We start from the raw sequence: 72,089 nt of genomic DNA, 5'->3' as shown, positions 1-72,089 counted from the left end.
AAGCCATGCTGATTAATAATTCATTAGCATTCCTTCACCTTCCTTTAAAATAAGCTATTACCTACATTGTGAGAAAGAAGATGATAGACTATAATTTATCACTTTTTCAGGAACTAAAAATAATCCTGTATTTTAAACCCTTGTTTTAATTATCTAGCTCAATATTTTGATAACCAATATTATAACATCAGAAGGTTTAGAAGATACTGTGGGAGAGATATTTTGACATATTTAGTCTACATTTCTTGATTTCATAGTGAGATTGTAATGAGGAATTCCCATTAACTCTTGAGCTCAGCATTTAGATAATTGAATAATAAACCACAATCAATGAGGACCTTTAAAGATTGTCACTCTGTGTTCAGACTGAACTTTAAAAAAAAACAACAACATAGCTTGCAAACATTTTTGGCTCAACCCCATTTGGTATTCAGAATGTAAATGAGATCTGTTATCAGGCAAGAAACCTGAAACTGATTTAAAATAGATATTAATCTTCATATTAAGGACATATTTACATTTATTGCATAGCATAATAGGTTAGCACTAAGAAGGATCTGTATTTAATTTTTTTTAAATGGCTTAGCCCAATTGATACATAGTGTGTATTTCTATTTAAACTATTTTGTTTATTTCATAGAGTCTTTTATTTTCTCATGGTCATGTTAAGGTTTGCTGGTGAGAAAATCTAGAGCAAATAGAAGCCAAACCAAAGTAAAATGACTCTAGCTAACCCTAAGAATTCCAGCCTTTTCCTTTTATGTTTTATAAAAAGATATGACAACTCGATTTAAAGAAAATATACAATAGTTGCTGACTATAGTGAAATGTTTATATTAAAATAATGTGTTACTGTGGGGAGGTGGATAATTGACCATACAGTAGGTAATTTCTGGCATGGCTCCTGAAATAAGCAAAAGTAATATCTGTTAACAGAGGATAAATGCAGATAATGTTACTCTAGTCAGTAATTAGGATTTTACAGATCCCCCTTTAAATGCTGATGCAAGAGAAAATTAAGAAGAAGGCTGCATTTAGTCATTAAAATGGAGCTGATTCAAAGTTTCTCAATTAGACGTGACCTTTGATTGGAGCCCATTCCTACTGTTATGTGGCTCTATCAATCAGTTTTCTTCTATTTTAATGAAAACTGAGCAAACTTAAGAAGTCAAAAACAAAACAAAACTAAAAAACTCTGAACTGAGACTGTTAATTTCAAGAAGTGACAAGGGATTTGGGATTTGAAACCCTAAAGCTAGAGAAAGCCCCTCCTGCTTTCAAACCAGAACCTTTAGCAATTTTATGGTTTTCTGCCAATTCTAAGAAATAGATCTTTAAAGGAAGGGAGGTAAGGTGACCAGGTAGCTATCTTCTGAAGAAGATGGTTCTTAGAAAATTGCAATTGATTGCTCTCCGTCAAGAGAATTTATAAAATCAACATAGGCACAAATCTTTGTGAGATTCTGTGTTCACCAAAATAATAATAACTTGGATGATCAAGTTAGTGTTAAGAATAGAAAAGCAGGTATTTTTCCTCTAGGAATACTATAAAGTAACAGTATTCATACACTGAGTACTGACTTGCAGACAAATCTCTAAAAACCAAACATATTCCCAAAATCATAGGCCAAACAGCTCCTCTCTCCTTTTATTTTGTTGCTGGAAATGATGGTGAGGCCTCCATGCGTTATGGTTTTGTTTGGCAATAATTATAGGAAGCTAGACATGATTACCTCGGGTTACCATATTGCTTTGCAAAAAAGAAGAATTGGAGACTTTGGGTTGTCTTCACTTATTGTTCTTTGAATAATTTCTCCCTCAACGTTCCCTTGCTACTCAGCCCACTGAGGAGGTTTTGCAAATCTAAGTAGGATAGATTAAAGCAGGGAGAGAATAGAGTTAAGGAAGCAATTAGTAAGGTATTTTAAAGTGTATTGGGGTGAAAGTCTCCATTATCATTTATCAATGTTTCTGTAGTTGGGACCTGGAGACAAGCCTCTAATCAAGCATTATTGTGAGCGATAGACACTTGGAGCTCTATTATCATAATCTTCTCCATAGGCTGGAAGCTGCTCATTCCATTCCCACTAAATCCCTTTTATCCACTTGATCAAGTGTCCTGTCAACCCTTGCTCTGTTAACTTAGGTCATCTGGGATGAGTATTGACTGCTTTCTTCCATTACTAGTCTATGCTTACCTTTGGTTAATATCCTCAAAAAAAAATTTTTCTATAATGTTAATGACTCCATCTCTGCTTTTGCACTTGAACAGAAGGACCTCCCCCACCCCAACACTAAGTTAAATCTTCCTGTAATAAAGTTCCACAGGACCTTCTATTACACTCATTTGTGTTTTTTATTTACTTATTCAACAGATACTTATGAAGTGGTTTTTCTGTTCTGGGTACATTGGTTAATAAAAGGAGAAAATTCTAGGCCCCATGTAGCTGACATACTATAACTACATGCTATTTAATGCCTTCATATCTCTGCTAAATTGAAAGCTGTTTGAGAGCGGGAATCACAACTGTCTTCTTCGCCACTCCAGCACTTTACAGAGTACCGGGTATATCAAATAAGTGCAATGAATAGTTACTGAATTATCCAAAAAATAAATAAGTATTGTGATATTTCAGAAACATAGGTGTTTTATTTACTCATGAGCAAAGTCCAGTTGCATAAAATTAACAGTAAAAGTATGTATAAAAAGTCACTAATGGAACTATTAAATGGAAACACACTAGTACTTGGGCACTAGCAGTATAACTGTGTTACTTACTTAAAAATGAAGTTTCCGACAGAAATATTTGGATTTGTTTCATAGTCTATCTTTTTTAACAGACACCAAGTAATGTTTAAGAATTTCCTGACACTCAGTTTAAGTATATGTAGTACATTAAAACTCATTATTCATGCATATTAAAGTGACACCCAGGGCCCCATTATAGAATTCTAACAAGAAAATATATAACATAAGATTAAGACACAGACTATTTTTCACCTTGTTGTAAACACACACACACACACACACACATACATACATACACACACACATAATTGTTGCAAAATGCTTTGAATGAACATTGGGTTGAAATATTTCTATTGTTAATAGAAATAGTCAGTTGTCTTTTTTTGTTATTGTTTCCAATTTTATTTTCAGCTAAGATTAGATTATGGAGAAAGTTGTCAAATAAGGGTATGACATATAAATCTCTCCCAATGAATTTCTAAATTAATGGTGAAAGGATAAAAATTATGAATCAAGTTTATAATTAAAATGACTCATAAAAAGCTAGATGTGACTGAGTTTTCATGAAAATAATCAGAGTAACTTTGATGACATCAGGCAGATCAGACTTGAGAAAGAGGATAAGTAATTATAAAAAATAAATAAACTTACATTTACTTAAAGTGTACATTAACTATAATCTCCTTTCCCTACAATGGCCATAAATTGAATTGATATGAGGAGTGAGTAAACTTTCCTGGAAAAATTAGTTTTTGTACTTGTAAATCAGAGCAGTAGACTAGATAATAGCTAATATTCTTTCCAGTTCAAATCAGGCAAAGGCACCATTTAGAAATGGAAAGAGAGGAACATAGATTCATGGCTAGGACAACAACGGGACCGAATACGAAGTGGCTATAAACAAGAAAGGAACTGTAAGGAAGTAGAAAATGGGTTGTGGTGAGGGAAAAGAGAGAATGTCTGGTCAGGTTTTAGGACAGATCCTGACACTGAGGCCAGTTAGATCCAAACCATCCAATCTGTCCTCCAGTATCTGCCAATTGAAATGTTGGTCAGCAGACCAGTAAATTGGTGTATCAGCACTGTCAGGAGGCATGCTAGAAATGCCAAGTCTCAAGTTCCATTAGATCAACTGAATTCAAATCTCGGTTTTAACAAGACCCCTCGGTGATTTGTATGTACATTCAAATTCAAGAGGCACAGTTCTAATCAATCCACAGAAAAATGGTTGACATGACATAGTTCTTAGGTAGAAAAGTTCAGGAATGTAAAGTTATCAATTTTTTTTCCAAATCTGTAAGGTTAATAAAATACCATTTGAAATCCAAAAAGTGGATGAAATAATATGAACATAAGTTCCATGTGGGCAAATGGTTTTGCCTATTTTATTTGTTGTTCTATCCAGAGTTTCTGTAAGAGCACCGGCCATATACTGGAGATAAGTGTATTTTTGTGGTTTGGTGTAAAGCAGGGGGCAGTGCATTGACACATTACATTACATTGTTTTGCATCTCTCATTGTATCACTCTCTTTTTCCTTCAATCTCCCTGCTCTGGGGTTGCAGCTTTCAAATAAAGCATTAGCACCTTCCTCCAGATTCTGTTCTCTAGGGAACTAGGGCCAAGGCAGACCCATCTGTAGACAATCTATGCACAAAAACAGAGATGAGATATGTTTAGAGCACTTCCTAATCTTTGATAATTGTGATGTTCTCCTGGGGAAAATAATACCATCAAAGTCTTTCACAGTGCCTCATCTGTGGAACACACTCAATCAGTGTTCATTATGTGAATCCAAAAGTTAGCGTTGAAAAAAATAAAAAAGACGTTAGTCATTGGTCCCCTAGAAAAAGAAGCACTCAATTATTCAGCCAGCAATAAAGGTATAAAGAGAAAGGGAAGGTCAAATGTAAGAGTTACTATTTTAAAAATACATAAACAAACACAGAAAGCTCAGTTATGCTATTTGATATCAAACAAGATCACTTAAATTCAGCTAAAATTTCTTTGTCTTATTATTTTTACTTTTTTATCTTCTTTCTCCTATCCTCAGCTGAAGTCATTGTCTAAATTTGAATTCCAACCATTATACATTATCTTCTTCTTCCTCTTCCCATCTCTCAGTGATAATAACAACTCATATGACATTTTATTGTATAATTTGTGTCTAAAGAGCTCTCACTGTACTGTATGTGACTATCACCTCCCTAAATATTTTTTGTATATTTTCTTTAACTTTTTAAGTATTTCACCTAGAATGTTTCACTGACTCTTCTCATTTTGTGCATAAAATACTGAATTCATCAGTACCACTTGACAGTTCTTATATCCTTTATGACATTGATATTTTCTCTCTAATATGCCCATGTCAATTGAGAAGAAGTAGTTACCAAATCTGACTGAATTTATCAGTTGTTATAATTCTGGGGGTTCTACGTGGGAACATCAACTGCCCATTCCGGGACACCTTTCTCATCTCCTGGAGACCTTTCTTGGCAATATATACACCAGTCAACAGACCTTGACCTTTTAGTTCCTGATTATATGTCAGGTATCCTAAAACAAGCCCTTTAGACACTTTCACAAATAATTTTTTTGTGTGTGACAGAGACAGAGATACAGAGAGAGGAACAGACAGACAGGAAGGGAGAGAGATAAGAAGCATCAATTCTTCATTGTGGCTCCTTAGTTGTTCATTGATTGCTTTCTCATATGTGCTTTAACCAGGGGCTACCAACAGACAGAGTGACCCTTGCTAAAGCCAGCGACTCTGTGCTCAAGCTGGTGAGTCTTGCTCAAATCAGATGAGCATACACATAAGTCAGTGACCTTGGAGTTTGGAACCTGGGTCCTCTGCATCCCAGTCCAATACTCTATCCACTGCTCCACCACCTGGTCAGGCTCCTTTCACAAAATTAATCTCACTAACTAACTAGATTCTCTAAAATGATAATCATTTCACCTAAATTCACAGCTTAAGTTACAAAATTTTTATTTACTTCAAATTATCACTATAAAAGTATCAACTAGAATAAGGGAGATGCAAAAAGAGAGAAATACTTCCAACATGTCTGAAAATTTTGAAAAATAAAAAAGGAGTGAAGTGTAGGGGAAGAGTTGAGGTGCTGGTAGGCTGATATGAGACCAAAACCTAGAAGAAAAGATATATTGATTTGTTTCAAAAACCTGAAAGCCTAGATTCTTATTTGGCACTTCCATTCCTTTCTAGTAATCATTACGATAAACAACTGTCATTCTCTTTTCTGTAACAGTCTCCGATTAGTCACAATCATTCTTTTGACTTTGTTCCCAAAAGTTGTTAATATTTCCTGATTCTGCAAGAAACTCCATGAAGAAGAATTTAGTTGAAGATATGCTTAGTCCATTTTAAAAGAAAATATTCAATCAACAGTGTTTTTAAAAATCTTAGTGTACAATACCAAGAGCAACAACCACCATCACAATCATTATAGTCAAAGTTTAGGCTCTGGGTTCACCTGAATTCCATAATTTGTTGAATAATATTGGATGATTACCATATTTCTCCATGTATAAAATGCTCCCATGTATAAGACGCACATTAATTTGGGGGCCGGAAATATGAAAAAAAAATGTATTATGTAAAGTTAGTGAACTCAAGTTTTATTCATCATAAAAATCATACCGCTCCTCACCACTGTCAAAACTCCCATCCATTAGCTTGTCCTCATCTGTGTCTGATGATGAATCACTTTCTTCAACAATGAGTGCAAAAACAAGAGACAAAAAGTAGTAATTGCAAGTAAAAAAACTACAACCACTGTCTAATAATATATACCCAGTTTTTAGACCCCAGATTTTTTTGGAAAAATTGCATCTTATACATGGGGAAATATAATAATTTTATTGTGACTCAGTTTCCTTATAAAGATAATAAGAGTACCTACCTAATTTTTTTTAATGATCAAATGAGGTACCATACTTAAAGTGTTTTAAAACAACAGCTAGAATAATTGCTTAATAAATACGAGCTAGTAAGCACTTATTCTATATGAGAACTACTTTGTACCAGCTGGAGGACCTTAACTTAGGCATTTTGGTGTTATCCACATTATATAGCTGTGGGAAGCCACACAATATTTGTCAGATAAGTGGATTGAAGTTTTCAAATACCAATGATTAAAGATGATTCTGAAGTTTTCCAACTGGATTACTACTGTTGGCGAATTAGGTAGAGAGAGGATTATCATGGCCTTGATTGTGTTGCTAGCAGGACATTCAATTTGGTAAATTTTAAATCATCATGAAATATCTAAACAAATGGGCATAAATGAGCATATGGTTGAGTAATTGTACTAAACACTTACTATTTACTGAGCCTTGGCTATGAAATGGGCAATATGATAGACATTCGTAAGGCAAAAACCTGATAAATTCCTGCCTTCATGAAACTTGCAGTCTCCATGTGACCCAAGTCAGGTAAGAGAAAGCAGGTGAGCCTGAGAAAAGGGGTGCTGTGCCACAGAATAAATAGTTAAAGAAAAAGGTACAATGTGAGGAGGTGTTTCCTAAGAATGTCTGCCATCGTTTGCATGTGGCAAAGTTCTGTTTATTTTTAAACGACATCCACAAATTCATAATAAGTGTGATATGTTAGAATGTCAAACGTTTTAAAAGCTTCAGTTTTCATTTTTATGTTTTCTTTTTTCTTTTTTTTTAAAGCAGAAAGTCTCAGGCCTCCCACAAAGTTCATGTATGCTGATAATTTCCCTGAGAAACTGCCTGCCTGAATTCCTAAACAAGTCAGGCAGAGTTTAAACACCTCTCCCAATATTTTCTTTCCTCTGAGGACTTCAGCTGGCTACTGTGTCAGCCAGGCTCTGCCACTGCTTCAAACCATTTTCCTCCTTTATTGAGAGGTCACCTGCAGAGTCTGGGCAGGCTAAGGCAGAGTTCACCTTTACTTTCCTCCTTGGCTGTGTCACGTACCTGTGCACACGGAATCCCCCACTAGTGGAATCCCTGAGGCCAAGAAGTTCTATTAAACTGCAGCAAGAACTGGTCAGCTGTTTGCTCCTGGGAAAGTCCCACCACTGTGACTAATAAGTATTTCAAAAGAAATAAATGAGCATGTCATTCATCTGATGATTACAGGATGAGCTGCCAGAGTTGCTAGCCAGCAAGCCCTTCTCATAACCCTAGTTACTGAGTTCCTTTCCTAAACGGTGCAAATTGTCCCACAAAGGCTTCAAATCCTTTCCAACCACTACCGTGGCACATCTGGTGGAGGATCACAACATAGGGTGAGATAAAGGGGAGGCTTACTACATTAGGGGAAAGGTGAGGTGGTCCCTGTGACTCTCAAGTCAAGAGGAAAATCAGTTATAATTTATTATATTCTAATTATATATAAAAAAAAGATCCTAATTGTAGGTAGAGCACAGAGCACATTCCTAGCAGCTGTGGCTGATGCAATGCTCTGAGAACACTCCAGCAAGGTTAAACCCTCCTACGCACACCCAGGAGGGAGCTCGCACGCTGTAGGGAAGGGACTTAGTGCCAACCAGGCAGCTCCCTGACCTTTTCAGCCATTGGCTTTGAAGAACATGCTGTAACACCCTATAGGCTGAACCTGTGTATATAAGCTAGCTTACTTCCAGAATAAAGTGGATCTGCATCACTGAACCTGGTCCCCGGAGTTAGGTCTCTGCGTTCTGTTGTCCTCACCCCCGCTGGGCCTTGTCCACACTAATTAACCCTTTGAGTAGTATGAACATTCATGTATGTCCTCGTGCCTCCTAACCATCCAAAATATGATTGTACCAAAATTTTTATTTTAAAAATGTGTAAGGCAACATTAAAAAAAGGCAAATGTAAGTTCTTGTTTTCATAAATTGGTTATCAAACAAACATGACTTTAGAGTAATAAAACTGGAACTGGAACTAATTTCATTTTTTTAAAAAATACCTCACTCTCAAGCATGAAAAAACTCACTACTCAAAGGGTTAAAAGAGTCAAGGGAAAAACATGTAATGATCATTATTTCTAAAATATTAACTATATATGTTGTGCCCAGTTTCCTAGGAAGTGGCTAGAAAGGCATCATTTACAGAACCCAACCTTCACCTCATTTCTATAATTTCAAAATGAACAGAGTATAAGAGTGGATAAGCATAGCGGTACTACTGCTTTATGCTCACCTATATCTTTGACTTCCTATAGCCTATCTCCTCTTCAAGGTCTAGAATACCTGAGACACCTTCTATGAAGCTTTCCCCAGAAGTAAATTCATCCTTCTTTCAACTTCCTGGGCCTGTCTGCTGTACATTTCTCATGCTAGAGCTCACATTTATCTTGGACACTGGATATTTATAGACTTACCTGTCTCTAATGAATAAAAATTAAATCTCTTAAGATTAGATCTAATGTACCTGAGTATAAATGACTTCTTTGTGTTAGGTGGTCACTAAATACATAGTGACCAATAAACAAAGAAAAAGTGGAAGTTTAAGGATGGACAGAGTGTATGTATCACTGTTCATTCTATTTATCAATTGTGTTTTATAATAAACCCCATATTTCTTACTATTTTTATATCTATGATTTTCTATATTTATCTTTTATCATACCTTGCAAAAATAAAAGAAAGACACAAATAAATTTCCACTATTTTATTTTATTAACATGAAGTTTAGAACCCGTCAATGTTTTAACAAACCTGAAATAACGGTTGCCTCTAGTGGGTGGCAATATCCAGGCCTAATGAAAATGTTCTCTATCTTAAATGAAGGTCTTTGATACTTGTATGTATACACCTGTGAAAGTTCACTGAACTATATATCCTTAGAGGCTAAGCACTTACTTGTGAATTTTATTTTTTAACAAAGGCAGGATGTAAACAATCCTTGAATCATAAGAGAAATCTAATCATACTCTTACAATTGACACTTAACATTTCCACCTAAAGGCTTCATCTATTTATAATCAGTTAGCTTTTTATTTAAAACCTTTAGTCTTCAGTTAATTTCAATGTTTCGGTGCTGACAAACAGAGATAAGTTTCTTTCAAAGTTATGAGTGCAACCAGGGCCCATCTCTCAGAAAATATTTTCCTAGTAATTTTTTTCCCCAGTAATTTGTTAATCTTAGAATAGCTTCATTTCGGCACCTGTTGGTCCACTAATTTTACATAGTCCCACATTAAGACATACTCACCACAGTCCAAAATCAGGGCTTCACTGATCTGCAGGAAACGATTATGTAGTTTTGCCCATTTGAACACTGAAGAATATCTGCCAAAAACAATTATTTGAATTTAGGCCTACATGATGTTGAACATCTCATTAAAGCAGTAATTTAAAGAGCAATTTCCATTGTTTTTGGAACCCGTTCAAAACTCAATAATATGATAATATCTGGTGGGAAAAAAAAGAAGCTTCTTTGTTCAATTCCTATGACATGTATATACACAGTGTATTTCAAAACTAAAATATTTTGATCTGGTAAATAAAACAGTAAGATGATTAATTTACACCACTTGGATTACAAATTTATTCTGTCAACATACTTAAGTGAATAAAACATTGTAGTAATTCTTATGCATTTGTTCCTGAAAAAAGCTGACTGCAACATTTACATATTATGTAAGAAAACAATATTTTTAGCATCTTTTCATATATCTATTGGCCATTCATATTTCTTCTTGGGAGAAGTGTCTGTTCATGTCCTCTTCCCATTTTTTCATTGGATTGTTTGCTTGCTTTTGCTGATCTTTGTGAATTCTTTATATATTTTGGATATTAGCCCCTTGTCTGAACTGTTGTTTGAAAATATCATCTCCCATTTAGTTGGCTGTCTGTTTGTTTTGTTGTCAGTTTCTTTTGCAATGCAGAAGCTTCTTAGTTTGATGTAGTCCCATTCATTTATCTTTGCCTTCACTTCCCTTGCCTTTGGAGTCAAATTCATAAAATGTTCTCTATGGACAAGGTCCATGAGTTTAGTACCTGTGTTTTCTTCTATGTAATTTATTGTTTCAGATCTTATATTTAGGTCTTTGATCTATTTTGAATTAATTTTTGTGCAAGGAGACAAACTGTAGTGAAGTTTCATTCTTTTGCATGTGTAAAAAAATTAAGAATAGAACTACCATATGACCCAGCAATCCTTCTCCTGGGTATATATCCCCAAAACTTGAAAACTTGGGTACATAAAGACACATGCACCCTCATGTTTATCACAGCATTATTCATGGTGGCCAAGACATGGAAAAAACTGAAATGCCCTTCCATAGAAGATTAGATAGAGAAGATGTGATACATATATACTATGGAATACTACTCAACCATAAGAAATGATGACATAGTGTCATTTATGACAACATAGATGAAACTTGATAACATTATAATGAATAAAATAAGTAAATCAGAAAAAGCTAAGAACTGTATGATTCCATACATAGGTGGGGCACAAATTTGAGACTCATGGACATAAATAAGAGTGCAGTGGTTACTAGGAGGAGGAGAAGGGGAGAGAGGGATGGGTGTGGAGGGAGGGGGAGGGGCATAAAGAGAAACAAATATAGGGTGACAGGTGACAGAGAATGATTTGACTTTGGGTGATAGGTATACGACATAACCAACTGTCCAAATGATGTGGAGATCTTCTCTCTAAATCTATGTACTCTGGTTAACCAATGTCACCCTGTTAAATTTCATTTTCTAAATAAAAATAAAGAAAACAATGTTTTGAGGTTTTATTGTTTGATGAAAAATAACTCCAAAACCAAAGTTGTTGCCTGAATAGCATATATATATTTACTTTTTCTGCAGCAATCATGAAAAATAAAATAGAGTTCAGATAAGGCCAAGGACAGTGGTCTTGCTTAAAGTAAGATCACAATGCTTCATTTTATTTTATTAAATTAAATTTATTGGGGTGACATTGGTTAATTAGATTATATAGATTTCAAATGTACATTTCTATGATACAGGATCTGTATATTGCATTCTGTGCCCACCACCAAAACTCTAATCACAGTGCCTTTAAGAGCATACTCTTTATAGACAGTAATAGCTACCTCTGGATATTTTAAAGTGAACATTATGTGTTTACATCTTAGAGCATTTCTCATTTTCCAAATAAAGTAGTCATCTTGGGCTTGACCCTGCCGCCTGTGCTCTAAAAATGTTCCTCAGAAGCCCTTAATGACTTCTATAAGAGCTATAGAATCCAGCCCCACAAGGAGTATTTTCATCTTTGTGCTGAGCTCAAGAAGAGGTTAGTTATGAAGCCAAATGAGATGTCTGTGAAACAGCGAGCTGATGGTACGTAGTTTCTCTCCACATTAGAAGTTGCACGAATATCTGGATTACTTTCACCAGTAAATCTGACTTTCACGTCTGCATAACAGAAGTAAGCAAATACGAATACCTTGTAAGTGGTTAAGCTCAAACATCAAATTTTCAGTTCAGTTCAAAGCATTTTGTATTTTTTTTCCTATGCAGGGAAGTTCTCTAGGTACAGTGAATACACTGGGAAATAAGATAGTCAAATCCTTGTCCTCATGGGACTTTTATTGTCGTAGGACTGATGGGTAAAATAAAACAAAAACAAAAACAAACAAACAGTAATTATATAATCCAAGGAGTAAGGTCCTTTTTCATAAGGCAGTATTTGTGGAGAGATATGAAGTATAGAAGAAAGATCAGAAGGTAGCTCATCCCAGGAAGTTGATATCAATCCATATTTTGTATTTTTTGGACTTGTTCATTGTTCCTATTTTTGTCACTCCTTTTTTTCCCCTTTTTGTTATTTTAATTGAACATTTTGTATGTTTCCATCCCCTCTCCCTTCTTAGTATGTCAATATACTTCTTTTTTACTTATTTATCAGTGATTGCCCTAGAATTTTCTATATGTAATTAAAAGTAGTTCAACTCCACTTTCAGATAATACTATAGCACTTCACAGATAATGTGAGTATTTTATAGTAACAACATACTTCTAATTCTTCCCACAGTCACTTGAATCATTATTATTGCTGTCATTTGTTTTTACTTAGATAAAAGCTTACATATGATACTCACAGGATCTATATAAGCATAATTCTTTGGGTACATTGTTGCTATTATTATTTTAAACAAATTGTTATTTGGTATAATAAGAAAATAAAAGTGTTTATTTTACCTTTACTTATTTCTTCTTTGATGCACTTTTTTTCTCTATGTAGATTGAGTTTCTGACCTACATAATTTTTCTTCTCTCTAAAGAACTTTCTTTTTTTAACATTTCTTGAAAAGTAGGTTTACTGGCAATAAAGTCCTTCAATTTGTAGTTTTCTGAGAACATTTTTTATTTATCACTTTTAAGGATAATCTTACAGGGAACAGAACTCTGGGTTGGTGGGGTATTTTTTCTCTTTCTTTTTCTTCATGAGAAAAATAAAATGGCTACCAGTAGAAATTTAGGTAAGAGACAGTTTAAAAACAAACAAACAAACAAAAAAAACAGTCAAATGGTGAAAGTCCAAGGAAAAATGTCTAAAGACCATCTATTAGAGTAAGTTGTGTGGGAGAATATTCTTAGTTGTTGTAGCTGCTCTTCTTCATAGCCCGGGCAATTAATTCTCAAGTGAGTTTGCTTTTCATACTCTGGGGAGCACCAATATTTGGAAGCTGGATGAAATGAATCTTGAATATCTTACATAAGCCTGGAATTTTTATAATCTAAAAACAATAACCTGAATAAATTAAGGTAATATATGAGAATAATAAGTTGCTGCTTTAAAAGAGTACTTGGCAACTCAGTAAGACTCTCAGTTTGTGAGAAAAAAATGTTGAAGGCAAAGGCAGAGTAGATAGTCTTTACTCTGATGACCCAGAATATGAGTATTTTCTGTATTTTCATTGAAACTATGTTTTTCAAGTTACCCTTCAAAACCCAGAGAGCTGAAGCTGAACCAAAGAAACCTGCAATTATGCTTGATAAATAACATCTTACGTGGTGACTGCACAATCACATTTACTTGAACTGCATACAGTCAATTATAGATAAAAAATTTTAATATAGCATATTTCATAAAACTGACAACTATTTAAGGAACACATTTTATGACATTTGTCATGTTTTAATTACTTTAGCATAAATTCATAAGAAGGAACATTTATCTGTTTTAAACTTCTTTAAAAATTTTAAACTTAAACTTTATTTTTTATAGTGTTATATTGCTCTTTATTTTTTTAAATAAATTTTTATTAATTTTAATGGGATGACATTAATAAATCAGGGTACATATATTCAAAGAAAACATGTCCAGGTTATCTTGTCATTAAATTATGTTGCATACCCCTCACCCAGAGTCAGACTGTCCTCTGTCACCCTCCATCCAGTTTTCTTTGTGCCCCTCCCCCTCCCCCTAACCCTCTCCCTCCCTCCCTCCTGCATCCTCCCTCCCCCCACCCCTGGTAACCACCACACTCTTGTCCATGTCTCTTAGTCTTGTTTTTATGTTCCACCAATGTATGGAATCATGTAGTTCTTGTTAAAAAAATGTTTCATAAAATCAAACATTTTATTTGCAGTTTTAAATAATTCTGATAAAACTTAAATTTTAAAAATGAGTGCTTCTCAGATAACTTTAATTTTTGTTCATTCACTTATGTGTTCAATAAATAATTCTGAAGTACCTATTATATGTGGATGCTACACTACACACTATGGATAAAATCGTAGATAGATACAATCTTACAAATTAAAGCCTACATTCCAGTCAGCATATAATTGAAAGTTTTTGAGATGTGGCATTTTTCTAAACACAGTTGTTCATCTCTCCTCACCAGGTCAAACTCATTTTTCATGTTTTTGTTTGTTTGTTTCTTTTGTTTTTCTTTAGAGACCCTTTTTCATTCATTCAACTAATATTTAGTTTAGTTCTTAACAATACCAGGCAAAATTTTAGCTGTTGGTGGTCAACATGGTTCAAATTATTTTCCTTGGGATACTCTCAGATAGCATTAAATTCCCGTAGATCAGAGGATATAAATGGATATTTCCATAAAATTGTGCATTTCTTTATTCCTTTCAGCCAAGTAGTTCTGTAACTGTTGGACTCTAAGTCACATTAATATTAAGTGGTGATGTGTCTACCAACACATGTGTTCAGTAAATATTTACTTACCTGTTGGCTCCTAGTAGACTTGTGATGTAATCACATGAAACCAGAAACAGCATAAATCCTCACACTTTCATGTGTGGAACTGATCTTTCCCTCGGGAGAACTGGGGCGGGCCAGAAGAAGACTGGTGTGCTGGGGGTGACCTTCCACGGTCAGGGCTGGAGCTGGGGAATAGGTCTCTGTGACTATCTGCCCCACTTCCTTTTTGGAACCCCAGGAAGAAGCACAGGTGACAATGAGAGTGACTTCTTGATTCAGGGTGATTTCAATGCTCGTTGGTTATAGCCCCAAGATAAAAAATAATTAAAGTCATAAGTTAAAGTAATTAAGGGATTTGAAGAACTGTCATGAAAAAATCTAATTATTTCAACATTGTTTGTATTTCACCATTGTCTTTGCCTATTTCTTAAAAATATTCAAATTACTGTGAATCTTCTGGTTATTTACTGCTTTTACGATTCTCTTTAGTCTGGCAATGTAAAAGCTGGTAACAAGAACAGTAGTTTTCATAGGTATGAACAGAATAGGAGAAATATTTGCATTTATTAGGTGGGACAAATATTATACAAACTTTCTAAAGCAAATAGTATTTTTATTACCTTAAAGCCTCTTTTCATTTAATATATTTATAGTCTCTCAAGTAAGAGTAGGCACGAACATTAAGCACTAATTGTTCTTCAGCGATAGAAGTGAAATTCACATAAGCTCAATTGTGCAGCCTGAGATTTCCTACCACCAACCACTGAGCAAGCAGTTGTAAGGAGTAACGTGAGCTATTCTCATTTAGAGGCTGCTACTTGGAATTACTGATGAAGGAGGTCAGTAAAACAAATCAACTAGGCCTGGAAATATTTAAATGTATTTTTAAAATTTCTTATTTATTACCAGATTTCTAAAGCCTTGAAATCAAAGAATAATATTGACAAAGCAAATATTATTATAAGCTATATGAAAATATAAAATGTGTATTAACCTGAAATACAGTCCCCATTTTTCAATCAATTCTGTGTAAGCACAGACTCTTTAAAAATCTTAATAATTTCAATATTCAAGGAATTATGGATAGTTAATTCAAAAGTGTATGAATACATAGATATTTACAAGATATATACCATGATTTCTTAGAATATAAAGGAAAATGACCAAATGCAGGAAGTTCAGTGACACAAAAGGAAAAAGAGCAGTTTATAGAGAGAGCTAAAATATTTCATCCTTTGTTCAGCTTCTGATCCTCCACAAAGAAATGAGGCCGTTAGACCTAATTGCAACCAAGAGACATAGAAGAAGCCATTTTTTGTCATTTGTATAAATTTCAGAACCTACCTCTTTTGATTTTTCAAATAGATATTTACATACATGCCCTTCTCCTTCATCAAACTGTGCACTCCTCTAGACAAAGAGTATTCTTAAAAATCTTTTTGCATCCCCTACAAAACCTAGCATTATGTCTAGTCCTGGATAAGTCTTGTGTGTTTTTGGTATTCATCCAAATGTTGTGAGGATTGGATTATATTCAATATTGTCGAATCAATGGCAAAAATCTAAAATACTAATGAATGCAAAGAGAGCCCAATCATTAGCAAATAAGTCTCAAGTGATCTTCACTAAATGGAGGAGAGTAATTCATAACTGAGACTGAAATAAAAATTAAGCACTAAATAATCATGGTTTATTATTAGCAGAGTCATTGGAAAGTTAAGGACAATATGTTTGGAGATCTTTACTCACAAATTGGAAGCTAATGAGAATGGTTAGTAGTGAAATGAAGGATTAGGGAGCAATCTAAACTTGAAATATTTTGGGATCAGTGCCAGCTTTACAGAGATTATTAGATGCTGCTTTATGAAAAGAGAATAAGATGACCAAATACGTAGGGAAAACAATATAATTGCATTTTTGTATTAAAGGATAGTCATTAGAAACGTTAAAATATTATACTAAAGAAATAGTAAATATGTTCAATATCACAGGAAGACAGGATAAAACCTCTATAACTTCTTCTCAAGTTTGCTGTGAACTTTAAAAATACAGTTTTAAATTGTTGTCTGAGACCCTGGCCGGTTGGCTTAGCGATAGAGTGTGGGCCCGGAGTGTGGAAGTCCCGGGTTGGATTCCTGGACAGGGCACACAGGAGAAGCGCCCATCTGCTTCATCCTCCCCCCTCTCCTTTCTCTCTATCTCTCTCTTCCCTTCCCACAGCCAAGGCTCCAATGGAGCAAAGTTGGCCCGAGTGCTGAGGATGGCTCCATGTCCTCCACCTCAGGTGCTAGAATGGCTCCAATTGCAGTGGAGCAACACACCAGATGGGCAGAGCATCACTCCCTGGTAGGCATGCCAGGTGGATCCCGGTCGGTGCATGCAGGTGTCTGTCTCTCTGCCCACCCCCCACCCCCACAGCTTCTCACTTCAGGGGAAAGAAAAAATGTTGTTATACAATATGATCTAGGAAGAGTCAAGCACAGTTCTTTATAAAGCAACTGTGAAATAGTTATTTCTCAGTAATCTCCAATTTTAGTGCTTCTTTCTTCTAAGAGTTCCTTTCAGTCATCCTTCCAAATTTCTCTGTCTTATACTGAAAACCACACAGTTGGCTGAAGAGCTTGCATGGTGGACCCTGGCTTTCTTTCCTATTACCATTTTAATAGATTAGCCCAAACTCAGTGGTTTAAAACAATCCAAATTTATTGTGTGTTCAAAATCAAGGTGTAGTCCTAAAATCAGGTGTAGGTAGGGCTGCATTTATTCTGGGCATTCAAGGAGGGATTCTGTTTCTGGAGGCCCCTGCATTGCTTGGCTCATCTCCCCTTCTTCTACTTTCAATGCATGTCATTCCAACTTGTGTCCATTGTCACACCTCCGTTTTCTGACTCTGCTGCTGATGTTCCCTCTTCCCCTTGTAAGGCCACGGTTACTACTTTGAGCTCATCTTGATTATTCAAAATAATCTTCTGTGTCAACGGAATTAACTTACCCATATCTTCAAAGTTCCTTTTGACATGTGAAGTAACACATTTGCTGCTTCTGGGAATTGGATGGTGGGTACCTATGAGAGCATTTATTCCGTCTCCCTCGAGGCCAAGGTACCTGAACAATAATCCAGGTTCTGCTGTTCATTTCATGATTGTTTTTTAACATAAATTATTTAACCTTTTTAAAACCCAAATTTAATTTTGACTGTGAAGTGAGCTCATTTGTGAGGATTAGATGAGGTTGTACCATGGACATAGATTACCATCAATATATGTATATAGGTACTATAGGTACTTGATAAATCTTAGCTATTATTGTTTTTATTGACCCCATCTGTTAGAAACAAACTTATGTTAATGAAGCTTACAAAATTAAATGCATAAATTTACAATTAGAAATGCAATCTTGGGATTAACAACACTATTATTTAGATAAACTAAAAAAAAAAAGAAGTCATTTTACAATTATAAGTGAATTTGATAAATTTGAATTCAAAATTAGAGATAAGTAAAAGCATGTTCCTGAGCTGGAGTATCTTTCAGCTAAATTCTTGCTAATCAGAATGTCAGCATCACCTGACAATTTTTTAATATGCAGAGCAACAAGCCCCACTTCAGACCTTCAGGTGAGAATGTAAATTTTTCTATGATCCCCAGGTGATTCGTATGTACATAAAAGTTTGAGAAGTACTATCTCTGGCAGTGTTTAAAAGGGCACAGTGCTCTGCCCAGGAGTACCCATTTGCCTCCAGCATTGCTCCTCTGTCACTACTTTTGTAACTGGGAGTCATCACCACCATCCATCGATAAACTCAGTCTTTACAGACATCAATACCTTCTAAAGGGAATACTTATGGACACTTTCCCTTTGAAAAGACTTGGCAATTGGAATGTGCTGATTATTTTGTGTGACTTTAACTCTCAATGCATGTTCTTAAGGTTTTCTGTTCTAAACTGGTGAAGGAAGGTGAAAGCTTGCCTCCCAAAGGTCTAGACACCATAACTACAGAGCCAGACCTCCAGAATCAAGTATCCACTCCATTTCTGAATAGCTCCAGAGAATTCTATTAGTATAACATTTCAAAACATGGGTCTACAAGGAAACTCAGATAATAAGAATTAATTATATTAAACAATCATTGCTAAATGTTAAATTTTCAGTGGGAAATAAAAATACATCATATGCAATATGTTCTCTCAGCTTGAAGTATGCTTTTTGCAATGACAGGAAATATAAAAATGAAATAGCTTTAAATGAAATGTACCCATCAACATCAAAAAATAACTGCATTGTGCTTCTGTGCTTGTCTTCAAAGTGGATGGACTCATAGTTTAAAATTAGAGATACAAAGACATGATGATAATTTGGTGAATTACAGCATTTGAAATTTACTTCAATATATAGGCGGGGCAAAAGTAGGTTTACTGTTGTGTGTCTGGAAAATACAAAAACTAATAAATAATAATACAAGAATAAAGTCTGTGTTTCATGTACTCCCAATTGTAAGATTCCTTTTGCCCAACCCTGGGTACTGAATGAATACCTGTTATGTGTAAGGCCTGGCACTACGCACACTTTTGTCAAATGCTGCTATCCCTAGAAAACTCTCCACCAAGTAAATCTGTTGATAAAACAAAGGTAAACTCATTCTACTTCTACATGTGAGAGCATTAACCTCACAGGGTCTTCCTAGTCTTCTGGAAGAGAGGATGCAAAATGAGGATATTTATGAGGTTTTAGTGTCTGGTTCACTAAGGGTAATCTTTCAGTACTAGGTAGTAAGTGATGGGAAGATTGAAACTGAAAAAGAATTATGGTATATTCATTTATATTGGTGGACACAGCAAGGGGAGAGTTTTGAAATAAGGATTTAGAGACTCATGAATCATCATATGATACTATCTATTGAAAAGACTGTTCGATGTTTATTTAAATGGTTTTTCCAGTAAGTTTTTAAGTGAACAATAAAGTTACTCGCAACTTATCTTCCTGGGCAAGAGTTTCCTGGAATAGTGAATGTATGTTGATGAAGACACTGGTAAAATGATATTGGTAAAGACAGCCTAATGGTAGAGTTGAGTTATGTTAATGTAGAGAATAAGCTGTGTGTTAGAGATGGTTTCAGAATTTATTGTAGTGACTCAAGATGAATAGGACATAGTAACCATTCTAAAAGAGTATACAAAAAAAGTCATTGGTATTTTGACAGGGATTTTATTAGTATATTGTTTTGAGTACTATGAACATTTAAATTATGTTGATTCTCCTAACTGGTGAACATGGAGTATCGTTCCGTTTCCCTGTGTCTTTTTCAATCTCCTTTAATAGTGCTTTGTAGTTTTCAGTATATAGGTCCTGCATGTTCTTTGTTATTTGTATTTTATTTTTGGGTTGCAACTGAAAAAGTACTTGTTTTATTCACTTTTTTCTAAAATTTTATTGTTAGTATATAAAAATGCAGTGAATTTTTGTACATTGATTTTATATCCTGCAACTTTACTGTATTTGTTTATTGTTTCTGAGAGTTTTTTTGGCGGACATTTATATAGAAATGTCTTTAGCATTTTCTATATAAAGAATCTTGTCATCTGTGCAAAGTGACAATTTTACTTCTTCATTCCCAATTTGATTGCCTTTTATATCTTTCTATCACTTGATTGCTCTGGCTAAGACTTTCAGTATGATGTTGGAAAAGTGGTGAGAGTACACATCCTTGTCTTGTTCCTGATTTTAGAGGAAAAGCTCTCAGTTTTTCACCATTGAATATGATATTAGCTGAGGGTTTGTCATATATGGCTTTTACTATATTGATGTATTTTACTCTTATCCCTCTTTTATTATGCATTTGAATTATAAATGGATGCAGCATCTTATCAAATGCCCTTTTCTGCATCTATTGATAAGATCATATGATTTTTAATCTTTATTTTGTTAATGTGGTATATTGATTAACTTGCATATGTTGAACCAGGCTTGTGTCTCTGGAATAAAGCCCACTTGATTGTGGTGCATTTTTTTTTAATATGGTGTTGTATTCAATTTACGAGGATTTTCTTTAGGATTTTTGCATCTATATTCAGCAGAGGTATTGGTCTTTAGTGTGTGTGTGTGTGTGTGTGTGTGTGTGTGTGTGTGTGTGTGTGTGTTATTCTTGCCAGATTTTAGTTCAGGGTTATACTGGCCTCATAAAATGTATTAAGAATATTGCTTCTTCTTCAATTTTTTGAAGAGTTTGAGGATAGGTATTAAATCTTCTTTGAATGTTTGGTAGAATTCTCTAGTGAAGACATCTGGTCCTGGACTTTTACTTTTTTGGAGATTTTTTGAGGGCTGTTTCAATTTTCTCACTGTTGATCAGTCTTTAGATTTTCCTGCTCTTTGTGATTCAGCCTAAAAATGTATATATTTCTAAGAAATTATACATTTCTCTAGGAATTTGGTGGCATATAGTTGTTCATAGTATGGTTGTATGATCCTTTGTATTTCTGTGATGTCTGTGGTAACTTCTCTTTTATTTCTGATCTTGTTTATATGAGTCTTTTCTCTTTTTTTTCTTAGTGAGTCTAGCCAGAGGTTTGTCAATTTGGTTTGTATGTCTGTTTTTCCGATGATACCATGCTGTGTTCATTATTATAGTTTTGTGGTATGATTTGAAGTCAAGAAATGTGATTCCCCTTGGGCCTCAAGGCCCCAAATAGCCAAAGAAATACTGATGAGAAAGAACAAAGCTGGAGGTATCATACTCCCTGACTTCAAATCATATCATAAAGTGACAATAAGAACAGCAAGGTTTTTGCAGATAAACAGACACACAGACCAAAGGAAAAGAATTGAGAGCTCAGAAATAAAACAACATGTATATGGCAAATAATTTTTGACAAGGGAATCAGAAATATACAATGGAGAAAAAAAAGCCTCTTCAATAAATGGTGCTGGAAAAATTCAAAAGCCATATGCAAAAGAATGAATCTAGACTATTGTTTGCTCTCATATACAAAAATTAACTCAAAATTGATCAAAGACCTAAGAGTAAAATCTGAAACAACAAATCACATAGAAGAAAACATAGGTACTAAACTTATGAACTTTGGTCTTAGAGAAGATTTTATGAATTTTACCCCAAATTCAATGGAAGTAAAGGGAAACATAAATGGAACTATATCAAACTAAAAACCTTCCACACAACAAAGTAACCACCAATGAAACAAAAAGGTAATACACTGAATGAGAGAAGATATTTGCAAACAACAGCTTCAATAAGGGGTTAATATCCAAAATCTAAAAAGAACTTATAAAGAACTTATATAGCTCAACAAACGAACTAGCACTCCAATTAAAAAAATGGGCGGAGGAATGGAACAGACACTTCTCCCACCCAATGAACTGTGTTGGAAGGAGCTAGAGGAAGGACCACCTAAATACAAGAAGGAGCTGGTATCATAGCACGAAAAACTAATCCTAGTACAAGTGGATGTCTGTGTTACTGCTGCCAGTCCATGTCAGCAAAATGCAGATATCAAAAACAAGCCATGTTGTAGGGAGAAATCTCCCACTATGAGTTAAGTACTAATATATGAAAGCTATGTTCTGTTACTTTTGGAACATTTAAGATCCAAGACTGGAAAATATCTCAAGAGGCAAGTGAGGAATTCTTAGAATGAGCTTTTGCAGATATCCAAATGCCATCAACGTGAGAACAAGAACATGTCCTTCTTCCAAAAGGAATAAAAAATATAAAGAACCTGAAAACAGAGCCAAAAAAATTGTGTGATAATTTTAAGATCCTGATGAAAGTAGAGAAACACATCAGAAAGAAAGCAGAAGACAGAATTTCCAAAGTCATGGATTTTAATTTTCTACAAGACAGACTGCAGTTGCTATCATAGGAGTCAGATTCCACACTTTATTCAGCATTCCAGCCAAGTAGAAATACAGAAAGTATCGAAGGACCTCTATAGGTTATTTAATACTCGTTGCAAATCTGTGTCCTTAAACATCAATCTTATATTCCCACCAACCTGGTAACCACCATTTTATTTTCTGTTTTTTTAAGTCTGATTTTTTTAGATTCCACATACAAATGTATACAGTATTTGTCTTTCTCTGTCTGACTTATCTCAGCAGAATGTGCTCAAGGTTTATTCATTTTGTAGCAAATGGCAGTATATCTTTCTCTTGGCTACATAATATTTCGTGTGTGTGTGTGTGTGTGTGTGTGTGTGTGTGTCTTTTCTCCACTTGTTGATGGGATATTAGGTCATTTTGCTATCTTGGCTATTGTTAATAAAGCCACAATAAATTTAAAAATGCATTACAGCAAATATAGGAAGAAGTAAATAGACTCTCACACACATAGCAATGGGGTAGAAATTAAGAGGTGTTACAATCTATTGAGAAAGATAGACAATTTGTAAAATACTTTATTTTATTTAATTTTGACATGAACCATTTAGAATCTAGGCTCTATGAAGAGAATCAGTTTGCACAGTGGTGGACTTGCCCCAAAGGAACAGAATCCCTTCCAAATAGAATCCCAGTGACAACAACTGATCTCAAAGGGATCTCTCTCCCAGTGGTGTTGTACCTTCAGTAATACACACTTGAAAACTGGCATGAATGAACCAAAACCTTACAAATTCTGAAACTGCCTTTTCCTCTCTCACTTATCACTTCCTTGGACTTGACTTTTTTCTCCAGATGACCACTTTGGATTCTTAGAAGAAATCATTCTTTTCTTTCTTTGGACTTAAATTGAAAAGTCAAAAGAAGACAATATATTAAATCCTAGACATTGGTTTATCTCACCTAAAATAACTCAATGATCATTAAAATGTAGGCCTTTAGAATAAAGAGAGAAGTAGACATTGGCTAAAAACAATGGGAGGTTAGAAAATTGTACTTCTATTAAAATTTAAAAATTTCCAAGAATGTTAATAATATTGGCCACACATTAAAATAATTATATCTGAGTTATTCTCAGATACAGTAAAATAAAAAATAATCAAATGTAGTATATTTATGTAAGGCTGGCAATAGTAGCACCCTATCTTATAATAGAGAAATTAATAAAGAGAAGTACTCCAGGATGCAAAAAAATATGAAATAAAGAATGAGAAGTTCTATTGTGGTGAAAGAGAGGTGTATAATGAACACTGATAAAACCAGGGGTACAGAATAATTTACTGCTCCTTGAACATTCATAAATGTGACAAAACTTCAAGTAAATAAAAAATAAAGATATTAAAAAAGATGGCTGTGGTAATTAGTATTATATGAATTATGACCAAGATCAGAATTATGATTTGTAGTAGAAGCAAGAGATGGAAATAGAGGGAATGATTTAGAATAATCTGTTAAAGGAAGAAAATAAAACAAAACAACTAAGAATTAAGTGACAAAGGCTAAGCAAGACACCAAGAGGATTTATTATAATGAGAAATGATTGGAATTGACTTAAGGAATGGAAAGTAAAGAAGTCATGCAAGACCACAGAGTTGTGAAAAAGCATCTACCATATTTAACTTGACATTATTTTAGGTTGGTTTAAAAACAAAACTAAACTAAATTATACTTCTTTGGAAATGTAGTCATTGAACAGACTAGAAAATACAATAGAAAAGTTATAGAATTTAGTATTTCTCTACCACCATTTGTATGCTTTTGCAGTACAAATCACAGAATTCCTTGTCTTTTTTTGTCACTATTCATTTTAAAAATAAAATTTTAAAATATGACTGAATGTATATTTAAAAATGAATTGCAATTTTGATTAGAGAGAAGAAGAAATAAGTTGAGTTTTATTTTCCGGTTGCTTAGTAAAGTTGTGTTAGCTCTACTACCTTCCAGTGGTTCATGGCAGAATAAAGTGCCTGTTTTCTAAAACACTTTTTCATGTAAAGTTTTAGAATATAATATGTCTCTAAATGATATTTTCCCAAAGTAGTAAAATATAATAGAAGTCTCTGTAAAATATCTACATATAAGTCTACAATATAAATTTTCTATAAAATATAATTCAATGAAAAACTACTATTTTTTATTCCCCAAGATATCAAGACTTCTATTTGACATTTCTGTAAAAATTATACCCTCTAATTGTTGAGTTAAAAGATGTGCTCCAAATCATAGCAAGCACTATAAAGTGGTAACTATTACCATTAAAATCAAGTTACAGAGCTGCAGGAAATACAAATTTATGTATACTTACATATCAATGATTACTTATGCTCAGGCAGGTGGTAGGGTGGGCTAAAAAAAATGACCGAACATTATGAAAATTAAATTTGTTGCTGTAGAACATTATTATAATTTTTTGTCTTTTATTTTTAATTTGTTTCAGCCTTATAACTTTTTCTCATACTCTGAGAAAAGTAGAAATATATATTAAATTCTAAATTTTTGGATACTTATTAATACAAGCTTGTCTCAAAAATGTAGAAAACAAGTTTTTTCAAAACCATAAAAATTAGATTTTTTGTAACCATATATATTTAACTCAAGGTATGTACTTAGAAAATAAAAACTAATTGAATACTGAAGTTGGACAATTATTATATATCTCTGTGTGTCCAGAAGGGAGAGGAAGTCAGTTTGTTTAAACACAAACCAAAGAATCTATGATTCTGAAATTTTAAAACGGACTATAATCTTTGGTCTAGTCTTAGATTCTATTCAATATAAAAGGTGAGTATTAAAATATGTAAGTATCAATGTTAATATTTATGTTTATTTTAGAAATAAATGATCTTATCTTAAGGCAGAACACATAAACCCATCTCTCTCCCTCGACATTGGCCACGAAGTGGATATTCCTCTACCAGTTTTCTCACTCCTGAGTTCAGACCTCCTGGCAAGTTCACTACCTTCAGAAATGTATTAAATATATTCATTCAGTATCAGTCAGATGTAATGGCAAACACCAGCATAATGAGAAAAAACAAATGTCATTAAATATAAGACACCAAAGAAATTCAGGTTGCTCTAAATTGCTATGAAAACAGACAAAATGTACGTTTAGGAATAACTGAGAAATAAACAAAACTGGGTGAGAATGAAATCTAAGATGAGGAGAAAGACAAGTTGTGGATCCTTGTGGCCAAAACTGAAACCAAAACTTTTCACACATAGTCCAAGATTACTGAATTGATTAAGCTTTCATATTATTTTGATTTTCTTCTTTATTAGCTTGTTTTTAGAAATAATTTTATTATTATAATTTTCTAGGAATTAGAATAAACCTTTTTAAATTATCTAATTTAAATTCGTGTTTTATGACTCATAAGTAGATATGCAAATCATAGAATACACTAACTCTATTTAGACCTACTTGATTTTTTTTTTTTTTTATTCTTTTTTTTTTTTTTTTTTTTTTTTCTTTCATTTTTCTGAAGCTGGAAACAGGGAGAGACAGTCAGACAGACTCCCGCATGCGCCCGACCAGGATCCACCCGGCACGCCCACCAGGGGCGACGCTCTGCCCACCAGGGGGCGATGCTCTGCCCATCCTGGGCGTCGCCATGTTGCGACCAGAGCCACTCTAGCGCCTGAGGCAGAGGCCACAGAGCCATCCCCAGCGCCCGGGCCATCTTTGCTCCAATGGAGCCTTGGCTGCGGGAGGGGAAGAGAGAGACAGAGAGGAAAGCGCGGCGGAGGGGTGGAGAAGCAAATGGGCGCTTCTCCTATGTGCCCTGGCCGGGAATCGAACCCGGGTCCTCCGCACGCTAGGCCGACGCTCTACCGCTGAGCCAACCGGCCAGGACCCTACTTGATTTATGTGTTGTTATTGTTGCATCTTTCATTTTGCATATAACTTAAACCTCACTAAATATTATTATCATTATTTTATGAAGTCAATATTTATTTACTGAGCTACATTCCTATGCTTTTTATTTCTTCTTTTGTCTCTAAGATTTCATTAGGATTGTATTCATTTCTTATTGTTCTTAGTGAAGGTTTGCTGGTAATAAATAATGAGTTTTAGTGTGTGTTTGTATAATATTTTTAATTTCCCTTCTTTTACTTAAATATATATTTCTGGGTGTACCACTTGAAGGTTTGCATTGTTTTCTGACCTTCTTGTTTCTATTATTCAATATCCCTATCGACAGTTCTATTTTTGCTTACTTGAAAGTATTTTTTATCTCTGCTTTTTGTTTCATATTTAGCAGTTTTACTAATGTGCTTTTATGTTGTTATGTTGATCTTTTTGGGGTTTATAAAGCTTCCTGAATTCATTGCTTGATTCTTTCACTGGTTCAACCCATCTGTTCTCCTGGAACTCCAATTATATGTGTACTAGACTTTTTTCATTGTGTTCAATATATCTCTTGTTCTTCTCCATATCTCCATCCTTTTGATCTATTATCATTCCAGTCTGGATATTTTCTCTGACCCATCTTATAGTTTACCAATTCTCATTTCTCTTATGTCTAATGTGCAGTTAACTCCATCCACTAAGTTCTTACTTTGAGATACCTATTTTTCTCTTTAAGCAGTTTCAATTTGGTTTATTTTTACATTTTCTTCTTCTCTTTACAAATTCTCTTACACATTTTAATCATATCTGTTTTAAAATATATACCAGATAACTTCATTACTTAGATCAGTTGTGGACCTGTGTCTATTATCTGTTGTTCTTTGCCCAAGTCTTACTTTCTTACATGCATAGAATATTTTTATGAGTTTTGGTTTTAAGTATAAAATATTATAGAGAAAGTGTATGGCTCTGCATGATCTTATCTTGTCCTAGAAATAATAAACTTTTGATTTTTCAGAAAGTTGGTCTATGGGCATATATTCTTAATGCAATTAGCAACTGAGATGAATCTAAGTTGGTTTTTGTCCTTGTTTAGGGTAGTCTATTTACCATTCACCTATACTATTAAAATATAGTTTTCAAGAGTACATCCCAACAGCATTGATGGTGATTAGGCATTATTTTTGGCAAGCCCTAGACTCCAAGTTTTGCTTATTGTAGCATTGTTCAGAGTGCTAAATATTTGGTCAGCTTCTCAACCATTTTACCACGACTTTCATTTTTTGCTTTAAGCAAAATAATGTAAAATTGTAAAAATAGTGACAAAACTGTTTATCTCTCTTAACTTCCCTTCTTTTTCAAATCTTGTTTCTTTAAAATTTTAAATCACATAAACACTTTGTAATTTTTCAGATTTACCAGATGTTCAGCTAGATAGTTAGTTCAAGGCCACTTAGTCTGCTGTTTCCAGAAAGAAGTCTCCTTGTCCCTGTGTTCTGGTAACTCCTGGCAACAGTCTATTAAAGACCTGTACTCACATTGTTGAGAATTAGCATTGCATTTGCTCTAAGAGTCATAATGTCAAAGACCAATGCAATTATTCATATTCACTGCAATAAACAGCAAGCTGTGGATTAGAAAATAAACAGCTACTTATTCCATAAATCAAAAAATGTTTAAAGAATGATTTCACAGAAATCATAAATGTATTTAGTTCTCAGAGATATTTATAGACGTAATTCTTAAGCTTAGATACTTAAATTTGATGGCAGTATCCTCACAAGAAAATGCTAATTAAAAAAATAACTTTCATTTGAACTGTATATTTTAATACATATCAAAATAGGAGCAACACATTTTTTGCAAGGAAAACTTTAGACGGCTTTACTTTCAAAATCATTCTTCTTTCTAAACTAGTCAAACTACTAAGGCATTTAATTAGAATACATTGGTATTCACAAAGACATAAACACACACTTCAAACTGCTTTTGGGGATGGGGGGAAATATCAAAAGACCATGCCTTGGGTTCTTAAGACTTGGGAGCTCTGATGTTTTGGTGATCTTTCCCCCTTTTTTTTTGCTAAGCTTAATGACTATTTCTTCTCTTTATTATTTTCTTCTATTGTACTTAATTGTATTCCTACTATAGAACTTAGCACATTGTTTGCAATATTTTTCTGTCATGACATATGGCCATCCTGCAGAGAGTACACACCTAAAACAAAAAGAATAACATAAAAATTTTATAACACTCTGAAGCCATGAAAATATCCTTTCTGAAGAAGGCTAATAATGCATATTTGTTGAATAAAATGGATAAATATGTGGATGAATGAATAATAAATGAAAGATTGAATAATGAATGCAAATGGGTAATAATATGTCTCAATGTTTATGTTATTTTGATTTAGACTATATAAACATTTCTGAAAATATTTATGCTAAATATAGCAAAATATTTGATTCACAAGGTTTTCCAATTGTACTGGGCAAAAATGTAAAGAATTTATCTTTTTATATGTGTTGAATTTATTGATCTAGTGAGAGATTTCTTCTCTTTGATGTCAATTGGAAAGTATGGATGGAGGAGCCATTTTTCTCATATAAAAAACAGGAAAAATATTTTTCAATTATATGGCATTGAAGTTCTAATAATACTTGAATTTTGCCAACAAAGCATTAATCACTATTGATTAAAATAACTAAAGGAATATTGAGGGATTTCAGTTTCCTTTTAAGGTTTGGTCTTACTATATCTATATTTCTCTAATTTTAGCTCTTTTCCATGACTTGTCCACAGGACTTTAAGGCAATTAATTTAGATCACTCTGTGTCTTCATAGAAAGTAAATTTTCAGGCTGCACTTATAGTCACCAATTTCACTCATCATTGGTCTATCTCTTTATTGAAACATCTGATTGATCAAGTATAGAGGAATTCTTTCCTTTTTAAAGTAAAGTGTGGATTTATAATTTCATAAGAATTTAGTGTTTCAAAAAGCAGTTCCTAGTTCTTATGTCTCTACTTCTGTTCTTGCCCAAAGATGGCTTCCAGTCTTCACATTTTCTTTCTCTGTTTGTGCACTGTGTCTTTGAAAGAACATTTTTCTTTGCATTTGCAATGATATACGTCTCATTTAACACAGCTCCATATTCTCACAATACACCTTTTTTTAATTTTTACTGATTTTAATTTATTGTGTTTATATAGATTTAAGTGTCCCACTGAATATATCTCCCCCCATGCCCTTGTTCCCCTTGATACCCCCCTTGCTCCCTCCCCCCAATGTCTTCCCCCCTTCCTTCCAGGATTTGCTGTCCTGCTCTCCATAATGCTGTGTTATGTATATATAATTTCACTAATCTCTTTCCCTTCTCTGATCCCATTTTCTCATTCCCTTTCCCTCTGACCACTTTCTCTCTGGTCCCTTTGATCCCGCCTCTGCTTCTATTCTGTTCCTTAGTTCACATTGTTCATTAGATTCCTCAAGTGAATAAGGTCATATAATATTTTCCTTTCTCTGCCTGGCTTATTTTACTTAGCATAATAGTTTCCAGGTCCATCCATGTTGTTGCAAAAAGTAAGATTTCCTTCTTTTTCACAGCTGCATAGTATTTCATTATGTACATGTACCACAGATTTTTAATATACTCATCCACTGACGGATACTTGGGCTGTTTCCAGATCTTGGCTATTGTAAACAATGCTGCCATAAACATGGGAGTGTGTTTCTTCTTTTCGATCAGTGATTTGATATTCTTAGGATATATTTCTAACAGTGGGATAGCTGGGTCAAAAGACAGTTCCATTTTTAATTTTTTGAGGAATCTCCATTCTGTTTTCCACAATGGTGGCACCAGTCTGCATTCCCACCAGCAGTGCAGGAGGGTTCCCTTTTCTCCACACCCTCGCGATACTTATTATGTGTTGTTTTGTTAATGAGTGCTATTCTAACAGGTGTGAGGTAGTATCTCATTGTAGTTTTAATGACCATTTCTCTAATGATTAGTGATGTTGAACATTTTTTCATATTGTATGTCTTCTTTGGAGAAGTGTCTGTTCATTTCTTTTGCCAATTTTTTGACTGGATTGTTTACCTTCCTGGTGTTGACTTTTAGAACTTCTTTATAAATTTTGGTTATTACCTCTTACCATACGTACTGTCGAATATGTTCTCCCATTGTGTGGTTTGTCTTTTTATTTTGTTCATATTGTCCTTAGCTATGTAAAAGCTTTTTAGTTTGATATTGTCTCATTTGTTCATCTTGTTGTTTATTTCACTTGCCTGTGGAGATAACTCAGCAAATATATTGCTGCAAGAGATGTCGGAAAGCTTACTGCCTATGTTTACTTCCAAGATTATTATGGTTTCATGACTTACATTTAAGTCTTTTATCTATTTTGAGTTTCTCTTTGTAAATGGTGTAAGTTGCTGGTCTAGTTTCATTTTATATATATATACCTGTCCAATTTTCTCAACACCATTTATTAAAGAGACTGTCTTTACTTCATTGTATGCTCTTACCTCCATTGTTGAATACCAATTGTCCATAAAGGTGTGGGTTTATTTCTGGGTTCTCTGTTCTGTTCCATTGATCTGTGTGCCTGTTCTTATGCCATACCAAGCTGTTTTGATTACAATGGCTTTGTAGTATAACTTGATATCAGGAAGTATGATACCTCCCACTATATTCTTCATTTTCAAGATTGCTGAGGCTATTTGTGTTCTTTTTTCATTCCATATAAATTTTTGGAATATTTATTCTATATCTTTGAAGTATGTCATTGGTATTTTAATAAGAAATACATTGAATTTATAGATTGCTTTGGGTAATATAGACATTTTAATGATGTTTATTCTTCCTATCCATAAACATGGTATATGCTTCCACTTGTTTGTATCTTCCTTGATTTCTTTTATCAATGTTTTACAATTTTCTGAGTACAAGTCTTTAACTTACTTGGTTAAATGTACTCTTAGTTACTTTATTTTGTTGTTGTTGTTGTTTCAATGGTGAAGGGGATTGTTTCCTTAATTTCTCTTTCAGACAGTTCATTGCTGATGCATAAAAATGCCACTGATTTCTGATTATTAATTTTAAATCCTGTTACCTTGCTGAATTTATTTATCAGATCCAGTAGTTTTTTAACTGAGACTTTTGGGTTTCCTATGTACAATATCTTGTGGTCAGCAATTAATGATAGTTTTACTTCTTTTCTAATTTGGATGTTTTTTATGTCTCTTTTTGTCTGATTGCTGTGGCTAGGACTTCCAGAACTATGTTTAATAAGAGTGTTGAAAGGGGGCACCCTTGCTTTATTCCTAATCTTAAGGAAATTGTTTTTAATTTTTGCCCATTGATAATGATGTTGACTGTGGGTTTGTCATAGATGGTCTTTATCATGTTGTGGTTTATTCCCTACATTCCCACTTTGCTGAGAGTTTTGATCCTAAATGGGTGCTGGATTTTTATCATTTCTTTTGCTACATCTATTGATATTACCATGTGATTTTTCTCCTTCCTTTTGTTTATGTGATAAATCACATTGATTGATTTGTGAATATTGTCCCAGCCTTCCCTTCCCAAACTAAATCCCAGTTGATCATAATGTATGATTTTTTTTTCATGTATTGCTGGACTCGGTTTTCTAATATTTTATAGAGAATTTTAGCATCTAAGTTAAACAGGAATATTGGCCTATAGTTTTTTCTTTATAGTGTCTTTATCTGGTTTTGAAATGAAGATTATGCTCGCCTTATAAAAGGAACTTGGCAGTCTTTAGTCCTCTTGAATAATTTGAAATAGCTTGAGAAAAATAGAAGTTAGTTCTTCTTTGAATATTTGCTAGAATTCGCCTGTGAAGTCATTTGGCCTAGGACTTGTGTTTGTTGGGAATTTTTTGATAACTGTTTCAATATCATTTGTTGAAATCGATCTGTTTAGGTTTTCTAATTCTTCCAGATTGATTTTTGAAAGATTATATGTTTCAAGGAATTTGTCCATTTCACTTAGGTTGTCTATTTTTTTGGCATATAGTTCTTCATAGTATTTTCTTACAATCTTTTGTATTTCTGCTGTGTCAGTTGTTATTTTACATCTGCACTTTCATTTCTAATTTTATTTATTTGAGTCCTCTCTCTTTTTTTCTTGGTAAGTCTAATTAAAAGTTCATCAATATTGTTTACCTTTTCACATAATCAGCTCTTGGTTTCATTGATCTTCTCTATTGTTTTTTTTTTAGCCTCTATGTCATTTATTTCTGCTCTGATCTTTATTATTTCCTTCCTTCTACTAACCCTGGGCTTTACTTGCTGTTCTTTTTCTAGTTCTTTTAGATGCAAGGTCAAGTTGTTTATTTGAGCTTTTTCTTGGTTCTTAAGGTATGCTTGTAATGCTATGAACTTCTCTCTCAGGACTGCTTTTGCTGTGTCCCATAAATTTTGAGTTGTTGTTTCAAGGAAATTTTTTTTCTCCCTTGATCTCATTCTTAACCCATTTGTTATTTAATAACATGCTATTTAGCCTCCAAGTATTTGAGTCTATTATAATGGGATTTTACCTGTACTCTGACTGAATTAAAGAAATCTCTATAGAAATCAGCTATTTTAACATTATCCACAAGGACCCATTATGTTTTCAGTTTTTCTATTATAGTTGATTTCTAGTTTCATGGTATTGTGGTCAGAGAAGATGCTTGATATGATTTCAATCTTCTTAAATTTATTGAGACTCGTATTGTGTCCTAACATGTGGTCTATCCTAGAGAATACACCATGAGCACTTGAAAAGAATGTATATTCTGCTGCTGTAGGGTGAAAGATTCTGAAAATATTTATTAAATCCAGTTGATCTAGTGTGTCTTTTAAGGCTGCTGTTTCTTTGTTGGTTTTTCTTTTTTGATGATCTATCCATTGATGTTAGTGGGATACTAAAATCCCCTACTATTGTAGTATTACTATTGATCTCACCCTTTATGTCCATCAAAATCTGCTTTATATAATTAGGTCTTCCTATATTAGGCACATAGATATTTATAATGGTGATGTCTTCCTGTTATATTGCTCCCTTTATCATTATGTAGTGACCTTCTTTATCCCTTACCATAGCCTTTGTTTTAAAGTCTATTTTGTAAGATATAAGTATTGCTACCCCAGATATTCTTTTTATTTTTATTTTCATAAAATATTTTTCTCTATTTCTTCATTTTCAGTGTATGCGTATCTTTTGTTCTGAAGTAGGTCTCTTGTAGGCAGCATATGTATGTGTCCTTTTTTTTTTAATCCATGGAGCTACCCTATATATTTTGTTTGGAGCACTTAATTCATTGACATTTAAGGTCATTATTGATATGTAGTTGTTTATTGCCATTTTATTTTTTAAATCTACATTCCTCTTTTTCTAGATTTTTTCTCTTTTTTCCCTTTGTTCTGTTTACAACAGGCCCCTTAACTTTTCTTGCAGCATTATTTTGGGTGTAATAAGTTTGTTGAGGATTTTTTTTTTTTTTTTTTTGGTCTGGGAAGCTTTTTATTTCTCCTTCAATTTTAAATGATAGCTTTGCTGGTTAAAGAAGTCTTGGTTGTAGGCTCTTGTTTTGCATTACTTTGAATATTTCTCCCCATTCACTTCTGGCCTCTAGTATTTCTGTGGAAAAGTCAGATGCCATCCTTATGGGGCTCCATTGTAGGTGATAGATTGCTTTTCTTTTGCATTTTTTTGTTTCTTTCTTGGGTTCCTTTTTAATGGGACTCTCTGTGCTTCCTTAAATTTGTGTGACTTTTTCCTTCATCAATTTAGGAAATTTTTCAGCTATGATTTCTTTAAACAGGTTCTCTATCCCTTGTTCTTTCTCTTCTCCTTCAGGAACCCCTATGATGTGGATGTTATTTCTCTTCATATTGTCACAGAACTCTCTTAGATTTTCCTCACTCTTTTTGGTCTTCTTTTCTTTTTGCTGCTTTGTTTTTTTTGTTTTCATCTATCTTGTCCTCTAAGTTGCTGATTTGATCCTCTGCTTCATCCAGCCTGCTGTTGATTCCTTCTAGTGTAGTCTTCATTTCTGATAATGTTATTGTCATATCTGATTGAATTTTTTTATGATTTCAATGTCCTTTTTGATACTTCCTAATTATTTAGGTGTTCATTATGCCCATTCATTGTAGCTCTAAGATCCTTAAGCATCCTAACAATCATTATTTTTAAACTCTGCATCCTCTAATTTGGTTTCTCCATCTTATTCAGTTCTTTTTCTGGGGATTTCTCTTGATGATTCATTTGGGTTGCATTTCTCTGTCTTCACATTATTTCTGTGTGCCAATTGCAAGCTTCCTGTTTTAGAGCAGCTGAGGTTGATGCAGGGAATGTGGCCCCTCCTCCATGGCTTAATTCTCAGCCTCTGCTGGTTGCTTGAATTTTAATTTTTCTTAACAAGGTGAGTCACATAAAAGTCATAATTTCCCTGCTGTTTGTTTGCTTAGCCCAGCAAGGAACTTCTGTGATCAGGACAGGGAGTGGGTGGGGTGGGATTATGGGTATATCTTGCTATTTGGCCCTAGTTAAAACTCAATTCAGGCCTTTTTTTTTTTCTTCTGTATGGTAAGTCCACAGAAATGTGGTGGGTGTGACCTCTGAGAACAAGATGGTATGGTCTTCCTGGTACTCTCCAGGGGCAGGGCACATTCTCCATATCAGAAGGGGGAGGTGTAGCTCCCTGAAAACCTGAGTCACTATCCTTTTTCTTTACTTCCTCCTTTTAGAATGGCCTTTTGTGCTGATTGTAGCTGGAGACCTTCCTGGAGGTGGGTCAAATGGCCTTATGCTAGGCTCATACTGGACAGAGAGAGTGCCTCTTCCCTTGCATATGGCCACCTCAGTATTGGAGAATGACTCACCACGGGTAGTCTTCTCCCCATCACTGTTTGTGTCCCTGTGCCCTGATTCCCTATTCTCCTCACACAAGACCAGTCCTTTTATCCCTCTTTACCCCTGGAAGCCCAGGCAAGTGGCCATGAGTGAGGTTTTCTGTGCTGGCCCTTTAAGTCTGCAACCACTTCTATGCAAGCCATTTTCTGCAGACAGAAATCCTGCTCTTCTCCCCACTCAATGCTGTCAGGTTGTCTCCTCCAGTTTCTGGGTCTCTAGGCTGGGGCTCCGGTCCTGGCACTGAGGACTCCCAGCTCCCAGGGTCTGTCTCCCCACCATAAGAGTTCCTCTGGACCCTCAGTCTCCCCTTGCTCCTTGGAGCAGGGGAACTCCCACCATATCCCTGCACTTCCTCCAGTCTCAGTGTGGATTCTTCTGTGCTCCTTGGTTTTCAAGTCCTGTTCTTTTAGTTCAAAGTTGATTTTTCATGATGATTGTTCTTAAATTAATTTGTAATCCAGTTTGTATGTCTGCCTACTCTGCTGCCATCTTGGAATCTCTCACAATATATCTTTTTAAAGGAGATATTTCTTTAATTTATTTTGAGGACATTTACATGGTATCATGGTATCAAAAGAAGGTAATTTGTCCCATTTTACATTAATGAGAGAAAATAGGTTTGAAGACAACTCAGCGTCTCAGTATGATTTTTGTTAAGATATTTAACACCTTGTTATACTTGCTCTTTATCAGGGAAAGAACATTAATTAATTAGAGATATGAGATAAGCTACAGATGAGTATAAAGCCTTTGTAAAATGTGTAGAACAAATTCATGAACAAAATGTTAGCGAGAAGTGTATTTGTTTTCTTTTTTATGTAACATATGAGCAACTAGACTATTTTCCTACCAGGTAAGATCTATGTAAAGATTCATATTAAAAATGTCCCAGTTATTATTTCCTGAAAAAAGAAATCACGCTTATACATCAAATACAAAGAAACTGCTACTATGAATTTTAACTTGATTTACTCAATAATTTGTCCATATGACATCCATAGCAAAGTTATCAAGAATTTCAGTGGCATTCCAGTGGCTTGGTAATGCTTTGTGCTGCCAGAATTGGCTCTGTAGAGAGAAAGAACTATATTATCTCATGCTCTGTAATTAAAGCAGTACTAAAAAAGCCCCCCTTGGGTTAAATTGGCATTCAGTTATGGCAACTCACCTTCTATCTTAAAATTCCTACCATGAAATTCATCATAAATGAATTGGACACTTTCTAATGCTCTGAAATATTATGTAGACTTCATTGTTGTTAGCATGCAAAGATCTTCAAAATGTAGTGTTACCATAAAAAGCCAAAAGTAGAAGAATAACTCTAGTCATTTGCATGTATATATTATTTATAATGTGCACCCATGTAGATATATTGTATATGAATGCAGACTGCCAAAATTCTAGAAGAGCAAACCTAACAGAGTTAACTGTGATTAGTTTTATGGAGAACAGTAGGGTAAGGGGTATCTGAATGAGAATGCCTCTACATTATATGTGCCTGTATTGTTTGGATTTTCCCCATTAATTATACATTATTTTCATACTCAAAATTAAAAACTTAACCTGTTTAATAACTAGGCTTCAGTTTTAGTGCTGCAACATAACAGAAAGAACACTTTTTAGTAATAGTGTTGTTGAATTTAGATAGGGCATAGGAGTTCCTGAATATCTTCAACTAGTGAAAACAGTGTTCCTCACATTTCACCAAAAAAAGCTTTATAACTTGAAGGAAAAAAAGTGAGGCAATTTTTCTGACCATTCTAGCAAAGGGAAAGGTTACTCTGAATTATCTAGGCAATAAGCCAATTTTTCCACTTCCTCAGGCAGTGGGCAGTAAGATATGTTAAAATTTAAATGTCTTTAATATAGTCATGAAGGTTCTGTGTCACATATTCCATCCTTAATAGCATCTGTTCCTGCCTAAGTAATGAGTTATCTCCAGGTGATAGAATCAAATGTCCTTTGGCATACTATTTCTGGTGTTATCACATCTCTGAAGAAGCTTTCATTCTATAAAGTCAAAATGCACAAAATGCAATCAAAGTATTAATTAGTCAATATTACCAAATGGAAGCTATAATATAGAAAACAAATAAGAGTCACAGTTCCAGGAACTTTTTGAATATAGCAGATGGCCTTCTTTGTTATTAGAGGAAGGCATATAAGAGTTAATTCTGTTTCTTTAATGGAAGTTAAGTAATCCACCTGGTAAGTCTGTTTTGTTTTATTTATTTTTTAACATTAAAGAGTTAGCAAAAATATGTCAACAATTTACAGGTTTTTTAATGACTGAGTTTTGATGTTTTGATGTTCTGTGGATTTTTTTCCCCTGAAGTGAAAAGTGGGGGGCAGCAGACTCCCACATGTGCTCGACAGGGATCACCTGGAAATGTCCACCAGAGGGTGATGCTTGGCCCATCTGGGGCATTGTTCTGCTGCAACAGGAGCTATTCTAGTGCCTGAGGTGGAAGCCATGGAGCCATCCTCAGCACCTGGGCCAACTTTGCTCCCATGTAGCCTTGGCTGCAGGAGGGGAAGAGAGATAGAAAGGAGAGGGGGAAGGGTGGAGAAGCAGATGAGCGCTTCTCTTGTGTGCCCTGGCCGGGAATTGTACCTGGGACTTCCACACACCAGGCCAACACTCTACCACTGAGCCAACTGGCCAGGGCCTGATTTTCTGTGATTTGATGTAATTATTTGTAAGTTTAAACTGTCTGGATAACTATATTTTAAATGTGGGAATAACTTATTGTAAATATAAAGCCAAATTTTAACTATTTTCTCTCCACTAAAAATACTTCAGTCAAAATAAATTATAGATTCACAAATTACACAAACATGTAGCAAGTGAAATCTGTTGGGTAATCTGCTATCTGATCAAAGGGACACCACGGGACAGTCAGAAAAAAACATGCCAGTGCAAGCTATGTAGAAAATGCCCTAAAGACTCAGACATGAACATCATAGAGTTTTCTTTCTTTCCCCACTTCTTTCTCTTATATCCTTCCAGTTAATTTTATTTTGAATGAATTTCTACCTGCTGCTAACATGAAGGCTAGACAAACATTTCTGTCTCAAGAGCTGCCATGACTAGGAGTGGACTGAGGGAGCAGTGTGCTAATGTATTCATCTAAAAACCAGGTGGACAACCAGGGGAATCGATGCCTCATCCTTCCTGTCATATTTTTATAATAGATAACAATTACGGACACTTACTGCATTTCAGATGTTTTTTACAGTAGTTTATAAATATTAACTCTTTTAAAATACAGAATAACTCTATGTGGTTATAATTATCATACCCTTTTTCAGATGAGAAAATTGAGGCACAGAGAAGTTAAAAAATTGCTCCAAGTTACACAGCTGGGAATTGGAAGTCAAACTCTGGGCGGTCTAGCTTGGGTCCAGCATCTTAATTTCTACACTGCATGGCAAATCCTATTCCTTTAAAAGAGTCTAAAATAATTTTTTTAACTTTTCTTTTCCTATTGGCATTTGGAGAAATCACTTCATCAATCTAAACACTAGATTTCAAACTTTTAAAATCAACATGTTGGTGCTTTTGAATTACTTTGTTACAATTCATGTTGTACATTCTCTGATCAAAAAAAGTAAAGTTTGACTTCTTTTGCTGACATTTGGCAAAAAGTTTCTATTTGTAGCACTCATTTCTTATTGGGAATTAAATACTCAGAGCCACAGAAAACCTGAAAGCTTGCATGTTTCTTGAAGAATGTCTTTCTCACTAATATTTTAATTTTGCTTATCCAAATGAAAGGGGCTTGGATACACGAGGAAACCACTGAAAACAAAGGGTCATTCAGCTTTGATTTAGTTAGGATTATCTCCATCCAGAAGCAAGGTCAGGGCAAGTAGAACAGAACATTCAGATCTGCTCTGAATGTCTGGGAATTTACTTCTTAAAACAAACCCAAGGGTTGGGGTTGTTTGACCATATGCCTCTCCAAAGGCTGCTATGAGGAAGACTTCGACCCTAAATTCATCTCAACTCTACCAGGTACCTCCACATCTCCATTTGTCAACATTATATTCCTTTCTCATTTTGTGTTTTTCAAAATGAGACTGATGATATTTGCAAACTTTGTTATATTTGATTCAGTACATTGTATTGTTATATTATACTCCATATGAAACCTTCTAAACCATACTTCAATTATTAGTTTTATCAGCATACACTCACCATCCTTAAAATAAATTAGTGAGCAATATCACCCTCAGTCCTGCATGGTCTTGGCAAAAAATAAAATAAGCAAAGAATCATGTCCTAAATATCTACTATCTATATATACCTTAAGGAAATGAGATTGAGGTATTGTTCTAAAATTATTCAAGGATTATGGCACTTGTCAAACATCAGTCTTTTCTAAAATGTGGTATTTTAGAAGATTATTTATTGAGACTGTTTATGTTCACAATTTAGGACATCACTGTATAAATTTAGTAAATAATACTTAAGGATGCACTGTTGAATGAGCATTAAGATTAGTTAGGAAGGTCTTGGGGATTAACAATATGACTTAAAATGAAGATGTGAAATTTACATTTTCTAAGATATGGCACAAAGGCACATCAAATCAAAACAAGTGCATTAGGGTATTCAAAAACCATATTCAAATGGTCTCCTTTTTTAGATTTCTTTAAATAAAAATTTCATGACAGTAGAGAGAGCCCTGTGAATTCAAAGATGAAGACTATTATTTGCCCTCTTCTTACAGTGGCTCACCAAGGTATTTTAAAAGCCTGGGGAGTGTGTTATCCAAACACTTTGTAGTCCCAGCCCAGCGGGCATCCACCCCCTCTGTGCCAGGTCGCCTTGCCTCTCCTGTGGTTACGCTGTTTTTCTACTGTCATTTTTATTGAAAAAATAAAAGCTAAATTGGAGTTTCAGAATACCTTCCATTTAACTCCTTTTAATAAAATGGGAAAGATAAAAGAAGCCTAGTCACAAGAGAAGTGTTTTTGAAAGCTATGCCGTGGGTATCAGAGATGCAGAAATAAAAGGCTGCTTCAAAAATAGAGCCCACTGGCCTGGCACTGGCCGTCTGCAGCTCTCCCCGGCACTGGCCCTGCTTTTAGCTGGGATTTTTTTTTATTCAAGAAGTTAAATGGAAAGACATGAAATAGTTTGGATCAAATATCACAACAAATGAAAAATGGGAAGCAGATGATTCTTTTAAATGCATTATTCTTAAGTACCTGGGCCAGATGACTTAGCCAGGCAAGTCTGTTTATGTCCGTTGGGGGGAAAAATTACTTATATTTCTTTACACAGATAACTTTTCTCTCCACGAATCCCTTGGAAGAATAGGCATTTCCTAAAATGTGCCCCACCTACAGTGCTCATTAATGTAATAAAAGTTCTGAGGTAGTCTGCAGTAAAACAAACAAAATTTATTTAATTTTGTATTTGCTTAATTTACTTGCCATGCCATGGGTTCCTTTTAAACTTCACATTTATTATCCCAGCATGCTAGTCCGGTGGCACTGCGACCCTGGTCTTTTCGATGGAAGGGGACCACTTAGCTGTGTAATTATAGCTCTACTTATCACTGTATGTTGATCAATGAGTTAATGCCTATCATAGATCAATAACCCTGTGGAATCAGTAGTATGTAAATTCAAGTTGTCTATTAGATGTTAGTATTTGAGACAGAAAAATTCAAGGATGTGTGAACTTGGTGTTGACTATGTTGTCACACTGACAAGAAATTACAGGGAACGTGGAAGAGGATCCAGTAGTATTTGGCAGAGCAAATGATTGATATACTTCTTTCATTCTGAAGAAAGATTTGATTTTACTATTAAATACTTTAGATCTATACTGTTCAATAACCTTAATGCTCTGCTCTATTGTTCCTGGAAAGTACAGCTAATAATGTAATGATGATGACTCAAAAATACCCCTAGTTATATTGCTATCTTAAGAAAAGAAAGACACAGTTTGGTATTATAATATTTTCTCTGATCTTCTACATCTACATATCTATATATAGAATTTATATATATATAAACTTAATGTATGAATATAATAAATATATATAATATATACTATATATTAAATGAACTTCTCATTTGAACATTTGATACTATTGTAACCAATGAAAGAGAAATGGAAACTATAATGATATTGAATACATCTCCCAGGATAGTCAATACTGATGAAGGCTGGTTTGGAAGGGACATCTACTCTTCTCAGCCACCCAAGGTGGATGGGTGTGTTAAAATCACTCTAGTGGCCTTCAGTTAAGCTAGGTGTCTCATTACTGTGAACATAGTATTATTTTAAATTAGCTTTATATAATTAATTAAATAAAACCTAGTCTACAGAGCACCTCTTATTGTTATGCCAGGATTTTGTATGACTCCCTTCAAAATAAGTTTCATAGAATAGGCAAAGAATAAGTAGAAAACAATTACTTTTGCTTTATGGAGAAAAAAGCAAAAAGACCATGGATAAATTTGGCAGCCCAACTTTTCATCCTATGAAACAATCTCTTTTTTTAAAAGCATCATAATACTTAATAATTACATATTTTTTCTAGGCTCCAATAAAAAGCAAAGAACAATGTTTCAGCAATGCTAAAATATAACATCACCATTGTCTTATGGTCTTCAATGGTGTGTAACTTATCTGACCCAAATTGTGATCCCTGCCCAAATCATTGTTCCCACTGAGAGGTTCACTTGCTTGCTTTAATTTTCTTTGGCATATACATTAGGAAAAGACAAAATGATGATTTTGAAGGCACTAAATACTATATTGTTTTTCAAGTATTCATAGAGATGTTTCTTTGGTACAATAACATTGCTTTTAGAAATTATAAAATAGATAAGTATATAAGCATAGAAATTCTAATCTAGAGTGGCTTAATTTGATATAAAGTATTAAAATGTGGGCTGTCTTTTTATTTTAAAGAGGACATTTAAATCCAGATATCATAGCATATTATTTTCAGGATTTGCTAAAATGAAATTTATTCATTACATAATATGGAAGTATAATGTTTAATGTGTCATAACTTGGCAAAGATGATATATTTCTAGAATCACTGGCAGGTTTGTTTGTTTTTTGTCTCTAAACTAAAGGGCTGTAAATACAGAGACTGTTTTTTTGTCTATGCGAGGTAAGCACTACACATTCAGAATACATTTTACTAATTGAATAAATGAGTACATTTTAGTAAAAGTATAAGTATATTGATATTTTGAAAACATTTTCTTACTGAGAGGAAAATGTTTGTGAGCTAATTGTAGGTTGATGCTACAAAATGGTCATGTTTCTTTTTCTGATTAGTAGGTATGTTTGCTGATAATTGAACTCTTCAGCAAAGAACAACTTATACATTACAATTAAACAGGATTTACTTTTGGCCTATGTCCATGTTAAATGATACTAGGTTTGGCTAGTGACTAAAATCTCACTGTAAAAACAACATTCTGCCCCTACACTGGTAATATAAGGAGAAAAACAAATGTAAACGTTATTTTATGTCTATATTTTCTATATTTGTATTTCTTGAAGTCTAATAAAGATAACTTCTAGGACTTTTTTCAGATGTTGATAAAACCAATATACACCTAACAGAATAATTATAATTACTATTTGATGTTTACATCAAAGGTTTTATTTGGAAATTAGTTTAGATTCATGTGTAGTTATAAGAAATAATTTAGAGAAGTTCCATGAACCCTTTACCTTTTCTCCTGCAATGATAACATCTTGCAAAATCCTATTACAGTATCATAACCAGGGTGTTGGTAGTCTGGACGGAGAATATTTCCATCACCTCCAACATCACTTACATTACCTTTTCATAGCTGTAACAAATTTCCTCCCACCCCCACCCCTTTCAATACCTGGCAACTGTGTTGTCCATGACGTCATTTTTCCAGTCAATTTTGTTTTATGAATGAAATCATACAGTGTAGGACACTTTGGTATTGGGCTTTTTTCACTCATAATTCTTTATAAATTCATCCAGCTTATTCACACATCAACAGTTCATCCTTTTTTATTGCTGAGTACTCTTCCATGGTATAAATATACCATATTATTTTAAACATTCACCTGGTGAAGGACATCTTTTTTTGTTCTTGTTTTTTCACTATAAAAATAAAGCTGCTCAAAAGCAGTAATAAGAGGAAAGTTCATATCACTTCAGGCCTATATGAACAAACAAGAGAGAGCCGAAGTAAACCACTTAACTTCACACCTTAAGGAACTAGAAAAAGAAGAACAAAGACAACCCAAAACCAGCCGAAGAAAGGAGATAATAAAAATCAGAGCAGAAATAAATGAAATAGAGAACAGAAAAACTATAGAAAAAATCAATAAAACAAGGAGCTGGTTCTTTGAAAAGATCAACAAAATCGACAAACCCTTGGCAAGACTCACCAAGGAAAAAAGACACAGGACTCAAATAAATAAAATCCAAAATGAAAGAGGAGAGATCACCACAGACATCATAGATATACAAAGAATTATTGTAGAATACTATGAAAAACTATATGCCTCCAAATACAACAATCTAGAAGAAATGGATAAATTCCTAGAACAATACAACCTTCCTAAACTGAGTCATGAAGAAGCAGAAAGCCTAAACAGACCAATCAGCAAGGAGGAAATAGAAAAAACTATTAAAAACCTCCCCAAAAATAAAAGTCCAGGTCCAGATGGTTATACTAGTGAATTCTATCAAACATTCAAAGAAGACTTGGTTCCTATTCTACTCAAAGTCTTCCAAAAAATTGAAGAAGAAGCAATACTTCCAAACACATTTTATGAGGCCAACATAACCCTCATACCAAAACCTGGCAAGGATGGCACAAAAAAAGAAAACTACAGACCAATATCTCTAATGAATACAGATGCTAAAATACTAAACAAAATACTGGCAAATCGAATACAACAACATATTAAAAAAATAATACATCATGATCAAGTGGGATTCATCCCAGAATCTCAAGGATGGTTCAACATACGTAAAACAGTTAACGTAATACATCATATCAACAAAACAAAGAACAAAAACCACATGATCTTATCAATAGATGCAGAAAAGGCTTTCGATAAAATACAACACAATTTTATGTTTAAGACTCTCAACAAAATGGGTATAGAAGGAAAATATCTCAACATAATAAAGGCCATAGATGATAAACCATCAGCCAACATCATATTAAATGGCATAAAACTGAGGACTTTCCACCTTAAATCAGGAACACGACAGGGGTGTCCACTCTCTCCACTCTTATTTAACGTGGTGCTAGAAGTGCTGGCCAGAGCAATCAGACAAGACAAAGAAATAAAAGGCATCCATATCGGAAAAGAAGAAGTAAAGGTATCACTTTTTGCTGATGATATGATCCTATACATCGAAAACCCAAAGGACTCCACAAAAAGATTACTAGAAACAATAAACCAATACAGTAAGGTCGCAGGATACAAAATTAACATACAGAAGTCCATAGCCTTTCTATATGCCAACAATGAAATATTAGAAAACGAACTCAAAAAAATAATCCCCTTCACGTTTGCAACAAAAAAAATAAAATACCTAGGAATAAACATAACAAAGAATGTAAAGGACCTATATAAAGAAAACTACAAGGCATTGCTAAGAGAAATAGAAAAAGACACAATGAGATGGAAAAATATTCTTTGTTCTTGGATAGGAAGAATAAATATAATTAAAATGGCCATATTACCCAAAGTAATATATAAATTTAATGCAATTCCCATCAAAATTCCTATGAGATTTTTTAAAGAAATGGAACAAAAAATCATCAGATTTATATGGAACTATAAAAAACCCCGAATAGCCAAAGCAATCCTAAGGAAAAAGAATGAAGCTGGGGGCATTACAATACCTGACTTTAAACTATATTATAGGGCCATAATAATCAAAACTGCATGGTATTGGCAGAAAAATAGACACTCAGACCAATGGAACAGAATAGAAAGCCCAGAAATAAAACCACATATATATGGTCAAATAATCTTTGATAAAGGGGCCAACAACACACAATGGAGAAAAGAAAGCCTCTTCAACAAATGGTGTTGGGAAAACTGGAAAGCCACATGCAAAAGAATGAAACTCGACTACAGCCTGTCCCCGTGTACTAAAATTAATTCAAAATGGATCAAAGACCTAAATATAAGATCTGAAACAATAAAGTACATAGAAGAAGACATAGGTACTAAACTCATGGATCTGGGTTTTAAAGAACATTTTATGAACTTGACTCCAATGGCAAGAGAAGTGAAGGCAAAGATAAATGAATGGGACTACATCAGAATTAAAAGTTTTTGCTCAGCAAGAGAAACTGATATCAAAATAAACAGACAGCCAACTAAATGGGAACTGATATTTTCAAACGACAGCTCAGATAAGGGCCTAATATCCAAAATTTACAAAGAACTCATAAAACTCAACAACAAACAAACAAACAATCCAATAAAAAAATGGGAAGAGGACATGAACAGACACTTCTCCCAGGAAGAAATACAAATGGCCAACAGATATATGAAAAGATGCTCAGCTTCATTAGTTATTAGAGAAATGCAAATCAAAACTACAATGAGATACCACCTCACCCCTGTTAGATTAGCTATTATCAACAAGTCGGGTAATAACAAATGTTGGAGAGGATGTGGAGAAAAAGGAACCCTCATATACTGTTGGTGGGAATGTAAAGTAGTACAACCACTATGGAGGAAAGTATGGTGGTTCCTCAAAAAACTGCAAATAGAACTACCTTATGACCCAGCAATCCCTCTACTGGGTATATACCCCAAAACCTCAGAATCATTGATACGTAAAGACACATGTAGCCTCATGTTCATAGCAGCATTGTTCACAGTGGCCAAGACATGGAAACAACCAAAAAGCCCTTCAATAGAGGATTGGATAAAGAAGATGTGGCACATATACACTATGGAATACTACTCAGCCATAAGAAATGATGACATTAGATCATTTATAGCAAAATGGTGGGATCTTGATAACATTATACAGAGTGAAATAAGTAAATCAGAAAAAAACAAGAACTACATGATTCCATACATTGGTGGAACATAAAAACGAGACTAAGAGACATGGACAAGAGTGTGGTGGTTACCAGGGGTGGGGGGAGGGAGGACGCAGGAGGGAGGGAGGGAGAGATTTAGGGGGAGGGGGAGGGGCACAGAGAAAACTAGATAGAGGGTGACGGAGGACAATCTGACTCTGGGCGAGGGGTATGCAACATAATTTAATGACAAGATAACCTAGACATGTTTTTCTTTGAATATATGTACCCTGAATTATTAATGTCATCCCATTAACATTAATAAAAATTTATTAAAAAAATAAAATTAAAAAAATAAAGCTGCTCTACGCTTCTGCTTTCAGGCTTTTGTGTAAATGTATTTTTTTTTAATTCTGTGGAACAAAAGCCCCAGAGTGAAATTGTTGGTTTGCATGGTTGCTACATGTTTAAATCTTTAAAAAAAAATAATTGTAGATTACATTATATTTTTAATTCTGTTATACATGTGTTAATTGCTAGTATACATAGAAAACCATTTCATGTGTAGATTTATCTTGTCCTATGACTTTGCTGAACTCATCTTTAGCTCCTTATGAGTTTCTCATCAGTTTCTGGGGACCTTCTATACAGACAATGAGTCATCTGAAAGAACAGAACTAATTTCTTATTTTCCAACCTGTATGCCTTTTCTTTCCTTGTATTTAGCAATGGTCATAAATAAAACTTTTGAGAACAGACATACTTGTCTTGTTTCTAATCTTAAAAGAAAAATATTCAATCTTTCACCTATAGGTGTAATGTTAGCTCTAGTTTTTCTTGTTTTTAAGTTGTTCTTTATCACATTGACAGATACCCCTCTGTTTCTATTCTGAGGATTTTTGAAACAAATGGGTGTTAATTTTTTTCTACATACACTGATATAAATATGTGATTTTTCTTATTTAGATAGTGAATATAATGGATTATGTTGATTAATTTTGAACATTAAACCAACCTTTCCTACCTAGAATCAACCCAACTTGAAAGAGTCTATCATTCCTTTTTTATACTGCTAAATTCTCTTTGATAATATTCTATTAAGAATTTTGCATGTATATTTATGAGATATTGTTCTGTAGTTTTATTTTTTTGTACCTTCCTTGGTTATGATATCAAGGTAATACGAGCTTTGGAAAATGAATTGGAAAGTGTTTTCTCTTAGTTTCTAGAGGAAATTGTATAGAATTAGTGTTAATTCCTTCAACATTTGGTAAAAATTTCCAGTTAACCCATCAGTTACTGGGTATTTTTTGGGGGAAAAATTTCAAGTTATAAATTTAATTTCTTTAAGAGTTATAAGTTTTTGAGGTTTTTCTTTCTCTGCTTTAGTCTGTTGGATAGTTTGTGTTTGTAGAGTTATTGGTCTATGTGATCTAAATTGTCATATTCACATGTATAGAAATGTTTGTAGTATTCCTTTATCAACCTTTAGTTGTCTGCTGGGGCTGTAGTGATATTTCCTCTTACATTCCAGATTTGTGTCTTCTCCTTGTATTTTATCATTCTTGCTAGAGTTTTGACAATTCAGCTTACCAAAGAACTAGCTATTTGTTTCGTTAATTTTCTCTGTTATGTTACTGTTTTCCATTTCATAGATTTGTGTTCTGATCTTCCTAATATCCTTCCATTTGCATTCTGTGGATTCATTATGCTCTTATTTTTCCAGGTTCTTGAGGTAGGAGTTTAGATTATAAATTTTTCTAGTATATGCATATAATAATAAAAGTTTCCCTTTCAGGACTGCTTTAGCTACGACCCACAAATGTTCATATATTATACTTTTACTTTCACTTAGTACAATGTATTTTTTAACTTCTCCTTTCCTCTTTAATCCAGCACATTGGTTAGTTTCAAGTATTTGAATATTTTTCTATTTTACTACTGTTATTGATTTCAAGTTTGGTGTTTTTGGTGTCCAGAGAACACATTCTCTATGGTTTCAGTAATGTAAATTTGCCAAGGTTTGTTTTGGCCCAGTGTATGGCCTACCTTGGTATATGTTCCATGGGCATTATTAAAGAGTGTGTATTCGGCTGCTGTTTGGGGCAGTCTTGGGAACAGAAACTAGATATGGTTGCTAATGGTGTTGTTGAGTTTTTCTCTTGCTGATTTTCTGTCTAGGGTTTCTATCAATAGTTGAAAGAATTGAAGGTGTTGTGTCATTAAATAATGAATTTGTCTATTTTTCTTTTCAGTTCTACCAGGTTTTCTGTCACATATTTTGCAGCTCTGTTGCTTGCTATATATACACAGTTAAAATAACTGTTTTCATGGTGGGTTGACCCTTTTATCAGAATATAATGTTTCTTCCTATCTCTGGTAATATTCTTTAATATAGTTACTCCTGCTATCTTTGGTTAATGTTTGTATGATATAATTTTTACCTCTCTTCTACTTCAACCTGTCTATATTATTATATTTCAGTGAGTTTCTTATAGACAGTATATAGTCATATCATGTTGTTAAGTTAATTCTGCTAATCTCTGCCTTGTGATTATTGCATTTAGATGATCTATATTTAATTTACTTATTAATACAGGGTGAGATACAAGTAAGTTTACAGTTTTGAGTATGTGAAACAGTTTATTCTTGTATTATTATTTATTAATTATTATATTATTTTCTATACAAACAACTGGAAACCTATATTTGCTCCACCCTGTGTATTGATGTTTAAATCTTTCATTTTATTTTTTGTTTTCTCTTCGTTGTTTTTCCTTTGTTTTTTTTTAAACCTGCTTTTCTTTGGTTCTTAAACTTTGCTTCTTAGAATTTCATTTTGATTTATCTTTTTGCATACTATATTCAGTGGTGTTTTATGATATTTTAGTGCATATACATAGTACCTCTAGTTATCAGTGTTAAGGCATATATGTGCACCACTTGCAACACTAAGTTTTGTGACTGTCTACCAGACAACCATGAGCATTGCCCAAAGGTACCCACAGGGATTCTCTGGATCCCCCTCTTTGAGTGTGTCCAGAGCAACTCAGCCTTTCTTTCTTTGCCATTCTGGGTTTTACCTTAAAATTTTACCTGAGGAATAAATTCTTCTGATTATAAAGCAAGCTTGAAATTATCTTAAATCCAACTTTTCAACTGAAGTTTTACAAAACAATTATGCCATAGTGGATATGATTTGATTGACAATTTTATCAGCTTTCCCCAGAATGGTACACTGCTAGCAACATTTTACATATGCAGGATAGAAGTTTTCTGATTATATGCAATGACTATTTTAGGCACTGGGGATTGATTCTATTGTAAAACTGAAGTGAGTAACGTTGAAACTGTAACATATGTCAAAAATTTTGCCAGGGTATATTAAAAAGAACTAGGAGCTTAAAACAGGAGCCAGTGCTGTTTCAAATACAAAAAAAAATAATTATACCAATCAATTGAAAAATAAATTTATCTTTATTTTAAAAAGAGAAAACAAAAGGAGCTTTTGAGCCCCTAATCAAATTACACTCTACCAATTACAGAGACAAACTGACTATGTTAACTGTGCCAAATAGACACTTAAAGCTCAAATATAAAGAATAAAGATGAATATTAAGTTTGTGAATGTCATTCTAAATTCATGATAGTATTATTGAATGATGCATGTATAATATTTTTAAAAATAGAACTTTATCATCTAAGAGAGTTTGAAAACTTTAATAATCACTCATAGAGTACTTATTTTTTTTAAGAACAACTTTTTATCCTTAAATTGTAAGTTCATTCTACATGATCTGCTATAGCTATGCCACTCAAATGCATCCTCACTGAAGGCAAGATGGTTTCTGATTTGCTGTAGTAGACCAGTTGGTGCCAGATCTATTGTGACTCAGAAGATGCCAAGTAGACTCTCTCCATAGTTTCCTAGGAAGACTGATGACTCAATAAAGACAATTGGAAGGGTCTATTGATATAATGAAATGAGTCATTCAGAACTTTTCCTCAGCTGTTATCTCTCTTTTTTACATACACCCACCCACCTACACACACATACACACACACATACAGAGAAATATTGGCCCAGAGGGTATCCTAGCACATTAATGTTTTGGGGTCTAGTTAGTCTTTCAGTTTCAATACCAACAGCTACATTTTAATGTAGTACTCCAGCCCACTGAGAACTATTAGTGTCACATGGGAGACATAAACTTATGTCAAGAGGGAAAGGAGGTGGCTTACCAAGGGAGACAGAGAAGACCTAAATTTTCTTCTTCCTTAGTTTTAATTGATCAGAAGCAGAACAGAAGTAACAGGATTACAAAAGAGGAAAGCCAGGTGATAAGGCGAAAGAATGACTAATGGCCATTTTGCTGACATGGAGAAGTATTGACATGGGTTAGTACATTCTTTTTCTTTTGCTTGTTAACAAGCACAAAGGAAGGGGCAATCTAGAACCTCTAGGCCAGGGGTTGGGAACCTATGGCTCGCAAGCCAGATGTGGCTCTTTTGATTGTTGCATCTGGCTCGCAGACAAATCTTTAATAAAAATAATAATAACGTTAAAAATATAAAACATTCTCATGTATAACAATCCATTCATTTTCTATTGCTCATGTTCATGGTTGCAGGTGGCTGGAGCCAATCATAGCCGTCCTCCAGGACAACACTAAATTTTTCATTTAGAGTGAGATATCTTCCTTCATGGAGTATAAAAATAGAGTTAGAAAATAAAATTAAATACTTGTGCTGTGTTTAGGCTATGGGGAAGAAATAAATAAAAATCTAATTGGACAGAAAAGTAGCAAGAAATCAGGGAAACCAGATTTCCCTGTTGCTAGGGGTGTTTTGTTTCAATAAATTAGAAAAGTATAAATTACACTCCAAATTGAAATTCAATCTACTACCATAAATAGAGAAAAGCGAGTATGTATCTACCTTTGCATTTTTATCCATAGGACATATAGAGCTATGATAAAGGGATTGCCTGGTGTTAGAGTTTGTTTTTTGTGTTTTTTTTAATCACATCAAAAATACAGAATTTCAATAAAATGAGAGTGCAACAGGGATAGAGCCTTGATGCTGTGCTTGAAAATAGCTGTTTTAAAATAAAATGTTGAAGAAGGTGAGACTCATCCAAGGATTTGGGAAAGAATTCAGGAGGCAGCTATAATTTATTATATTCCAGTTGCTAACAAATAAGTGCTTGTATCTTAGACAAAAGTGACAAAAAATGGGAAATACTGAGGCATGAATATATCAGTGGTGATATTATACTATACCCCAGTCCAAAATGTCTTTACATATTAACCCATTAAGATGCCAAAAGTGTGCTAAACTCTGAAACTTTCCCCCCATTTAAGACCAAATCTTGGTTTAAGTCACTATGATTGCTTTCAGCTTTAATAGTCTCTGATTTAAGTATGTATGTGAAGTGAAGAGAAGTTTCGTAAAAGAATTGGGAGTTCTAATTTAGGCCTAGGGTGAATTTGAGGAATGAGCTTGGTGATCTTTACTGAACAAGTTACCAAATTTCCACTTCATTCTAAATCTATAATTTAACAATCAGATATAAAATTTTTATGATAAAGGTCATGAAGCTATGTTCAAACTATTGTGAAATTTGTGATAATGAAAATTGAAATAAAAGATATTGTTGTATGTTAATTGATTAAAAAACACTGGAGGACATGGCAATGCTAAATGTTGGTAGAGGTATGAAGAATCAGGACTTCTCCTGCACTGTCTGCTGATGGGAGCGGAGCTGGGTACAGTCAGTCTAGGGAGCATGTGGAACTCATCAGCTCTTTAAGAATGTCACACTCAGTGAGGAATGGGGCTACCCACTCAGGGTATTCCTATCCCACAGAAAGATGATGCAAGCCCAAACCATGCACAACATGCTTATGAAAATGTCATTTGCAGTGGCAGAAATTGGAAGTAGTCTCTGTATCTGTCACTATGAGAGGAGGTAAAATGTCATGAATACATACTGCTGGTTTAGACAATTGGGGTCTATTTTACAACCTAGGGAGAGATCTTAAAATATATATTGTGTTGTGCAGAGGTAAGAAACAGAATGTCACATTACATGAAACCATTTAGACAAATTAAATATATATGCAAAGAAAACATAAGAAATTATTTTTTAGCATACAAACAAAACACACATAGAACACATTAAAAGGGTTTTCTCTGTGACAGAAGATTGAGGTATGCAGAAAAATGAGAGTAAATAAACACCACCACAATAAATAACTAGGCAAAAAGTAATTAAAAATGAAAATAGTAATAACACAAAATGATCTGAGTAATACAATTAATCAGTCCTATACATCTGGAGTCTAGAACTAATAATATAAAGAAAATTTAATGAAATGTTATTTGAAATAAAAGAAATGGAATAAATAACCAAAAAAATTCCTTAAATTGAAAACAAAATAAAACTTTGATAAGATTTATGCACAATCATTACTATATACTCACTATGTGCCAGGTTTGTGTTATTTACTTTTAATGTATAGTCTTTTCTCATCCTCACTGTAATCCCTAAAATAGACATTCTTATTCTCAATTACATTTGGGGAAATTAATCCTTAAGAGGCTCAGGGTTGTCCAAAGGCAGACAACTTTATTTATTTATTATTTTTTTTATAGTAGAAACTAGATTCGACCCCACATTTCTTACCACAGAAGCTCACCTGCTAACCCTTTAAAAATGAAGACTGAGGCTTCCCCAAAGAGAAGTCTACATTTGATATGTCTTTTGCCTATTGCCTCCCCTCCATTTGTTTAATTACTTTTTATTTCCCACTGTCCCCTGACAAATGCTCTCTAATGTTTCTGATCAAATTTACCATCATCAAATTCATCATCACCAAATCCATGAACACTTTTCTGCTACCCTTCACAACGCTGATCCTGCTCTTGAGACTTTTGACACTTGTTCCCCCACCCTTGTCTTGTCTTCATCTTTTCATAACATGCTGACTTCTTTGTCCAGCTTTCTAAACATTGGTATTCCTCAGGGTTTTAATTTTGGTGATATTAGAGACAGGTAATCATTCCATTTGTTCACTTGTGATAATCTCAAGCAATCATAGTTTATAAATTGATGACTTTTAAATCCATTATCTTCACCAAAATATGGAAATAAGCTTTAACTTGTTTCCTTTTTCCTCTACTTCCCATTATCAATCAATGGACAATTCTTGAAGATTTTAACTCCTAAACATTTTTCTCATCCATACTCTGTTTTTAAAGCATGTTAACACTACCTTGGTTTAGATCTACATTATTTTTTGGCTATCTGATGCATCTCTTGATTTGGAGCTGGGGTCGGGAAACTTTTTGGCTGAGAGAGCCATGAATGCCACATATTTTAAAATGCAATTCCATGAGAGCCATACTACAACCCGTGTACATTATGCATTATCCAATAAAAATTTGATGTTGTCCCAGAGGACAGCTGTGATTGGCTCCAGCCACCTGCAACCATGAACATGAGCAGTAGGAAATGAGTGATTGTAATACATGAGAATGTTTTATATTTTTAACGTTATTATTTTTTTATTAAAGATTTGTCTGTGAGCCAGATGCATCCATCAAAATAGCCACATCTGGCTCGCGAGCCATAGGTTCCCGACCCCTGATTTTGTGGGTGGTATAATTATTTTGTCTATATATTTGTATATATATATATGTGTGTGTGTGTGTGTGTGTGTGTGTGTGTGTGTCATTAAACAACACTTATTTTATGTAAATTATACTTCAATAGAATTAATTTTTAAAGTTACAAAAACTATTTTGTGTGACATAGTAACATAAAAATTACAACAATCTGACCACCAGGAATAATAAATTCTTAAGAAGTTGCTTAAGGCTATTTAATAAGTGTCAGTCACAAACACTTTTTGAGAATTTAAATGAAATTAATTTGAACTCTAATTTTAAAGAGATTAATTAAAAGGGAAAAATGAAACAGTAATATTTACTGATTATATACTATCTATAAAAATATTTTCTTATTTTCTCTCATCAATCTTTCCCCCCCACTTTACACATAAAATTGGAAACCCAAAGATGTTAAGAAAAGTGACCAAAATCTCCATCTTTAAAAGTAACCAAGCTAGCAATAAAACTGGGTCATTCTGATTCCACAAACTGATGAGAACTTGGTTTATGGGAGTTAGAATCTTTATGAATGTTGTCTCTACTATAAAGTGGTGTTTGGGTTCCTAGGATTTCTTTGAGACACTTGAGTGGTAGTCATAGGTTTAGAAATATTTAACATAAAGGTTTCTTATTTCCCTTTGGAACTTTTTTTTGTTTTCTCAGAATTTCTGAATTATCCTAAATGTCAACATCAAACCTCACTAATTTGGATCCAGGAGATAACAGTTCACATAAATGAGTGAAATGTCCAAATTATAAGATATTCTTGAAGAAATATAGCTTCATCACTTTTAGGTAGAGAGTGTAACTTGAACTGTCCTAATGAAGGCCATGTCATAGTTCTGGGATTAAACAGATTAGAATGATTTCCAATTAACATACCAAAGGATTCTCCAAAATCCTGTTGACTGAAGCTTATATTGTAGATTCCTTTCCTGTGAAAGGCGTTAAAATGTTTTAATAGTTTATCTTCCTAACTTGATAAATATTTCCATTTTCTACCTGATTCTTTCAGAAATCCCCTTTTGAAGAATGAAAAGAATAAAATAAAAAGGATAAATGAAATGCCTTAAACTTATGAGTAAGGAAAAAAGGATAAATGAATCTCTCTGAGAAATGCATCACAAATGTAATCAGGAAAAGCAGAAATAAAGAAGCTTATCTGCAGGCAAAATTATTAAAATGTTTAAAATCTAGAGTCGTACCCAAAGGCCAGTGTAAAATTCACTTGGAGTTGAAAGAGAATTCTTATGTATCTCAAGTTCCAAGGATTCTTCTTGCAAGAGAAAATATTTGCAGTAGGGGGCAGAAGAAAAACTTTTTTTTATTATTGTTATTAATTTCTTGAGCTGCTTACAGCCAGAATCATACCCTCTGCTGTTTTCCGTCACTTTTGGAAGTCTTTGAGCCAAGCCCAAGCAGCATGCCTGTCCCAACAGTGGTGTTTTCTCTTCAAAGAACCATTGCCACAGCCTCTCAGTTCTGTGCAGGAATTGAAAAGCCTTTGAAATCGGTGGAGCCACACTGCACAGCTAGTAATAAGCATTAGAGAAAAACACGCAGCTCATTTGTTTAAAAGCTCATTCACTTCAGTGTGATTTAGACAGATGTGAGGTGGGTTTTGCTTAGTGCCACTCTGCCCCATGGCCAAGTGGAGCTGGGTCTCCTTTGAAAGACTTCCTCTGTCCTGCCCATTGTGAACTTCTGCAACAATGGGGCTTTGAAAGAAAAAAAAAAAGAGAAAGAAAGAAAGAGCAAAAGAGAGATGACACCAGTGGGAGAGGCGGACAGTTCAGTCCAAACTCAAACAGCCCTTCCAGTGTCCAGGACAGAGGTGTACATCAAGGTGGCTAAAGTCTGGTTCGAAACAGCCCACAGAATTAATTTAAAAGAATTTCCCGCCCATTCCCTGTCAAGGCAGCCGCAGCAGCTCTGGTAAAGTACTTCCCTGATCACAGGGCACTTAGTCATGTAGATTCTGCCATATTCTCAGAGAAGACCAGACTTTCTGGGAAACACATCCAGCGAACAGTGGATGCCTGGGTGATTTGCTACCAGGCACAAAGAACAATTTACAAACCATCGATGTTTTCCATAGAATAGGGGATTCGAACAATCAGCACACAGTAGTCAAGACAGTTTATTTCTGCCAGAACAACGTTCTTTGCAAAAAGGCGTGTATTCATTAGTCATGATGCATGCAAAGTTTGCAGTCATTTTGAGATGTGGAACATTCTTTGCAATCAGGATATGTTTTTGCTAACCTGCACAGACACATTGATAGTGTTGAGGTATGATACTAATTCCACAAGCAAATGGATCTATTGTTATGATCTTGCTGAAAGCTTAGAAATTGCTTTTATATTTAAAACCTTATTTTGAGAGCTGTCAGGCTACAGATAATACAAATCCTGTTGTTAAAGCATGCCTGAGATTTTTCAAGTAAATTCGAACAAGTACAAATGATAAAATATAATGTCTATCCTATGGGTTTGATGTATTTAAAAGCACATGCCAAGGTCATTTTTTTAAGCCACACTAAATTTCAGGGCACAATTAGAACCATCATTCAATTTAGCAGCTTGTAAGCTAAAGCAAAGCTTCAAAGAAATGAAAAGGCCAATGAGAATTGGGGCCATTGGAAGACAATAATTTAATTACATGTCTATAATTAGGTAGTCGTGTGATAACTTGAGTGTGGCTAAGTAATCCACTGGATGCAGGAAAAATGTAGTCATCCACTGAAATGCTTTATCAACAGATAGAATTTGAACAAATGTGAAGATTCAATGAAATAATAGAGCCCTGCAGAATAAGAGGATTGTGAGTGTTGTGCAAAGAGAGCAGGCTTGGAGCTGTACAAATGTGAATTAGAATCCTGACCTGATAACCTCCTAGTGGCATGAACCTCAGCCAATAAATAACTGGCTGTAGGATGGATTGCTGAGAAAGCAGACTGTAAGACAGAGTCTAGTGTTCAAGATTTTCATGAAACTGTGCCCTTGGAACCAGCACTTGTGGAAAAGAGGGAAAGGAGGCTACAGTGGGCAGAAGGGAAGAGTTGAGTTGAGATATCAGTCTGACTGGAGCACCAGATGCACACAACCAAGTCCTGGAGGTCAAGTGGCTCTCCAATGATAGTGATGGCCAGGTCTTGATAGTCATTCTGTGAGGGTCACTGAGGGAAGAGGTGTAACCTTGGATGATGAGATCTTGGATGGTCTCTGAAGATGAAAATGTCCTTGAGGGGTTCACAACTGAGAGCTGTCTACTGATAGCACTCCCCATAGTGGGGCATCGGGGAAGTTCATGACATTGTCCACCAGACTAACAATTTTTTTTTTAATTTTTCCAAAGTTAGAAGCCAGGAGGCAGTCAGACAGACTCCCGCATGTGCCAGACCGGAATCCACCCAGCATGCCCACCAGGAGTCGATGCTCTGCCCATCTGGGGCGTTACTCTCCAATGCGGCAGGAGCCATTCTAGTGCCTGAGGCAGAGTCCATGAAGCAGACCTCAGTGCCCGGGCCAACTTTGCTCCGATGGAGCCTTGGCTGCGGAAGAGGAAGAGAGAGATAGTGAGGAAGGAGAGGGGGAAGGGTGGAGAAGCAGATGAGCGCTTCTCCTGTGTGCCCTGACCAGAAATCAAACCCAGGACTTCCACACACTGGGTTGATGCTTTAACACTGAGCCAACAAGCCAGGGCCAGACTAACAATTTTTAAGCCAGTTTCCTATAAAATAGATAATCCTATACCTACAACTCATAGTGTTTTCCTATCAATGGTGCCAGTCACTATAGATTTCCAAATAGATATCATCATTTGAATAGTAGACTAAGAAAAAGTCTAACAGTCAATCACATAAAATAACATTACAGTAAAACTTTAGTTACTAAAAAAATATGTTGAAAATATACCATATGGTTCTACTGAGGGATAATTACTAATCTCTTTATTATTTATATTTATAAACATTACAGAGGGAAAAACAGTTTGTGAATAACATCTCAGGACCTTCAAAGGGATTAGTTTCACTACTAATAATTGGAAAGTAGCTAATTCCTGGATATCAATTTCTACATGCAGGCAGGTGCTTAATCTGTATTAACAGTGATTGACATCTTTAAGGTAGTTTTTCTGATGCTGTTGAATATTACAGCATAGCCAGTGGCAAATGTGTCCATGCAGAACTGTGTTCCTTAACTTTTATTAAATCAAATCTACACTATCGCTTACAGTTTTCTGAAGTACTCCTACACTGCATGGTGCCTCCTCGTACCCCAGATCAAGTCTTAACGCATTTTTTTAACCATCATTTAGTAATGCAGGAATATTGCTGTTTGTTTAGCTCTAAGGAATCAACACTTTTAATAGTACTGTTTCATCATACATAGGCTCTGCTTGTTCATTTTTTGAGTGTCAGATACAGCACTGCTGTAGACTGAATGTTTGTGTCCCCTCAAAATTTATATGTTGGAACCTAATTCCCCATGCACTAATATTTAGAAATGAGGCCTTTTGAGGTGGTTCTGTCACTTGTGAAAGTGACTCCAGAGAGCTCCTTTGCCCCTCCTCCCCATGAGGACACCATAATAAGAAGGTGCTCTGCAAACCAGGAAGCAGGCTCTCACCACACACTGAAATTGCCAGAACCATGATCTTAGACTTCCCAACCTCCAGAACTTTGAGCAATACATTTCTGTTTTTGTAAGCTGCCCGACCTATGGCATTTGGTATAGCAGATGGAATGGAGTAAGAAAAACAATGTGAAAACAAACTGTATCTTCTCTACACTTTCTCTAGCTTTCTCTTGCTGAATTTTAATGTTAAAACAAAGCTTCTAAAGACACAAAGGTCTCTAGAAAATATGTTACCAACATGTTCCCTTGGTACTTCGGTTGCATAGTATTTTCAATTCTGTGGGATTCTGAGGTCTTTAAGTCTGTCTTTAGATTCTGAGTAATTATCATTTAGATAAAAATGCAAACCCCCAAAACAAAACAAGTCACAGAAAGAATTCTGTCCTTTACAGATTTAGAGCAAAAGGCTAGAGATTTGCCTGATACAGATATACACACATATATATGTCACTTGTGAAATATGTATATGTGTATATATGTATATATTTCTCAGAATTCCAATGGGTTTGAATAAATACTGATTGTTCAAGGTAAAGAGTGATCTTAAGTGTTCTTTTTTCACCAATGATAAATTTTAGTGTATTAATTTCAGGGAAAAGCAAAATTACCACTGATAGGTGTGATAGTATATTGTTTGTCATCACATTTCTCACAAAAGTCATTAGGTAGAATAAATTATCAACAACAATACGATTCCTGTATTTCCCTGTGGCTTTGCATAAAAGTAGGTATTTTTAGTGCTTTGTAACATGCAAAAAGCCAATCATTCTTTTGAATAAACAGAAGTGTTTAGATATATTTTGCTGTTAGTGTTTTTAGTGGCCTTGCATGAAGTCTATGACACTACTTTATTTGACTAAACTGAACAATTTTATGCATGCAACAGAATGCTACGAAACATTTTTTAGCCTTGTCATTATTGAGTCTACATCATAATGATAAAGCACAATTACTATAATAAAGACAAATGTGCCTCAACTGTCAAAGTTTAATAATAATGAACATTTGGGGGGGAAAGGAGATGATGTATGTACAGTATGAGAACACAGAAGGAAACACAGATGATCTTAACGAGAATACAAGGATGCTGAGAAAGCACACAATGAAAACAGAGAGTGTTGTGTGATGGGGGAGATGGGGCCAGCCATTTGACTCCACAAACCCAATCAGGGTATCTTCTCCGTGTTAAGTGCTGCTGCACATAAGATGTGTGTGATCAATGGATGGTAGGCTTTGAGCACTAGAAGGATAGATACAGAAATCTAACTTGGAGAGGATCTCATTCTCTATAGGATGATGGATAAGAGGCTAAGGAAGCTTAGTGATGCCTCAAAGGTAATAAAGTTACTTAGCAGATTCAGGACAAAATTCCATTCTCCTGATATCTTGTTTTATACTTATTTTCTTCACCAATCTGATTTATATTTTGACGGATTATTCTAAAATTTCAATGTAGTATTTTTCTTTATTTATTTTAGTAGGACATGTTTGAGGAGTCTAAGAGCACTCTCATGTTAATTTACTCCAACCCTAGTTCAACCAACCACACTAAGGTCAGATTAAAAAAAAAAAAACAGTGAGAGGGCCTTTGTGTTAAACAATATTTGAGAATATTACAGAATCACATGCAAAAAAAAGTATAAGAATGGGATTAGAAAAAAAATGAATGGGATTAGAATGACAGTTCAATAGAACTGGTTTAAAATGGAGATTTTGTTATTATTCAGGAATGGTGAGGCCAACAAGTCAGAAGATTACTGGCATTAAAAAGACAGTGTGAACTTTACGGTTCCCAGCAGAAAGGAGCGAGCATGCCATGCCAGGCAGAGCCACACGGGGAAGCACCAGAGTCAGCCAGGAACCAGGACTGGGAAAACACGTGAGCATGAGATATGGTTGTGTTTTCTGCAGGAATGAAGTGGCAATTTAAGCTTTTGATTGGCTAGTTCAAATAAATTTAGCAGATTTTAGGGTGCACGTTGTCTCTAGTTATATGGTGTGCTGACCTGGGGTGATTAGGTCTGGGAAAGAGTGGTCGAAAGTATAGAGCCCAATGCAGGAGGTGGGAGGGGAGGGACACCTCTGGATCGTGTGGTTTACAATGGAATGGTATGCTTCCAGGCAAGTTATTTACTATCTCTAGGAATTGGTTAGCCTTAGGAGGGACAGTCACTTCAGAGTCAGCAAAGGCCCAGATGTCAAAACATCTGGAGCAGAAACACACGGTGAATGGCAGAATAGAATAGAAAGTCTAGAAACAGGCCCCAAATACCTAAATATCTACTGTGAGATTAAGAGATTTCAAGTTGGCATGAGCAGGGCTTTGAAAAATGTAGGATTTACATTTACCTGTAAACCAGTATTTACATATAGTATTCTAGCTACCGATAGGGGAAAACATAGCCAGATCCTAATCTTATTTATACATACACACAAACAGAGGGTTTTTTCTCTTAATAAACTCTTATTTTTATTTAAAAATATGATAAAATTTTCAAAATAATGAGTTGATGAATGAATAGGCATTTTATAAAATGTAAAATTATTGTATTTTAGAAAGTATACCATCACTTTTAGACACTGATATCTGGTTCCTTGATAACCAGTATAAATTTACAGTTACAACAGGGAGTATCACTTTAAACAAAAAGAAGAAAACTTACTTCCAAGATTTCTTCTCCTTATAGAATAAATATTTTGTGGATATTGACTGATGACTGTGGGTCACTAGGGTTCAGTTGCCATTGATTCTTTTTTTTCTTTTATTTTTAAGGGAGAAGAGGGGAGGCAGAGATAAACTCCCACATGCACCCCTACAGGGATCCACCTGGCAAGCTTCCCACTAGGCAATGCTCTACCCATCTGGGGCTGCTGTTCTTTTTCTAGGCAACCAAGCTATTTTAATGCCTGAGGTGAGGCCATGGAGCCATCCTCAGTGCCCAGGGCCAACTTGCTCAAACCGTTTGATCCATGGCTGTGAGAGGGGAAGAAAGAGAGAAGAGAGAAAGAAAGAGAGAGAGAGAAGGGGGAAGGGTGGAGAAGCAGATGGCCCCTTCTCCTGAGGAAATCAAACCTGGGTCTTTCATATGCTAGGCCAACACTCTACCGCTGAGCCAACCTGCCAGGTCTGCCAATGTTTCTAAAATATATGTTATTCAGATCCTACATTAACCTATATAATTAGTATTTTTAAATTGTTTGTATTTGTGGTTATAGCACAGAACTGTCATATATAATTGACATGTTGTTCCTTTTATCACAAGAATAAAACATATCCCAATAGGCAGTACCAATCTCTTAAGTAAACTATGTAAGAGTGACCCATAGTAACTACTACAGTCTCTCATAGGCAGTCTTGTGGACTCTGCTAAGTACATTATATTCTAAAACCATAATGATTATCAGAAGTCCTCAGATACTCTTTCTCTGGGTCAGGATCAGTCCCTGCTAAAGTCTATGTTTGGCCTAGTTAAAATGGCGATTAAGTGTGAATTTCTCCATGTAGTTGCAAAAATGCATATTCATGACAACTTTTATAAAAGAAAATATTTATCATTTTAATTTAGAAGGAAATTAGATGGTCTCCAGCATTTAGACAAGAAAAGTTTTGCATATTTTTTTCCTTTGGCAGTTTTTCTTATCCGCTATAATTGATTTTCAACTACTCCAGGATCAAGCATTATCTTGCCTTGATCATTACATTAACTCAGTATCACTTTGCTTTTTACTGACACAACTGAATAGTCTAGATTGCTTAGATCCAGAGGGAAAAAAATACTTTAGCAGGTCCAATTCTCAGAGATTTTCACAGAAAATTCTCTCAAGGTGGCCAGTTGTGATATAAAATCCCCACAGCTTTAAAATTGTTCCTGGGACATTAAAGAACTCTCTGTCACCCCAGCAGGAATTACTGTATCTGAATAGCACTGAGGTTTCTGGTATAGAAAAGGTCTTAGACATTTGGTAATAATTCACAACTTTCATACTGTGAACTTTTTTTTTATTGGAATTTGCTCCCACATTTCTGGAGCATTTTTCTGAGCATTTTAAGAGTCAGATTAGGTTCCATGGAAGTATCCCAATGTTATCCTCTGATAAACACTGCAAGAAGCCTGATACAAGAGTTGACACAAATCTATACTATTAAATAATCTGTGTATTGCATTACTGTAATTTCTTCAAAAATTTAATACTTTCAACAATGGTACTTACTGTTAAGCCTAATCCGGAGGGACCCGAAACATTGAAGACACAAACAAAGTCCGTCGATTACACATCAAAGCTTTATTGTCTAGCTTGGCCAAGCGGAGGCAAGTCTGACAGAGGTCTGAGGGAAAGCATGCTGGCCCTTTGTTCTACTTAGTTTTTATAGTTTTGTAAGTGGGAAGTACAGAAGCAAAAATTGTAATTAGGAGCCCCTTACCACTATTGGTTATAGTCATGTATCCTTTAACATGATAGGACCACGTTCAATTTGCAAGCCATACATTATTTTGGAGAAAACAAAATTTACAAGTCATTGCTATAAAAAAAGGTTTATTTTGGCTTTTCTCTCCCTGTACCTGGCTAGCCATTCACCCCTTTACCCACAGGCATGGTGGAATGTCTGGGTATCCATGTTTTCCTCCCCTTTGCATTTACAATACAATGCCAAGGGCCATCCTGGTCATGCCAATCACACAGTACAGGGACTCTTTCTCTCAATTTCTCTGCACACCTTAACCCAAATTAATAAAATGTTCTTCAAGCCTTCCAAAATATTAATATTAATTCTGTAGCTTTTGGTACTTTACAACACCTGCGGGTGAGGTGGCGCAGTGGCTTCTCACTTACTTTGGATTAAAAGGAAGGGCTAAAATATTTTTACGTGTATTTTTTAGGCAATAAACACAGCAGGCTTTACTTCAGAATATTGTTCCTTAATTTGGTAGTAAATTTTCACTATCTACCTTGTAATTAAAAATTTTTTTGAAGAATTTTACATCAGAAACCCTAGGAAAATTCTGAAACATCATTAATTAAAAAATTGGCTTTCAAAATAAATTGTTTTTATTTTTTATTTTTAATGCTTTTTCCATCTTGAAACATGATGATTCTCATTAACTCGCAAATGGTATCACACAGCTTTTATATATATATATATATATATATATATATATATATATATATATATATATATATATATATATAAAATTCAATATCTTAATGGCAATTAGAGAAGATTACATCCTAAATAGAATCAGTTCAAGGTATTAAATTAGGAGTAATCTCCCCAGTTTTTGAATAAAGTAGATGAGGAAGTTCCTGGCCACCCCACTAGATTCTATCTATTAGTAAATACCCACAAAGAGCAACTGGGGTGTTTGCATGTTGATCTGTGGGCAGTGGCAACCCAGGAACAGTCAGCACTAATGAAGCATATTTGCACTTACCCTTCCTCCTTCACGGAGTCCTTCTTTCAGGCTGCATTCAACATCCATTCCAAGTGTGTACTTTCTAGAATCAAAGTGGGGACTGAATGACCTATCCTTGGGAAAGAGTGTCCACTAAACCCCAGCTATCCACATTTCTTTGTCACCATCATCAGTAACTTCACTTTATGTTGGCACCAATTTTTATTTTTCCTATTTAAAAAGGTAAGTCCTTCTTTTAAACATAAAATGTATGTGATAGTCAATTCATAAAACAAAATATTTAATATCTTAAAGTACCAACCCATGAAATAAAAGACATGTTTTTTTAAAGACATGTTTTTCTACTTGTCTTCCTTCACTACTTTTAAAAATATGAGTGTAAAAGAGGTTTTTTTTAAAAATCAGAGTTTATATAATTGTTTAAGTTGCTATATCTGTCTCCTGTTTTTACTGATTTAAAGTATCTTTGTGGGATTAAGTATATTTAGCATTTCCTAAAAGGAAAACATCATTTCCATTTTAGTGGTGTGAGTTGGAACAAAAAATGCTGTGTCCTCAAATATTTTTCTATTTCCAAACATCTCTTTTATGCCTGTTTGAACCAATGAAAGAAATACTTTTATGAGGCTATTTTGTAGTTTGGATTTCATGTAATGTTCTTTTCTCCAGAGCTTCCAATGCCTTTATATGTATAAGGAACTCAGATTTCTAGAAAATCAACCAAGATAGGACTCCAGTAAGTGGATGGTTTGATTCATCACTTACTTTATTTATGCATTCTTTTAATACTGCCTAGTACCTCTATTGCCTTATACAATGTAAGAAATCATCTCCGTTGCACCATGTAAGTCAAACCAAAGTGTTAGCTTTTCATAAAATTTTATAAATTATCTTTTAGTTGTATTCTGTTTTTGGAGGATTCCTTTCTCCTTTTCTTACTAGACAGGTCACATGACATGAGTGAATAAACTTACTGAGCCTCAGCTTTCTTACAGAAATGCTGTGAGGATTAATGGGATAATGCATCTGAAAATATTACTAAATTTTAAAACTAAATATGGACTCAATATTATTACTGTTATTACTATTATTATTAGATTATTACACCCAATCAAAGACATCAAAATTACTATTATTATCATCATTAATGTCACCATGATATGCTCAAAGGTGCTGTGAATTTTTAAATAAAAATAGTGCTTGGTAACTGTTAGGAGAAGAAAGAAAGGATGGCAGGAGAGTACACACAATTTATTGTGGTAGTGATCAGTTTCTCCAACATATGGTACTGTGTCGTTAATTTCTACACTAAAAACTGATGCATATGCACACTATTTTAAAACAAATAGAAGTATAATTTACATTTTACAACTTAAGTAGCTTACAGGTATTTAATATATTTAATATTCTTCATGTTTCATGTTCAATGGCCTTCCTGACAATGGTAATATAGTGTTCCTCTGGGAATTACATTATATCAGAACACTGCAGTAGTAAAGACAATTTGAACATAATTTGAAGGAGTTGGATTGTCAATACTGATTTAGACTTATTGGTCTTCTATTGCTAATAATGCCAAATGATATGCTGGAAGTCTAGAAGACAGTAATAATTGTAGGTATAAGGAAGAACTTCAGCCTTTCTTTCTATATATACAATATATACAATGTAGAATTTGCTAAATGCATTAATATGCTTTGGTCCTTCAATTTGTTTTAATCTAAAAAGAAATCTATTTATTTTTAACCAGAAAATGTCATTTAAACCTCTTATATCATTGAGTTGGGTAGGTTGAAATAATCTGTTCTAAACCCACTTTAAAATATGTGTTATTGTCTAGGCCAGAGAATTTTCCCCTCATTATCACCTCATAAAACAACTACTAGAGGAGACTAGACTTCTTACCCTAATGCAGTTGTAATGAAGTGAAAGTTCTCTGGTTTGCTTTGGATTCTTCCTCACAGAGTTGTGCAACCCAAGCCAGAACATACCTTGGCTCATGTATCGGGGCATTTTTTTTCTTCCCCCATAATTAGAGGTTAGAGACTGGAGAGCTTAACTAAAAACAAGGAATTCTTAAACAATTTGTGGTTAGTCATTTACTATGAAAATCAGAAAAAGAAAAATCTTCGAGTTTCACAAAATCGTCCTAATACTGAGAGCTTTTAACAAGTTTATTGTAAACATTTCAGAGGGCACTAATGGAAACTTCATTACCGTTAGAACCATAGAGAAACTAACTGTGGCCTCAAATATATGTACAAGTTGGTGAAGTTTCAAGGAACCAGAAACTGTTAAAAAGAGAGATTGAATATTTGTATTTAGAATCTCTATCTACCTTATTCTAAAGTATACTAATTGAAAATCACTACCGGTTTGAACTCCACTAGGGAGTTAGTTCTAATAAGCATTCATGTAATTTTCATTGGTACTATTCTACAATTTTACATCACTACCTCAGTCTAAAAAGTCATACTAAGTTATCATAGTCTCTCCCAGATGTTTAGAAAGAGATGGAAGCAATTCTTAAAAAGAGTCACTTTTCTCTACTTCACACATTAGGCAATTTCTGTAGTACAGATTTTTTAAATATGCTCCTTCAGTATTCATGGAAAATTCTCCTTTCTTAATAATAACCACATCATGAGCTGCTGAAGTCTTTCTCAAAAAACCACACAACCGCATACTAATGTAGCATATAAACTCTAATTTTTAGAGTTATTTCACAAAACGACTTGTACAACAGTGAATACACATACTTTTCTAATTTGTGAAATTTAAAGACATGTCTGGCTATACAAAATTAGAAAATGGTTTATTCTTTATGTTATTGTTTGCATATCAATATTTGGGGGGAAAAGAAAAAAGCAAAATACAGTAGAACAATAGCTAAGGGTATTAAACTTCAGATTTCCTTGCTTTCTTTGGACAAAATACTATAGATTCATTTTCTTTTTGTCTTTGTGATAAATTCCACTTTGTCTTTGAAGATCCCTTATCATCTCTAACTACACCTACATTGTCCATTTTCCTAACTTAGGTATAAAAATACATTAAATATCTATTGTATGTCAGTGATGAATGTATTATATATTGAATTAAGTCATTTTAAATATTTTGTGAAAACTTCTAAGGACTATACATATTTCTAGTTATTGTCCTGTTAATAGTTATTGCCTATGTGTAATATTCAAAATAATTTCCAAATAAATTGCAGGCTTTGTATTGGATCAGAATACTCTGCCAAATTTGGAAGGAATAAAAGAGACTATCAGGAATTCTTGACTCTGGCAGTATAAAGTTTTAGAAAGGAAAAGGACACTGTAAATTGATAAAAGTGTTCATAAACTCTACCACAGGTTGATTGTTACATAATATTTGTGAGCTCTAGAGAATCTATGTAAATGTTGTGGGGAAATGCAGCTGTCCAAGACTGGGGGCCTGACTGTGCATCCAAATATATCCAGTTGTGTTTGAAGGGCTAGCCGTGGCAGCCTGCTGGAGAGCTAAAATATACAAAACATATTATTGATATGGAAAATAATCATTTTGTTGTAAATATGGTTGAGTATTGGTAATTTCTTTTGGTTTAACCTTATGTCTATACTTGAGGACTAAACACTGTTTAGGCGATATCTCTTCGATAGGGGAAATAAAAACCAGAGGTAGGACAATCTTGAAACATTTCAACTTGTGCTAAAAGCTAGGGGTAAAAAATCTGAGGGCAAAAATTAGAGCCATTTTGATGATATAAGAAAGAGGAAGGTACAAAGAAGCACTGATTTATGAACCCAGTCGTGTGGAGGATGCTCATGCACTTCAGTGTGGCAGTGGGAGCAAACCATAATGACAATAATTATGGGCTAATTCCTATGATTTTATGAGATGATTAATTGTTTTCATGGTTATTCACTTAGCCATTCATTTATTCTTTCATTCAATCAACAATTTTTTTACTGGGATTACACTGTGTAGTAGGAACAGTGAGAGGTACTGGAAAGAAGAAAAGATATTTTTTAAATCTTATTCAAGGTGATAACTCAAACAAGGAAATAAAGGATATAGTAAGTATGAAAAATGCTGTAAGGAGGTGGATATTAAATATTAAACTCTTTTTCTTTCTTCCCCCTTTATTCCTTGATTGCTAGTAAGCTCAAAGCACTTGCAATAAAAAAGAACTAATAAATCTGCCTTATGACTTTGATTCAATTTTCTACATTAATTCTTTCTTTGCCCAAATATCCTTATCTATTTATTTTGACTGTTTTATCATTTTGGAATGAGAAAGAAAACAAATAAATAAATTGAAAATAGCCATGCTGATAAATAAATGTTTTTGTGCTCTAAGAATGTTCGTTTTCTACTCCAACAGAAAAGATTATCTTGCATGATAGCCATGTAAGGGACGAAAAATACAAATCTTGAAGTCAATGGGCCTGAATCACAATTTTGAGGTATTGCAGATCATGTATTCTTTGTGAAGACACTGAGAATTGTTATCAGGATGAAAAGTGGCTGGCACCCAGTTGGCCTTCAGTAAATGTTGCTTGAATCTGACTCTAACTCTTAATTAAGATAGTCATGGGAGGCTCTTGAGATTTTTCTCTTGTTTGAATCTCCACATGGTGGACCTATTCTTTTATTTAAGTTATGACCTACATTTCTATCTCACTTGCCAAAGTGGTGTCCAGTCATCAAATAGACAGTACTCCTAAATCTTCAATGAAATTAAAGATTTCCAAGCACTCAGGATCTGTGGCCAATGTTGTGGATGTTACCAGCCATGACCTACACATGGCCCAAAGTTAACAATTTCTCTCATTAGGAGACCAGTCCAGACTGACTCACTACCTCTTAGTCTCAGTCTTCACTTCAGATTTCCTGGATGGAAAACCCAATTACCTTAACCCTACTTAGACTACTAATGATGTGATTGAAAGATAAAGGGATAAAACAGTATCTAACATGCAGGAATTTGTAATGAATGTGTATGATAACAATTAGTAGAGAAGCCACATCTCCAATTATTATGATATCTGTCATCATACCATAATTATTTTATCATTGCTTGGATCTAGCACCAGTACTGTATTAAACCCTTTGTCTTTTGCTGATATAGTCCCATGAATTATTTCTTGCTTGCAGGACTAATACGCAAACCTTGAAGTCAAAACTGTAGTACAACTTCAAGTCAGTACATAAAAGGGTAGATACCAAATTCCATAGAAGCAGAAAAGTAACTAATTCTTCAGTGTTGATAAAGAAGAGAAGTTTTAAACATGAGGTGCTTTTCAAAGGCATTTAAGAAATGATACCCAGAGTGGTTTGGAGAACACTTCCCTATAACGGGCTAGAGCACTGAGTGAACAATATTGGATCCTGGCATTAGGAGCCATCGCCCACATTTCTATCAGGACTGACACATGCCACATCTTCTTATCTTTGTTTTACATGGTCCCTATTGAAAACCCATGCCTCCTCTTGAAATCTGTCTTCCCCGAACTTCAGCTTCCCAGCCTCCTAAAATCTTCTCTAATGAATTAACTTTTTCATTGTTGGTCAAATAAGTTTGTAAAATATAATTTTTATGTTTGCTCGCTTATAATTTGCACTGGGGGCTGGGCAGTGCCAGGTATATATGGTCTGTTGAAATTGCAAATTACCTTCCAGCTTGGGAAGGGCCATTGTTTTTGTTAATGTTTGCTGAAGGGGAGGTTTTCATGCAAGAAAGTTTTGAAATGAGAGAGAAGAAGAGGCAGAAAAAAGCCATGCTGGCAGAGAAAGAGAAAGTATGCATATGGGGAATTGGAGGTGAGGGGATTTTTCGAGCTCAGCTGAGACTGGTGAGGCCTTTGATTCTAGGAGGAACCAGAGAAGATTCTCCTGATTATGGAACTGAAGAATGTGTCAGGGCTTTGGGAGCTCTGAATAAGTGAAAGGGAAGTGTTTTGCCTGCCAGTTTGCTTGTCAGCAATAAAGGAATGGCCCCAAATTTTTTGGCTCCACTGTTTCTTTACCATCTGCCCAAATTCAATGAGAACCTGCATGTGCACGGCTGTGACCATTGGCCATATATTCTTATTTTAAGCTTCATCTTGACCACTTTCATGATTTCACTGAACCAATATATTGCTTAAAATCACTGCTTCTCAAATGGAAGCAGCTTTTTTTCTGTTACATCATGGGTACCTCCTGTCCTGAAAGTCCTTCACTTTCAGGATATGTTCTACTCCCTAGAGCTTCTTGAATGCTCTAAATTCTTCCTGAAAAAAACTTCTTTGGCACCTACTTTCTTCAGATGTCACATCCTCTCTCCCTCCTCATCACTGGCACTCACTGTCATTCATCAAAAATTCGGTTCAAAATCTTCCTTTTGCAGTTCTGCCAATGTTCTGGCCACTCACTCATCCACTTATTATAGGAAAGATAGACTAGTAAAAGCTGAAAATTTAGTGTGAATAGTCACATGGCAAACATGATTCTTAAGTACTGGAGCTAATTTTCTATAAAAACATAAAGCTAAACTTAAATATCCAAAATTTGCTGTGCTACATCATGCTGTGTTAAAAAAAAAACTCAGCATTAGCTTACTATACAAGTATTCCCACCTCTTCCCACAACTTCTAACCATGCATGTATTTGCTTTCTCCCTTATACTGCCCTCTCTTCCACTCATCCTCCCAATCGTATAACTCTACCTCTGTTTATATATTCATTAAACAACAGCAGCATCATTCATTATCATCTTAACTAGTTCACAGTGGCTGAGCCATTTCTATGGCGATACTGGATCACACCTGCCAGGCTTCTTTGTATCAGGACTTCCATTCAGTCAGTGTACCAGATAAGGGCATTTGAAAGCCAACTTGTTGGTAAGCCAACAAATATGGAGCAATAGTTGTAAAAACTTTCTTTTTATCTTGCTTTTGTAGATGCTTTGTACAAAAAGATATTTTGGAGTTAAATATTCATGAAGATGAATACTTAATAGTTCCTGGCAAGAGTTAAAGACTCCCAGTGGGGGTATCTGTTTTGTTTAATTATGATCAGGAACTTCTCTTTCACACTCTTTCTCATTCCAATGACTTTCATCACTTGTGAAGGTTTCAAAATTACATATGAAAGACACATTTGACACAATAAAGTGTACCTCTTCATCCAATGACCTTTTCCTCTGTTCCACACTCAGTTCCCACAGACAACCCTAGACTGACATTACTAATTTCTAAAATCTCTGCTGCTAAACCCCTGCTCTCCAATCAAAACCTTTGTACTTTCTTTTTGCAAGTGCTTTCTTCAGAAATATCTTTTTTCTTTACCCCACAATCTTCTCTAATCCCTCAAGCTGAACTTCATTCTACTATTCCCTTGCAAGCATCCACAGTTCTCCATCCTATCTTCCTCAGTTACATTTACCAATAAAAATTCCTACTCTGGATAAAAATTAGAAAATATCTTATTTGACCTCACTCATAGGTAAGACTCTCACTTGCCCAAACACATAGAATGGGGGTTGGGTTGGCTCCCATGACAAAACTAGAAAACTTTTGTTACAACAGTACCAGCTTTCTAGCTCTCTTCCATCTGAATCCTTAGTGCTCCTTCTACTGGAATTGCAAATTTTGCTCCCTCAGGTGGTAACATGTCTTGCTAGAGGTGGCTTCATTTTTTGTTGTTTATTGTTCCAATCTGGCTCTAGCATCTGCTCCTACTTAACATGTTATCTTTCCTCTTTTCCTTTCAAGCATTTCTGAGAGCAACTTTGGGAAGAGTTCAGACTA

Source organism: Saccopteryx leptura, chromosome 3 (assembly GCF_036850995.1).
Source record: "Saccopteryx leptura isolate mSacLep1 chromosome 3, mSacLep1_pri_phased_curated, whole genome shotgun sequence".
Classification (NCBI taxonomy): Eukaryota; Metazoa; Chordata; class Mammalia; order Chiroptera; family Emballonuridae; genus Saccopteryx; species Saccopteryx leptura.
This window is presented reverse-complemented; position numbering follows the sequence as displayed.